The sequence below is a fragment of the Glycine max genome, chromosome 13 (genome assembly GCF_000004515.6).
Source record: "Glycine max cultivar Williams 82 chromosome 13, Glycine_max_v4.0, whole genome shotgun sequence".
Lineage (NCBI taxonomy): Eukaryota > Viridiplantae > Streptophyta > Magnoliopsida > Fabales > Fabaceae > Glycine > Glycine max.
The window spans coordinates 18,855,710-18,927,798 of NC_038249.2; the positions used below are offsets into that span (position 1 = coordinate 18,855,710).

The following is a 72,089-nucleotide window of genomic DNA, read 5'->3' on the forward strand; positions in this document are numbered from 1 at the left end:
ATGAGTGTAGAAGCAAACAAGTGAAAGATAAAGAAAATAAGGCACAACTTGCACATGATGATGATTCTGATTCAGAACATGTCTTATTGATGTTAACAACAAAATCTAAAGGTGATTCTTCAGATCATTGGTATCTGAACACAGGCTGCACAAACCACATGTTAGGAAGAAATGTGTGGTTCATTGATCTCAATGAAAAGGTGAAAAGCAAGGTGAAGTTTGGTGACAATTTTGTAGATATTGAATGAGTTGGTAAAGTGATGGTTAAAAAAAGGATGGAGTGAAGGCTTGCATTACCAATGTTCTTTATGTTCCAAAATTGAAGAACAATTTGTTGAGTCTTGAGCAATTGGCAGAAAATGGATATTTTATGAGTCTACAATAGAACTCAATGAAGGTGTATGATGTTAGTAGAAAGTTGATCCTAAAAGTTCCTTTGTCAAAGAACAAGACCTTCAAGATTGGAATTCAAGTACTTGAGAAAGAGTCCCTTGTTGCCACCTTGAATGAAGTGCACTGGTTGTGACATTATAGGTTTGAACACCTGAATTTTAGAAGTTTTAACCTACTGCAGAGTAAGAAAATGGTACATGGTCTTCCATAAATAATGGAAGCACAACAGATATGTGAAGACTGTTGTGTGAGCAAGCAGACCATAAATGCATTCAAATCCGAAGCCCCTCTCAGATCAGGGGACAAGTTAGAAGTAATATATTTAGATGTATGTGGACCCTTTGAGATCCAATCTCTTTGGAGGTAACAAGTTCTTTGTATCTTTCATCGGTGAATATACAAGGATGATGTGGATTTATCTGCTAAAAAGAAAAAGTGAAGTGTTGCTTGTGTTTTAAGAAGTTTAAATTGAAGTGTGAAAAAAAAAGTGGAACGAAAATTAAGGTGATAAGGACAGATAGTGAAGGTGAATATACTTCACATGACTTTTAGAAATATTGTGATGAAGAATGGATGCTTTGTGAAGTAACTGCTCCCAATACACCCCAACACAATAGGTGATTGAAAGAAGGAACATAACTATCATGAACATGGAGAGAAATATGTTAAAAGTTAGGAAATTGCCTAAGTATTTTTGGGGAGGAGTTGTGTCAACATCTTGCTTTATTCTGAATAGAAGTCCTACAAGAAGTTTGCAAGAGATAACTCCAGAAGAAGCTTGGTCTGGAAGAAAACCATATGTATGTCTTATCTCAAGATCTTTGGCTCCTTTTGCTATAAGTATATTCCAGAACAAGTAAGGAAGAAACTGGATGATAGAAGTGATCCAATGATCTTCATTGGGTATCATCCAACTGGAACTATATGATCCAAAAGGTAAGAAAATAGTAATGAGCATAAATGTGACAGTAGATTAGTCAAAGTGGTGGAATTAGGATTAGTGCAATCCCAAAGCTAGTGGGGATATGAGATTACTTGAGGACTAGATTACTGATCCTGAATTATCATAAACTATTCAAGCTAGAAGACCTCAAAGAAATAGGCAACAAACTCAAAGGTTGAATGATTGTGAGATGCTGCCTAACAACCTTGTGACAGAAGAAAGAAATCTGGTCCATCTAGCCTTGTTCATAGAAGCAGAGCCTGTTACCATTGAGGAGACAATTAAAGATGAGAAGTGGTTGAATGCTATGAAAAAAGAGTTGAATTCAATTGAGAGGAATCACATAGGACAACTAGTTTCATTGCCTCAACATAAAAGACCTATTGCAGTAAAATGGGTTTACAAGATTAAAAGGATGCCTGATAGAATTATTGCTAAGTACAAGACAAGGTTAATAGCAAAAGAGTTTCTACAAAAGGGGGGAGTGAACTTTATGGAAGAAACAAATATTGATTCCTCATGTTAAGATTACATGTGAAGAAACAAATGGAAGAAGTACACTAACACATATCCTTTTATATAAAGAGGTTAAGATTACAGGTAAGCATCAAATAATGATCATGTACTCGTAAAAAGGGCCAAATTTTAAGGGTGACATAGATATCTCTCATGTTAAATATGAGGAGAAGATAAAAAATGATTGAGATCAAATTTGATTTTCATATCATGTTGTTGCATACTTTTATTAATTATTCTTTTAAAAAAATGCAGTTTATGTAACTCCCGATCTAATAACTTTGCCTCTTCATTCTACCAAATTTTTCAGGTATTAAAATTAAGGGAAAAAAACTTATATTTTTATCGTGTACTTTTTAATGTAAAAAAAATGAGAAAGAGCTTTATCTTTTTTTTTTCTTAATTGTAAATAAAAGTGTGAAAGCAAATCTATTACACAGGAAATAAAAGAGAATATTAAGAAAATTATTAATTTGAGTAAAAAATATATGGTAATCATAAAAAAATTTCAAAATGTTCTTCTTTTACAGGACATAGTCAAAGAGTTAGAATAAATATTTGTAATTTATTTAAGTATTTTAATAAGATACTAATAACTGAAAATGTTGATGAAAATTATAGGAGGATTTAAAATTATTTTTGGTTTTTTGTTTATTATTTTTCAGTTTTCTTTAATTTCATGATAAATAATAAAATATATAAAACTAAAAATATAGTTAATTGATAAAATAATACTAGTACTACAGTATTGGAGATAATTAATGCATTTGAATTTTCACTCCTGAACTATTTGGCTTCACACATTTAATACCGTCAGGTAATCAAATTCTATATGAATAACAAACTTTAATTTTTGTTTTATGGATCATATGATATTCACTATCAATGCTCATCAGTCATCACAAATGTACGTACTATTAAAAAGAACGAACACTATTTGATATCTTAAATTCATAAATACACTCGTATCTTGAAATCTGATATTCCTAGACACATGATTATAATCTTTTTTTTAAAAAAGACAGATGAATATAATCGAATACGCTGAACAACATAATTCATATATTATTTTTCCTCCTAGAAAAGCACCTCTACAAATTAAAGTATAAAAATATATACTTTAATTGTTAGGTGGTAGTATTTTACGTTAATTTATTAAATTATAAGTATTCAATAAAATTAGTGATTGAAATAACTTTAATATGTAAAATGAGATGTTTAAAAAAAATAATAACAAAATTAAATAAATATTTTAAGGATAAAAATGAAATAAAATATAAAAAACTAGAAGTTTGAAACTAATATTTAAAAAATTGTTATTTCAAATAATATTTTAAAAAATATTAGAAGCTATTAGAAAATACTAGAAGTTACTTAAAAAAAACTTGTTGATCGAACAATTAAACAAATTTTTTAACTAATAGAAAAATTAAAAATTAATTGAAATGACTTGTGAAACATAATATTAAAATAATAGTTTTTAACTTTTTATACATATTTATTTTTTTATTCTTCAATATTTATTAGATTTTCTTTTTAATATTTTTTATTTAAGATAAACTTTTATTATTGTTATCCATGGTATAATTTTATATTTTTCATCCACTTCAATATATAATTTTACCAAACATTTATGATTTAATAAAATAAATTTTCGATTTTCAGTTACAAGTTAGCTTTCCAAATCCTAAACTAATTTTTCAGTTAATTTTGTCCAACATAATCTTATAAATAATACCTTACCTTATTTTGTATTTCTAAATTGGTTTTTTTTTTAAGTTGTAAAATGACTCCTTACTTGTTTAGTTAATGATACATAGGTTTTTTATTTTCAGACATAATTTTAATTTTTTTATTAATTTAAGACGTAAAAATTTATCTTATTAAATTTATTAAAAGAAAAATAAGAACGAACAAGTTAAAAGTTATATAAAAAATAAGTCCCATAAACAATTAAAAAACTAAAAAATCTAATATTATTTTTTTATTTGCTTGAGATCACCCTTTACTTGCAGCCCCATCATAATTTAACTTTAGACTACCACTGGTGGGAGCATCCGACGAATAGTAGAAGCTCTAGCAAGTCTTCGGCAGATATTTTGCTGTGTCCAATGCTAGGAGGATTTCCCAACTCCAAGTCCTGCTACACTACACGTACGGTGTGCAACAAATAAGCATATAAGGGCAATTTCTTTTTTGGGAAGAATTAATTTTGAATATTTGGATTATTTTTTTATGTCCCATGATGTCATATAAAATATATAAATTTTTGTTATTTTTTTATTTAATAGTAAAATTCAATTTAAATTTTTAAATTTTACTTGCATAAAAATTAAAATATCTCTCTTATCTCAAATGATATTAAAAGAATAATATCTTTTAAGAAAGAGAAGTTGTTAAAAGTTTTTTTTTTTCTCTAAAATCTAACCTCCAACATCAAAAACTCTTAAACAAAATAATAATAATAGATCTAATAGACATAAAATCTTAAGCTCAAGAATTCACATTACTTTAAAGAAAAACACACCTTTCCATAATCAACTTGTTCCTACTTACTTGATTTACAACAATGAATTAAATTAAATCAATGCTTTATGCACAAAAATTATAATTATTCAATAAAAATTTAAATTCATAATAAAATTCGATTATATAATTCTCCCACCAATTTCTTGTAAAAGCAAAATAAAAGTTATATTTTTTCCTCAAATATTAACTAAAGTTGACTAACTTTAGTACCTTATTTAATAAGATTATCTTAAAAATATTATTTATTTAATATGAGTAAAAAACTTGATATCAAATTTTAATAAAGAATAATTTGAGAAAAAAACTTATTTTTGTTTTGGAATTAACATATTTATTTTAATAAAATTAACTAATTCTTTAATGAGTGCGAAAATTTTTTTCACTCGTAAAAGAGACCGGAGAGAATAACAAAATCAAATTTAATTTTCTATTTACAAATTAAAGTCTCTATCAAAATATTAAATTAAAAATTGGAGTCATAATTCATAAACATGTCATTCAAGTGATTCAACTAGAAAATAGACCCTACTAATTAACATAACAGAGCTCAAAGTATATTTTGATTTTATGTGCCCGGTACTAATCAAACGGAACGAAAGATTCTTAAAACAAAATTTACTATCAACACAAGCACATTTCAAAACTACCACAAAAATCATTAAAACAAACTTACTCCTAATAATAATATAGATTTTTTTATGTGATATTCGTATGAAATAATTTTTATTAAAAGTGATAATTAATTTTCATTGAAATTGTAAACATATATATAAAAAAATATTTTTGTTTCAACATAATTTATTTTATATTTAAGAATTAACTAGAATTCAATCTTAAATTATTTAATTAAGAAACATTAATTGCTATCATTTGTCCGTTAAATTTTTTGCTTTCAACCAAACAAAAGAAAATATTTTATAAGTTATATTTTTTCTTTTTATATTTTCTTTCCTCCCACTTTTTCTCATCCCCAAATCATACAGTAACATATTAATGAGTCACTTTCACTTACATTTTATATTCCTGCGATATAACATAAGTAGCCCCTACTGGTCCTTGGATGGGTGTGAGATTAGGAGCATGGTGGCCATTGCTATGGACGAAAAGGAAAGAACTTTTCTCTCTGGGCTCTGGCTATTCCCTCTCGCGTCATGATTGTTGTTGATACTTTTCTCTTCCTCTTCTAAAACGAAATTCAAAAAGTTCCTAGTTTCCACTCTTTTCCTCTTCTCGATTGAAAAATCAATCAGAATCTCACCAACTACAACTACAGCACCTTGTTTTCTAAAGATAGACACGTGGTGTTATCGATTACGTGTTTTCAGGTCGAACCTCGTTCCTCGTGCTTTCAATCTCCTTAACAACCGCTTCGTCATTGTCCAATGTCCATGCTCCCTCCCTATGTCTTATTCATCTTACTTTCGTTTCAAAATAAACAATAATCCTTAAATAAGCAAATAAATTAAAAAAAGGAAAGTCATGCTATACGAAGAAAAAAAAAAGACAGGCACGACTGGTGGGTTAAATTAGGAAGTCATGTTAGTTTATAGTTTGTAAATACAGCTAATTCTTTTAACACGTTGTTAAAGAAAGTTTCTCGCGTATGAACTTAATACCAAATGTTTATTTAGGTGAGAGAAAAGAAAATAAAAATAAGATAAGAGGATATGCGTATAATGATACATACTTGTTAGGACTACCGTTCTAATCTCAAGTTCATCAATATTGTTCGAATCACTATATTTAAAGTATTGTAAATTTTGATAGTCAAATGAGCTATCATGATTTTCTTGTTGAAAGGTATCTTGATTTTGATGACTTTAGTCATAGATTATCTTTAGGTTATCATTTGGAGATTTCTCATGACTGAAACAAAATAAAAACATAAAATAATTTTTTTATAAATTAAAATTAACTGTTTTTATAAAAATTTATATATATATATATATATATAAGTTTTTAAAGGACTTTTATAAGAAAATCTATAGAGATAAAGTTTATAAATAATTTTAACTTAATTTAATCCAACACCAAAAATCTTGGTTTAATTCATTTTCTTTCTTTCTATAAGTACCTCCAAATAAAACCTGGCTCTCGTCATGTAATTTTCTTTATCAACAACCTCATGAATTCTATCTTGATGATAAAAAGTATTAAAAAGTACCAACATTCGTCTACCTAATGTAGAATAAATTATCCTAGCCATATATATGTACTCTGGAATGATCTATATAATGAAACTCTAGCCATTTGTCTTGCAACCAGCCACACTCCTTTTAGTACACTTTAAGACCACTATTATTTATAAATTTATAATAATATTAATCATTACATAGACATAGGCATCCCAAGTTATGCTCCTTCTGCTTCTCTTTACAGATTCAAATTTAAAATAATACTTATTTCTTATTATAATTAATTTATAATATATTTTTGGATTAGTTATTTTTATAATATTTAAATATCTTATTCAATTTATTGAATTAAATTCTTTAATATGATAATAATTTTTTAAAAAATTTAAATTTAAAAGAAATGTATTACTATTTTTTAATTAAAATAAATTATTAATAATTGAATCTTATATATCCAAGAGACTACATACAATAGGTTAGCACATGCCTCTCCCCTCTATCCCTTCGCCACGCTCACGGAAAAACATTATTGGAACCCACAAAGGTGCACACTGCGCACCCCACCCCTACCACCCTCTCTCTCCCCTGAAGAGAACAAAAAAAAGCTTCAAAGTTTCAAACTTTGCACCACCCCACCTGCAAATTCAAGGATCAGAACTCCTTTTCCCCAAAATTTAACTCCTTTTCCGCATACCCATTTGGGTTTTGTTCGTGTAACAGTTACTTCTGGAACTAAAGTTAAACTTTTTTTTTCCTTCCTTAGTTGGGTACTTTGGGTTTAGCTTTTTGTCTTCTTTTTCCATGGGGATTGGGCTTCTTCTGTGGCTGTTACTGGCCAAGGGTCTTTCCATGGAGGGTGCTGTGGGGGCCACATTTTCTTCAAGGCTCATTCACCGGTTCTCTGAGGAGGCCAAGGCTCATTTGGCTTCAAGGGGCAACAAAAGTTCTGTGCTTCTTCAAGCGTGGCCTCAGAGGAACAGCTCTGAGTATTTCAGATTGCTTCTTAGAAGTGACGTGGCAAGGCAGAGGATGAGGCTTGGCTCGCAGTATGAGACTCTTTACCCTTCTGAAGGAGGCCAGACCTTCTTCTTTGGCAATGCGCTTTATTGGTGAGTGAGTGAGTGAGTTTGGTCTCTGGGAATGTTATCAGAAAAATAAAGTTTGAGTCTTTTTGTTCTTCCATGCTTTGTTGTTATTGTCGTATGATCCTATAAAGGGGTATAATGTTATACCAACTAAGAATTAAGTTAACAAGCTTTGGTTTATTGTTTTGGTTAAACTATTCGTTTGTTACTTGAAGTTGTCCTCATTTTAAGTTTTAGTCCTTGCATAGAAACTGTAAGTTTTAAGTCTTGCTAATGTTAAGTTTTGGTCTTTGTTGTTGAGTGTTAACACTAGAGAACATTTTTTAGCGGCAGAAAACTGTTTAGAGACTGAAATTTACGGTTTTTTCTCACTAAAACTGAAAATGGAGAAAATTATAGGGACCAAAATGAATCGATTAACCTATTTTTTAAGGACTCTTTATAGAGAAAATTATACTGACACTCCTAAGTTTCTTTTCAAAGGACTCTTTTTTTAGAGCCAATTATACTCACACCCCAGTGTTTTTTGAGATTGGACACAATACTGTCTTTCTTGGGTAATGAGTGTAATGAGTTTCTTGGGTTTCAGGGTTGTAGGTGTCATATATTTCACACAATTAAGGGAGTTAATGTATGGGTTTAAAAGGTGGGTATCATGTGCAATCTCCAAAAACACCAGATTTAATTTTTTTTTTTTTGAAAAGGAAACTTTGGTTGAAATTCACTGGCTTTTACTAGGACTATGAGTTGTTATTTAGGTGCATGCTCAAGAGGCAAATGTGAAATGCTTGTGTTTTTATTGGTTAAATGAGTAGAAATAGGGGATAGAAGGGAGTTGGAGTGGATGCTGAAGAAGGGTGGCAATGGTGTGTAAGAACTTGTTGATTGTTGAATTTCAGGTTGCATTACACATGGATTGATATAGGGACTCCAAATGTTTCATTTCTTGTTGCATTAGATGCTGGAAGTGACATGCTTTGGGTTCCCTGTGACTGCATTGAATGTGCTTCCCTGTCGGCCGGTAATTACAATGTGTTGGTAAGTCTGTGATATGAGTTCCATTTATCTTTATTTCTTTCAATACTTTTTCATCTCTCAATCATTGTGTTATGTCATTGCTATGACGAACTTCATGTTCACTTCATTTAGCTTCAAGTTTTGTCTTCTGTTTTTCTTGTTGAAATATTCATTTTGTTTATCATTCATCACATAAGTGTGTGGGATTCTGCTGTAAAGCATCTCTTTTATAGCCATACGGACACAGGTGGGGTAGAGAGGGTTGAGGGTTAAGATATGCTAGGGGATAACAGAAGAAAGCCCATTCTGTGTATGTGCATCTTTTCTGTTATCAATTATAATGTGCCCTATGGAAATTTTTATTGGTAAGTTAAGTCAAGAACACTTCAAAACAAGGGCATGTTTTGTATGTTGCAACTCAAAATTCTAATGACACTTGAAATACTTTAGGATAGCTATCATAGTACAAGTATCTGTGTCATGTCCTGTGTCACTGCATCCATGCTTCTTAGCTATCTTTTAGTGACATTCTCCCTTAAAATGTAGGATCAATTTTTTTACGAGTAAATAATAATATACTTTGAATGTTCATATTTGGACTTCAACAACAGTTCTCGCAAGAGTGGTAAGAAATTTAGCTGTTAATTTCAATGATTGATTGGCAGATGCTCCCTTTTATATGGGGGCATCTCTGATGCAGGACAGGGATCTGAATCAGTATAGACCATCATTATCCAACACCAGCAGGCATCTACCTTGTGGTCATAAGTTGTGTGATGTCCATTCCTTTTGCAAAGGCTCTAAGGATCCTTGCCCTTATGAAGTTCAGTATGCCTCAGCTAATACCTCAAGTTCTGGATATGTTTTTGAAGACAAACTACATTTGACATCCGATGGCAAACATGCAGAACAAAATTCTGTGCAAGCCTCTATCATTTTAGGGTATGTTTATTACTGTTTAAAATTTTGTAGTTTTTTGTTCTTTGAGGTTTGATGTGTTGGGCAAAGATTATAAGCTTCAAGTGCTAATGATAATTGATTTGTATGAGAGTGCAGTTGTGGAAGGAAACAAACTGGTGACTATTTACATGGAGCTGGTCCTGATGGTGTTCTAGGCCTAGGGCCTGGAAACATTTCGGTCCCAAGTTTACTGGCAAAGGCAGGACTTATTCAGAATTCCTTTTCGATTTGTCTAGATGAGAATGAATCGGGGAGAATTATCTTTGGTGATCAAGGTCATGTCACCCAACATTCTACACCATTCTTACCCATGTATGGGAAATTGTATGGATTGTATATAATGCCCTTGACCTGCTGCTTAATTTAGATGCAATTTTTACTTGTTCCAAACCTTATTGTTTTGTGTTGCATGTTAATTGTTTGGGTTGTTGCAGTATTGCCTACATGGTTGGAGTAGAGAGCTTTTGTGTTGGGAGCTTATGTCTCAAGGAAACTAGGTTTCAAGCACTTATTGACAGTGGATCTTCTTTCACATTTCTTCCCAATGAAGTTTATCAAAAAGTTGTAACAGAGGTAATTCCTTTTACTGTAAATCTAGAGGTGTATGGTCATGCATAAACTAGGCTAAAAGAAATCTTCACTGAATACAGTTTGACAAACAAGTAAATGCGTCCAGGATTGTTCTCCAAAGTTCATGGGAGTACTGCTATAATGCCAGGTTAGGTACTATATGATCAGGCAATTAAGCGTATAAGCATCTTACATTTAATTGTAACTCATGGCTGTTTTTCATGTGACAGTTCACAGGAGTTGGTTAACATTCCACCATTGAAACTCGCTTTTTCTAGGAATCAAACTTTTTTAATTCAAAATCCTATTTTTTATGATCCTGCTAGTCAGGTACGCTAAATCTCCAACTCCCCCAGCCCCCTCTTTTGGTGTGCGTGTTTATTTGATTGAAACTTGAGTGCATCTTTAGATATTGAAAAAAAATAACCTTCCATTTGTATATAGGGCAGTGGTAGATGGTTTTTGTCTTTTGATGAGCAGTACTTTGGCATCTAGAGACTGCCATTGACAGAAAATGAATCTTTATGATGAGGCTGAGTTTGGTGGTAGCTTAAAAATTATGTAAAAAAAAAAACTTTTTGTTTTGAATAAAGTTCCTTGTTTTCCCTGAATTCTCAAGAAAAATCAAACCCAAAACAAAACCCACCTTGCAATTCCTAACTCCTAAGCTGCTGCTTAAAAATTTCAAGATGAAAGAAAATCTCTTCTATTAAATTCAGAGCAAATAATTAGCATTTAGTGTGCAGAATCCATGGAGAGTATGTAAGAGAAATAGAGAAAGTGATGTGTGGGTTTGAAATTGAGCTTTTGAATGATCTTATATTATGTAAACATTGGTCATTTATGAATAAAAAATGTTAATCTTTGATGTAACTTGTATGTTCTGCTATCAGAAATTGACTTCCAAGTTCCAACATATGTTGCATAGAAGTTGAAGTGGATTGTGAAAACATTTTATGTTAACCTCTTTTCTGATTCATTGATGGCTAACAAAGCATATATATGCTTCACCTGATATTGGTTGTTTTCTACAATACTTCTAGGATATAAATGTTTTATGTCTGTCCTAAAACAAGTTTCTGCTTTTCTTTATTATTTCTTTCTGACTCTTAGAGGAGAAAACTGTTGTCATGGTGCTGAACAAGTGACCATGATATCATATGAACAATTCTCAAGTGTCCGTTGTTAAATTTCTCCTCTGATCAGCAGGGATATTTTTGTGGTTTAAAATTCTAAATTTCTTAGTTTCCCTTGCAGAATCTCTTCTCTTGTCTTCCCAAAACAATTTCCTAACTTGGTTATAGTTTTGATGAAATATGAACATCATCTGGTGCAGGAACAGGAATACACCATCTTTTGTTTGCCTGTAAGCCCTTCTGCTGATGACTACGCTGCCATTGGACGTGAGTATCACTGTCTGCCATACGTGAACCTAATCACATTCCCCCTTTTATCTTGACAACTCTTTTTTTTCTGTTCAATTTTTTAAGATATTTCTCTTTCCTTTTTGTCCTCTGGTAGCTCAGACATGTTTGTAAGAGCAGTTACATGTTACTGCTCACACATGTACACTGATAGGTCAGTTAGTAGTCATGTTATTAATTCTGTAGTCAAAGAAACACAACGGGTTATGTTAGAAAGAAGGGGAATGAGGATGCAACTGATTAGGCCCATTGAGGGATTTTATCCTGTTAATTGAGAAGAGTTAGTGTCTTTGAGCGTTGGGAGGTGCAGACCCTTGAAGCTCTGTGATCATACTGTAATCTGGGGAATTTCCCCATTTTTTCTATAATTCTGCTCCACTTTCTATCATATGCACATGAACATACACCCTTGTACTGGCTGATAATGATTGTTGCCTTTTATTTGACACTTTTGTTTCAGAGAACTTCCTGATGGGTTATCGATTGGTGTTTGATCGGGAGAATCTAAGGTTTGGCTGGTCTAGATGGAATTGTGAGTCTGTCTTCTTTCACTTAACTTTTAACCTATAATTTTTGCAAATCTTAGTTAAAAAGATCTGCTGCTTGTTTAATTTGGATTCTTTTTTACTGGTAATTTGCTTTGCTATATGGAGAAGAGTGGGACTTGCAAAACAAGAATTTGAATTATTGATAGACCTGATAATTTTTCAAAAATTTTGTTTTGGGGTATAAACTACATAAGTAATTGATAGACATGGTAAAGTCTTCACTATAATGTGTTACTTCTGAGGTCTTGTTTGGTTGAATTTATCTATAAACACTTGGGAAAAGAAAATAAGAAGAGTTAAAGTGCATAAGTTGATTTTAACTAATGAAGTTCAATTGTTTTTTTCTTTTCTTTTCTTATAAGTACTTATAAAAAACATTATTCAAAGAAGATATTATAAAGTCATCTCATTTTGCTTTTAAAATTTCGTTCTCAAAACACATTTTTTTTTATAATCTACTCTGATATCTAAAACACACCATTATATGTTCTATTGCTATCTCCACCCTTTTCATTTGCTTCTAGTATATGAACTTGTATTTCATGCTAATCACTCAGAATCTGCAGGCCAAGATAGAGCTAGTTTCACATCACCTTCCAATGGGGGATCACCAAACCCTTTACCGGCAAATCAGCAGCAGACTGTCCCTAATGCTCGTGGTGTACCGCCTGCCATTGCTGGACACACGTCCCCCAAACCCTCTGCAGCCACACCTGGACTTGTTACTACCTCTAGGCATTCCTTAGCTTCATTGTTACTGATATGTCACCTTTGGCTTTGGTTATCTTGTTAAGTTTAATCTTATTTGCTTGTAAATTTATCTTGTGTCCAGACTCAAATCTATATGAGGCTCAGTTTTTCAATTTTGTAGGCTGTTGTATCTATTGGGGTTAGTGTCTAGGTGAGGTACTTTTATTTCTTTTGGTATATTCTTTCGGTTGTAGTCCCTTTTTATTCTCTTTCCTATGTATCATTTGATTCTGCTAGTGCACAACCTCTTCTCTTGGGCTTTTCTGATTATGAGCGTTTTTGGGAAAAATTGTCAAAATACTTAATTTGGAAAAAAAGGACCCCGTTAGAGCCTTTTATTTTCTTTCAAAAAAGCAAAATAAGTATATAATCATACCATATAGAGTATAAAGTTTAAACTTAGTTAATCCAGGAGTTGTGATGTCCAATCATGTCAACTCCAATTCCACTAAAATTTGTGATTACTGACTTGGTTTTTTTGATCATGTTAATGGATCGGTCATCTATATGTTAGTTCACTTCTACGGTAACATTTCACCACATTCATTTCTTTCTCTCTACATTTGTCAGTGGCCTTGAAGCTGGAAAAAAGAAAAATATTGTAAGAACTTAGAAGGTACATCCATAGTAGTTTATAGCTATTAACAGACTTGTTTACACTAAAATATGTTAACTTTTAGGAAAAAATGTGTATTTTTTAAAATTGGCCATTGTAATTTAAATGAATACAAGAGTGAAGTATATTGTACTAAATCAAAACATACAAGCTTAACAAGATGCTCTTTTAAATACGAAAGAAAATCAAAGAGTTAAATTGTCGTTTTGGCTCCTATTGTACTTTCCAATTTGGTACCTATTATTTAAAGCATGCCAATTTGATCTCTATAGTTGCGCTTTTTTTTTCTTTCTCAACTTGGTCCTCCTTGTAAAATCTCCGTTAATAATGGTTGTTCGATCAATGTTGTCTTTTATTCCACAACAACAATTGTTTTAGGTGGTGGTGTATTGCGATTATAGAAGGTTGCGATGGATGAACAGTCTAATGAGTCATCAAGGACAGATTAGGGAAGTTCAATAAGCAATAATATGTTGTGGTTGATCAAACAACGTAAGATGACTTTATGGTGATGATCAATTTGGATAAAAAAATGTAACTATAGAGATCAAATTGATATGTTTTAAATTATAAGCACCAAATTGAAAAATAAGAACAACTATAAGGATCAAAAGACTATTTAAACATACATTTTTTAACATATTTTTTAACCTATGATTATTCATTGCAATTTATTAAAAATAATTAAATACTAGTCTCATTTCTCATTTAGTATATTTAATTCATATTTTTTAGTTTTAAATAAAATTTTATCAATAACAAAGAGTGCTTGCAAAAGTGTGTTAGAGCATCTTCTATGGGTGCACTTTAAGTGACCCATTTTGAGTTGTTTGCTTTATGTTAATTGATTCTTACAGCAATTCATATGTTTTGCTTTAATGTTATAGTTTTAAACAATTTTTGAATTACTCCATTTAAATGTTCTTTAAATAGCAAGAATTTTTTTTTTTTATTCATAAGCAATTGTTGCCTATGTAAGCAAAGACCTTAATTTTAAGCCATCTAATATTACACGTAGATCATCTCTAATGTAAAAAAAATATAATTAGACAATAATGTCTAAATATAAACAACTAGGTAAGCAACGAGCATATGTTCTTAGAACATTTCTAATGAAAATGTTTACTGAATTGCTTAAGTTTTTTTGTCCCAATAGAGCATATAATGTGGAGTTATTTAACAATATTATACCCAAATAAAGTATCATAAAACCTATAAAATTAATTTAAATATTCACTTTAATAATTTTAATATTAAAATAAATTTTTGTTTAAAATTCTTAAATTTATATAAAATTATAGGACACATAAAATTCCCATAAACAAGTAGATGCTTTTAGAAAGTTTGATGTTAAACGGTCCTTAATTTTCAATACATCTCTAACAACGTGACTATTGATTTCTACGCCCTAATTAGGAGGAGTTTAATATGCATCGTGCCATCAACCAAGCTCAATCATTTCGAAATTTCTTTCACGTTTTCTTTTTGTTTTGCGCAATAAAGAGCACAAGTTCGAACATAGAGTAACGCAGATGAAGAAGGCCACAAGAATCGTTTCAATCTTCGTGATCTCGATGCTCTGTTTCCAAGAACTCATCCACGTTTCTTCGTCACCTTTCTTGTACGCACACCAGGTAATGGCGCATGACTACGTATTGTACTTTGAATTAACTAAAAGTGCGTGGTGTGTTGAGATGAGCGTGAGATTGTGTTTCGATTCTTAATTCTGATTAATCGAGATTTCGTTTTTGGTTGGTGACTGAATTTGCATTATAACAACCAGCTTAACTACGAAGGATTTCGAGTTCGGGATAAGGAAATTGGAATAGCGAGTTTTTAGGGTTCAAGTTCAGTGCTAGATTATAAGTTTTAGTTGATTTAATTAGAATCTTTATGTTAAGCTTACATTTCATTTGAGCCATGATTTACGAAGTTAATACTCGTTTTCTTTTATCTTTTGCTCTAGGTCTATGAGGAATCTTCTGGTGGAAGGTATTGTACTGGATTCACAATTTATTCTTTGTTAAATAGTACTTCAATCAAATATCTAGATGGTTTGATTTACTTTGATATTTAGATTTTATCTCTAGCAGACACAGATTCATTCCTTGCTATTAATAAGTATTGAACTTATTGTTTTTGCTTTCCAGTAGTCTTCTTTATACTTTAGCTTGTCTCTTATGATTCAGTCTCGTGCAGGACTTAGTTGTGTTTTTTGTTGTAGAAATCTTAAACAGGAACAGGAACAGGAACAGAAACATGCTCAAGAAGTGCATTGCTCCAGGGAGAGAAGTAGGGCAGCTCGGAAAGTGATAGAGGAGGTATGGAAATTCCTTTGGCAATCATTATGAATTTACTACATTGCAGTATTAACTATTAAGTGATTCAAATTTTTGAATCAGATCCATGAATATTGTTTAAAACATGTGCTAATTTGGAAACACGTAGTTTCAGTATATCAGGTAAATATAGTAATTAGGAAAATTGTAACTTTTGTATTTATCATACTCTTTATGTAAGTATCAAATTTTCAGTACATGCTTCTCTTTGTTCTCTATCTGAACAAATATGTTTCTTATATATGATTTTGTAGTATTTGACACCATTTATGGAACGAGAAAACTACCAACTTTCAAGTAAGTGCAAACTTCACCCTGAAAATGATATATTCACGGATCAGGAAGAGCATAAAATTTACATAGATCGACATGAATGGCGGTGTGGATATTGTAAGAAAAGCTTTCGTGAAGAAAAATTTCTTGATCAGCATTTTGACAGCAGACACTACAATTTTCTGAATCTAGTATGTCAATTTCATTCCTTTTCTCATTGTGTTTGGAGGATACATAATGTGCTGTGCGCTTAAAGCTTTTAATTTTATCAGTTATTGAATGAGTTTGAAGTTCTTAATTTCCCCGCTCACCCTTTTTTTCATAGAGCTTATATATACTCATGATTCAGAAGACATTCAAACCAAAAAATTCTCTTCTACTAAGTGTCACTTTTCCTATTTTTGGCTAGAATGCTCATATTGAATAAATTCGCAGCTATTACTGTTATGTATGCCAAATCATGTCATGCTTCTTATTTCTTGTTATTTTTCTCTATTATGTCAATATTAGGCTCTGTAATCTGAAGCTTTAATTAAGTGTATCCTTTTTGTTATTATCATCATGCCTTGTTCTTGTTAACTTGAAGTTTTTTTTTTTTTTTAAATACCTGAGGTCAATATCCAAGATATACTAAATTACTAATATAGATATACCCAAACACACATGAAGCTATCTGATTTGTTCACTCAGTTTGTCCCCCCTGTTATGGATGCAGAAGAGAGGGGGGGAGGGGGTTGGTGGCAGGACCACCCCCAACTCCCTACAAAGATTTTTCTTACAACGTAGATATAATTTTATGCTTTGCCTCTGTGAATAAGTTAATTTATTTGATGGCTTCCAATACCATGAGGGAGTAAACAGTTGTCTCATCTGAGTATTTCGTACTGTATGATCATTGAAGTAATTTCTATATTGGATATGGAATCAATAGACACAAAAATAAACTTGTTGGGAGTTTCAATTAGTTTTTAAGTCTTGCATCAATTTCACTTGCAGTTCTTTTTTATGCTTTATTATTTATCAGAAAATGTTGTTTCCATGGGTGGGCTAATTTAAATGCAGAGTCATGGTAAGTGCTTGGGTGATTTATGTGGCGCATTGCATTGTGATGCTGTGATGAATTTCAAATCCTCTAGAAGCAAGTGCAATCCGGCAGCTGCTGCAAGAAACCGTCATCTATGCGAGGTTGCTTTCATTTTGTTCTCTTTCGATTTCACTGTTCATTGTATTGTCAACTATTCTACCTAACCCATATGCACTCTTTATTCAGAATCTTGCTGACAACTGTTTTCCTATAAGTGAGGGTCCATCAGCAGGCCGCCTTCATGGTATACTTATAATTTCTTTTAAAGTTTTCTCCATATTGTTCCATTATGATGTTTGTTGCCACTTTTTCCCCACTTAATTTAATTATATTGAGGTCTTTGTTCATTTATTTCTTACCCATTTTCCTGATATACTGGTAGAATTGTTTCTGCACCAATTTTGTGATGCTCACACTTGCTCAGGGAAACATAAACCCTTCTCTAGAGGAGGCAAGGTAAAGCCTGATTATCTCATTGGGATAATTTATTATGAATATGCCTTTTATTAGAAATCTGTCATTGCTAACTCTATTAGTATAAGGAGATTTATACTTCCACTCAGATGATTTGTTTGTGAAGTTTTTGGCCTTGTGCTATTCACAAAGTCGCTCGGTAAAAAAGAAAAAGCCTTATTGGCATTAGGTTAATGATTGCTTTTTTTGGCTAGCTCTGATTATCTTCTAATGTCAAAACTTGCAGTCATACCTATCAAAACTTGAAGTTATACTGTACCTTTCTGTTGGGAAGGCTTAAAAGTTTTAAGCATTAGCTTTTTGTCTTTTAAATTCTTTATGCCACAATTTAAGACTTTAGGTACATTAGAACTAATTTATTATGATAGTCACTACCTATCAATAAAGCTGTTATATGTCAATCCTGATATTTTGCTTCTGCAGGATCAAAGTAGTTTCTTCCGCCTGGCTGCTGGAGCATTGATCTTGGTGCTACTTCCTGTGTTCTATCTTTTTCTTTATTTGGTACAAAGGTACCATTTCTATATTTTTAAATGTGATTTAACCATTCAAGGTTTTACACCAATATTTCATGATGCTATTTCGCAAGTTGTAGTGATGTGAAGAGTCGAACCCAAGAGCTTCGTCGGATCTCAAAAGCTGGATGGAAATCAAAACCATCATGATTGGTAATTTTTATCTCTTTTAAATGGGCACGTCATGGTAATTAAATGATAGAATGGGATGCAATGGCAAAAAAATTGCCATTAATTAACAGTGGACTAATATCATGTGGATTGTCAATTATTTCTGAGGATCCTGTGGTCACAGCCTTTTCCCGTCATTTGGTGTACAAGTTGTTAATGTACTATTTATTCACTTTCTGTCCTTTGTAACTGGTCCTATTTTCTTGTTTTTTCACATTGCTTTATTGTGTATGTGTGTGTGTACGCTGTCCAAGTTAACATGTAATTCAGTTTGAAAGGTACAAAATTAGAGCAATTTATTTTTGCAAAAATTTAAAAAAATTAAAGTAGGAACACTTGTTTTATACAAAAAATTCTCAAAAACTTATTCTTTTCTCGGTCTTGATTGTAGGGCCACTAAAAGACTAGTTGAGGATGAACTGAAGAGACTTTTATTTGGTTTGGAGCACAATTACACAAGTTTTGGAAGCCATTTAAACAGCCAATGGTGCTTTTAAACGTACTCAGTTCAACAGTGTTATCTTCATGTTAGAATTGAAGATGAGCTTATTGGTTAGTGAACATTTGAATGCTCAGCAGTGCAGTTAAACGTCCCATGCTACGTTGATAAGATTTAGCTACTGACTGTGTGCATTTAAATGTCGTCCAACGGGACATTTAAACGTACTCAGTTTACTTAGGTTGATGCAAAAAATTGTTCCTAACTTTGTAGACTTTTGATAGGTGGAAAACACTATGTAACACACAAAACACTTTTGCTATTCTCCGCTCTGGGAATACAGGTTTGTGCATATCAAACTTGAAAACTTCAAAGGGTCAATCTCATGAAATTACTAATGGATACCACTTCTTTATGATCTCTTCTATCGATTTTTGGTTCTTTTTAGATGTATCACTAAATTCATAGGTTGGGGAAAGCAGAATGATTGATTCCTCTGATTTTAATTCTATTCTTCACATGTAGGTATCCATATTCTTTCTTTTCTTGATCTATTACTTGCATTCAGTTAACTAGATAGAAGAACTGCACTCCCATATCACTACTTAAACTGGGTCAGGACCAATCATGTTGATTGTCTATCCGAGCCAGCTTTAACAATTGGTTTGATTTTTTAATCATACTTTATTTTCTCAATGGAGACGCCTCGAGCCTCAAGTTCTATTGTGAAATACTTTTTGTTTTCTTCTTACCAAGTTAGTTGACTTGCTTACTTGTCAGAGTATGGAAAGCAGACATTGTGAATCTTCACTTCAATCATAGGAAGCAGAGAGGACCGTACTTTGGATACCGTAAGGCACATACAATAGCACAAAAAGCGTCATCCTATTCAATTCTCATGTGATTTGATTTGTTTCATGTTAATTCTTGATTTTGTCATTCAACTGAGTGGATTGTTCTGTTCATAATGAGATTCAATCTCTTAATTGGAAACTTGGTTATTGAGTTGAATCTTATTAAGGAATTTGACCATAGTTGTTGATTTCCTATTAATTAATATATAAATTAATAATTGTGAGATCTCCTAGAATTCTCAAGCTTAATGCTTATTTTAGTGGAGAACACCTAAGAAATTAGGATTCTTGGTTAACGCAAAGGATTTAAATGTGAAGGAATTGATTTAGTCTAAAGCAGCGGATTTGATCTTTAATTGGTTGGTAATTACTTGGATTGAGAACTAAGTTGAATTGTCTGAGAGGAGAATATAGAGAAATCTAAACCCTAGCCATTGTTAATCATTGTTGTGACTTCAATCATGATCATTGTGAACTGTAGTGTTGTGTGTTCTATTTTTGTAATCTTTTTATATATTCTTTTTGGAATCATTCAATTTCGGATGTCCCTTTTACCCAATTATCAATTCAAATAGTGATAAATTTATGATTTGATACTTGGAACAAATCCTCAAAGGAATGATAGTAGTAATTTATATTTTTACTTTATACTTAACACGGTTTTTTTTAAAAGATTTAAAAACACAATTCAACACTTTATCTTACTATTTTTTATCTCATCTTTATCAAAACTTATATTATAGCTTATTCAATATCATTTCTGCCTAATCCATTCATAATATGAGTACCTTACTTATGGTATGATTAAACACAAGTTTTAAGCATCTAAATCTTTCAAATTTAGCTAGACAAAATGAGTTTTGAAGTGAAAAAGCTAATGAAAGTTAAAATAAGGGCGCGTTTAATTTGTTAAAAAGTAAAGACCAGGGATAATGTAAAGTTATTTGTTTCTTGTTTGATATTTAAAAATGGATGTAGAACATTAAAAAATGAACTGTTAAAAGGATTGGATAATTTTTTTTTAACTCACTAAATAAATGGATAACTTCGCATAGGCTAGTTGGTTATTTTTTTTGAGTAAAAGGCTAGTTGATTATTATTCATATATATATATATATATGTATGTATAAAATGATATACTATTACACTATTATACATATTTAAAATGATATACTTTTTTTGGTATTTATTATACATATTTAAAGTGATCAATGGTGTGACATAATTTGGATGTGAAGAATCTTTAACACTTTACAAATTCAGAATGTAATGTAATCTAGATAGTTATACTTTATTTGTTCCTTTTCTCTATTTGAACATGCATTCTTTTTTGTACAAACCATAGTATTTTGTACTGAAAGTAATCCTAGGATTGTTCTTTTGTTGGATTTACTCATATTTAGGGTAAAATCAAATACAAACTAACCACAATTTGGTTTGGCTTGGATTTTCAATTTTCTTTGGGCCAATCTAAATGAAATCAAACCTTTGGGTTTTCAATTTTCTTTGGATCAATCTAAATGAGATCAAACCAATTCGATTGACAAAGGAAGTCTAGTTCATTTGATTGAGTAAGGCGTGTGAATGTTGTACTTTTCTTGGTATCATGTTCAATTTCTACGAATAAAAACAAAATCAACCCGATTGGTTCAAATAAGAGGGTTATGATAAGAAAGACTTAAATATCTTTTTAGTCCTTGTAATTTAATATTTTTTTTGTCTTTCGTCCTTCCAATTTTTTGTTTTTGTTTTTAGTCCTTGTAAATCATATTTGTTTCATTTTTGTCCTTATATTACTTTAGATAACACTTTTTTTTATTGCTTAAAGCGTTATTTAAAACACTTTAAGGATGAAAACCAAAACAAATATAATTTGTAAGGATTAAAAACAATTTTTTTTACAAGGACGAAAAATAAAACAATTCTAATTTGCAAGGACTAAAAAGATATTTAAACAATTTTTTTACTATATTATTTCAAGTTTTTATCCTCTAAATATTGTCTATTTTATATAAATTTTCAATTTTATATTAATGTAAGGTGAAAACACGTGGTTGTTTTTTTTTTGCGAAAGATAGGTGAAAACATTTCTTGTTCTTTAATGACTAAATATTTAACTCTTTATGTAATTATCACTTTATATATCTCATTCATTTCTTTGAATTTGAAACGTTGGCTAAGCACGCGTATCCGCTAAGCGAGCCTTGTTGAGAAACCAAACGTCTCTCTGGCTTGCTTAGTGCAGCTTTCCACTAAGCGAAAGTGTCGAAACATGCCTAAGTGAGTGTAATGGTAGTTACACTCACAATTGCCAGATTTCGCCTACCCCTTTCTACACTCTCTCTCTCAAAAAATTTACACATCTTGCATCTGTGATTTTTCTTCGCGTTGTCTACTTCCAATCCTAAAGAATTAACAATCCAAGTAAGTTCCTTGATTCTTTTTCTCTTTTTTCTTGTCTTAACTTTAAGGTAGAAGACTTCAACTGTAGTTTTAGATTTTTAGGGTTTTTATGTTTTGTTAGATTTAGTTTAAGATTAGGGCTATATACGCTTGTATACTGTATTGAGTATGACGCACACATTGCATGTTTGATATGCCTTTTAGAGGCTTGAATAGTGCAAGAAAACGAACTACATTTTTTGAAAAACGCGATGAACTCGCTAAGCGAGCATGCTGCGCTAAATGAGTTCATCAATACTCATTGTATGTAAGCGTTCCCTGAAGAACTCACAAAGCCGAGGTTTAGATCAGTGTAAGGGTGGACAATGTCGGGTGAGACCTCGACTCTTTGGAAGGTTTTCCAATACGAGATGTCTGTGAAACTGCCCTGGTCGGTAAGGACCATGTACACCATGAAGTTTGCTATGGTGATGGAGACAACCACGGGGTCGTCTTGGTTGACGGGATTGATGCCCCATGAAGTTGTTGTCCATGATAGGAATGAGACTTCGCTGTAGGGGAGTGTCAGCAAGATTAATGTTGATGTCCCATATGACGTGTAGGTGTCACTTTTGGGACTAGCTAGACTGTCTGGCATAGGAAAGCTTCTAACGATGGTGTTGATTACACCATTGATGTGCTGGGCGAGTTCCTGTTCTGGTGAAGATAGTTGCTCGCGTCATTGTGGCGGTTGTCTTTATCTACATCGTGTAACATCCCATTTTTTTCTTAAATAAATTAAAAAGTTTTTTTTATTTTAAAAAATAGTTTTAGAAAATAGTGAGGTTTTTATAATTAAATAAGTAAGGAGAAATAACTGTATTAAAATAATGGTTTGAACGAAAATAAAAAAATATTTGATTTATTCATTTGATAGGAAATAAAATATAGAGTTCCTTTTTATAAAATAATAAAAATAAATAAATAGAGTAAATAATATATTGTGAGTACTCCAGCTATAAATAGAGACATGTTAGATCAATTTTTAGACTGACACTAGGCTCTACACCTCCTTTTTCTCTCAATTTCGTTTTCTCTTTTCCCCTCCCAAAACCCTCTCTTTTTCCTGCACACACTCAAACCTGTATTAATAAAACGATGATCTTAGGCTCGTTAACTGTTGGATCATCGTGATATTTTAGAACCAGGTTTGAAACTGATTTCCGAGCACTATCACCGTTGGAAATTGGAAAAAAATGTCGTTGTAGCTTCCTCTTTTCCCATAGAGTCTCAGAACATGTCTAGTAAAACTATGATCCTGGACTTGTTAACCATTGGATTATCATGAAATTTAGACACCTGGTTCGAAGTTCAATTCCGCATGCCTTCACCATTGGAATTTACAAAATATTATTCATGGAGAGAGAAAAGTGAATCGCACAAAGACAGTAAAAAATGAAGACTTTAATCTCTTCTCCTTCTCTCTAATGCTTGGAAACCCTATCAGAGCAAATAAGAGGAAAAGTTTGAGGAATCTCAAGAAATTGCTATAGATGTCGCTATTGTTGTCAGGATGCACACGTGAACCTGCTTAGAGGTAAATGATGAGTTTATCGCAATTGGGGTTAGAATGAACGTGTGCAGAGATCCTTAAAGGATTAAATTTGGGTTTATTTTGGGGTGTTTATTGAATTACAATTTTCCTTTACGATTATAAATATAATATTGTTGTGTTTGACGGACCAATTGATGTTCTGATGTGAATTGGTAGATAAACTTGAGTGCTCTTAGTGTTTTTGCATTTTTGACTTATGATTTTGATTCATTGATTTTAATATGATTGTGTGGAATTGTTTAAGGGGTTTTACTCCCCATGTTGTGAGAAACATTTTGTATAAATTGTTTTATTGGGATTATGAGATGGTGATTCAAATTGTGAGTAAGTGACAAATTGAACCTGTGATGAATGAAAAGATACATGTGTATTGAGATGTTGTATGTATTGAGTTGTGAGCTATGAACTGTGTAATTACACAATTGTAAAAACCTTTAAGGACGACGAGTTTTTGCAAAACGAGTATTGTAATTGGATCCATTGTGAGAACTTGACGAGTTGAATCACTTTGAGGCGCGACGAGTTAAAATAATTTTGAAAACAATTGAGTAGTTGTGTGTATTGCATAGTTCATAAGTAAAGTACATATGATTCTTGAGGTGTGATAATATGCTACTTTGGAATTATACCATTGTGATTGAGACCAAGTGTATGTAATAAATTGAGTATGTATTGATTTGCAATATATATATGTGCATTGGGATGTTGTGTGCATTGAGTTGTGAGCTATGAATCGTACAATCACACGACTATAAGACCCTTTAAGGGCGACGAGTTAATACGCGGCGAGTATTGTGATGGGAACCACTGTGGAGACCCGACGAATTTAATCATAAGCATGACGAGATAAAATTATTTTGAGAACAGTTGAGTAGTCATGTGTTTTGTACATTTCATAGATAGAGTCTGTGTGCTAAAATGCTTTCTGGGTTGGACCTGAATCAGGAGGGAGAGGTCCTAATAGATTCTTCGGAGTGTAGGCCTTGGGGGTAAATACACTTTGTTTGAGTGCTCCTTTAAACTTGTGCCGATCCCACATGGTTAGAGCATTCTTGCAAAACAACGTGACCTTGACTGATCTCCCTATGATTTTACCTAGTGAGAGTGACCTGACTTACTAGTGTGTGGTTTGTCTTGTCATGTACTCCTAGGCACCCGATGAGGTTTTTCATTGACATGGTACCACATTGCATATAGGATTGAGTCTTAGTGTATTTGTTGTATAACACTTGTGTATTGATCGATATTGATTGATATAGTAATATTGTGTTTTGATCCTTGAGTACGTGAATGTTGCAAAAATGAATGAGACATGTTGTGTTGTGATGTGATGTTACGCGACAAAGTGGTGGAATGACGTGAGCTATGTTTAAGTAAGTTGTATCTCATTTATATGATATGTACATCTATGTTGTCCCGTTTCTCTATTAGCTAGAAATGTGATAACTCACTCCCCATGTGCTATTTGTGTTTGGATCCTGTAATGATCTTGAACTTTGTGTTCGTGAGAGCAGATGGTTAGGTGGATGGCTATGGAGAACCTCATGCTATAGGACGTGAGAACACAATGCTCTGATAGGATGTGACATTAGGATATATGTTTTTACATTAATATCATGAAGTCTTGGACGACCTTATTTTGAGCCGAGATGATTTTATTATTTATTTGGATAAATTTTATTATGATGTTATAAAAGTGAATGTGAGCCGTTTACCCTTTTGAAAAGCTTTTATTTAAATGTGTTTTAAAAAATTTGAATTAATTCTAATTTCTTATTCCTTTTATTATTAGTACATTTATGTGTGGGGTAGAGGGTGTTACACCTCAGTCTTCCGCTCTTCTCCTATCTGCTTCCTAGTTTTTGAGCTGCTCCTCTTGATGTCCTCCAGGTCTTGCTCCTGTATGGTGATTGTCTGGTCTCTTAACAAATCAGGCTAAGTATTCAGCCTGTATAAGTTCTTCGATCTTGTCCTTTAGGGCCCAACGGTCTTCGGTGTTGTGTCCAATACGGCGGTGATACCTACAGTACTTAATTGCATCTGACCTCAGCCTCGGAGGTTTCGTCTGGGGTAGTTGGATGGGTACCTCCAGGTTGAATGCTTCCTCGAGAATGGTGGTACGATTGGATGTCAGGGGTGTGTAACACTAATACCTAGGCCCTTTGGAGAGAGGCTGGTGCTTGTCTGGCTTGTGCCTATTGTTCGACTTGTGTGAGTTGCACTTGGTGTTTGCTTCGCGGTTCTATCCGGCTTGGCGGACTTCATTCCAGAAATTGGACATTTCTTCCATCTAGATGTAGCCCTTGGCTCGTTCGCGCAGTTTGTCCATGCTACCGGGTGGTTTTTTTTGCACAGATTGCTTATGAACTTGCCTGGGCCTAAGGCGAGGAGCATGGAAGGCAATGCTTCCTCGGGATTGAGATTTCAGATCTAGATGGCCGTGCGCCCAAATCTGTCCATGAACTTTCTGAAGGACTCGTCGTCTGCTTGTTACATACTGGCTAAGGCGGCCGAGGTCATGTTGTGAGACCTGCTAGTAGCGTACTACGTACTGAATCATTCGACAAAGGGTGTCGAAGTTGTCTATGGACCTTGGTGGGAGTCTACCGTATCAGGTCAATGCCGCTCTCTTGAGGGATGTAGGGAAGACACGATGTAGAATCGCATCGTTGTTGGTGTAGAGGTTTGTCTGTGTCAGGAAGGCGTCCAGATGCTCGCCTGGGTCTATTGTCGCATTGCATTGCTTGAGATTGAGTGACTTCCACCCTAAGAGTATGTCTACCTCTATAACGGATGGTCCGTCCAGCTGGACGGTGCATGTGGAAGAGACTTAAGTTGTCGGAAGTGTTGCCTGTGCGACGGGGGTGTGATTCCCCTTGGGTTTGTTCAGGCAAAGTGTGGGCGGATTGCTCGTCACCTTGGGGACGTCTGACACGAGCCTCTAGCTGGTCATGATCAGCTTTTAGTTTTGTCAACTCTTTCTCGTGGCATCGCTCTTTCTCCGCAATGAGGTTTTAGAATTGCTGTAGAGTGTTCGTGTCTTTCATAGTTGCTGGATGAGGATGTGAGTTTGCGAGGGGGGGTCTCGCGTTTGATGCCAGACTTATTGCTAACCATGGATGTGAAAGGATTGACGAGAGGCCGTTGGGTTTGTTTTATCATGTCCCCACGGTGGACGCTAAATGTTCTTACCAAAATCCGAAACCGTGACATGTCAAGGCTGGAAGGTGACAAATTTACAAAGCAATTGGTTGTCTAGCAGTTAGGATCAAAAGGTTGGTTGATGATGGAAACATGAAAAAGGGTGTTTTAATTGGAAGCACTATATATGAAAATGGCCTCTACATTTCGATAGATATGCAATTATGTTAAATAACTTACAAAAAGTTTTATGACTCAAGTGATTCTACCCACTTTGATAAGGAATACCATAGAGTGTTAATTAGATCAGATTGACTCAATGAACCTTACAATCCAAACCAATTAACACTGCACATGACTTAGTGTGTGTTTGTTTTTCCGTTGAATAAATTTCAAACGTAATTCAAGGAGAAGTAACAATTTGTTGCTTCTAAAAAAATTATATGCATCAGAACACGTGCCAACAAATTGAAACGATAAAACAAACACAACTCTTAGTAGGGGACAATCCTACTTTTGCATGATGGGCACCATAATTAACTAACAACCTAGGATAGGCATTACTCATATTCCTCTTCACAGGAAGCTCATATTTTTATAGGCACACAAACATATATACACATTTCTTGAGGCCGACAACACCACTCTCCGTCACATTTTTTTTCTCTACATGCACTACACAATCCCATCCTCTCCTCCTTTCTTTGATTTTAAAAAATAACTTATTCTCTCACACTTCTGATCACTAAAGGCACACAAAGCAAATAATGGAATTTGGAAACATTGATGCCAACTTGCACTTTTGAGCCACATTGATGCATGCATTTTTGATTCTTTCATGGTGTGCTTAAGGACCTAGCTAGCTTCAGTGCATGCTTGTAAGTCACCAAACCAGTGAGGTCCTACTCCTACTCCTTGTTCATTAATTACTGACACTAACAATACATAAATCTTCTCTCCAAATTAAATTCGATACTTCTGAAATTGTTTTTGACCATTGCTTAAGATAACTAGATTTTTTGACATCTAGGTGGAAAAAAAGTTTCATATACATCCAAATGTTCTGCAAATGAGAGGATTTCAGAAATTGAACATGCTACAGCGTCTATGGGTTTTATTAATGTTAAGGAAAACACACTCATGAATTTGAATGTCAAAATAATAATATTACTTTTGCAACTTAATTAGCCAGTACCCTTGTAAGTGCTAATTTTTGAAGCAGTAATAACTTGCTACTGTGTTTCTTTTACCTTACTATACGTTACTGCTATTTTGGTTGCACACGAAATATGATCATTCGATTAGAGAACAATTATTTTAATGAACCAATTTGATTTCAGTTAACTGTCTTGTTCATCTCTGAGGTTTCTTATTAGGCATCACAGTACTTTTGAGGCTTATGTAGCAAAAACTGTTGGAGGCTTATACTTTTAAAAGTAAATAAGCACCAATTGCTTATTTAAACATCGGTGTTTGTACCTTTTAAAATAAAATAAAATCTTTTTAATTAAAAATATATTTCATTAATTTGTAACAGTTGCTCGATCGAGCAGATTAGAAATTTCAAATGTTGATTTTTTTTAAAAACATTTAATGTCAAAAATATTTTGCAGTTGCATTTTTTTTTTATTTTTAATTTTAATACGTACTTTGAGTGGTGAATATTCTTTCTTTCCTTTTTTTTCCTACAATAATAATAATAAAAATATTATATGACTGTTAAATTATTAATAAATAAGGACACAAGTAACAAATCATAATCAATATTTAATACAGACTATGCTTATATGATTTTTTTTGTTGAATATAGATGCTTATATGAGTGATTCGACATTTTTTTTTTCATAATTCGTAGTTTTATGAAATGGTGAATTATGAATTTAATTAATGTACTATTCTTCACACTTCGAACTCTAAAGCGCACACATATTTCTCTCTATAGTTTTAAAGCACATATACATATACAGATAAGATAGACTATTATTGTATATTCATTTAGAGTCATAATCTGTTTATTAGTTCCAACCAATTTCCATATGAAATATGCTACTGAGTTTTTTAATTTATAAAAAAAACTAATAAAACTTGGATAAAATTAAAAATACTTGATATTCTCTATACCACTCATAGAAATTGGCCGAAACATAAATATATCATAATTCGAATCATTTTTCTTATTCAATGAACAAGAGTATTTTGATCAGTCAATGAACCAAAGTATATGTTGCAAACTAATAATTTTCTTTGCATAATTAATTTTACTCTATATTTCATAAACAATATGAAATGACCCAAAGCATCTACGACCCTTTCCTTATAAACTCATCAATCTCTCCGCCTCCCTTCCTTTTCTCCTCTCTCCCGTTTATAACCATTCCCTTTCTCTCTCCTATCCAACGGGTCCTTCTTTTAAGGTTCGTCATGCATGTTTCCATATATTAAAATTTTCTTGTTTTCCGATTCAAAAAAAAGATAGGGCAATTTAGATTTCCTCCTTCAGATTCTTCATTTACTTTTTTTGCAATCGTGAATACAACAACGTACTTTACAGTTTATAGATAATAATAAATCATCGATCAAGAATATGGGTCGTGTTAAACTTGAGATAAAGAGAATAGAGAACCCCACAAATCGACAAGTTACATTCTCTAAACGTAGAAATGGCCTCATCAAGAAAGCATACGAGCTATCAATCTTATGTGACATTGATATTGCCGTTATAATGTTTTCTCCATCAGGACGTGTGAATCACTTTTCCGGTAGGAGAAGGTACGCTCCTCCTTGATCATATCTTAATCTCTTTCTCTAATTTGCAAACATTGGATTTGAATTAATTTCCTTTCTCATACATTTGTTTGTTAATTATGTATAATGATATGTATATTGTGTAGTCATTTTATTTTTCGTAAACATTGATATGAAAGTATCACATTGACTAAGACATCGTCCAACTATGTTGGCACCCCAAAGTCAATTGATCCTCTATCAAATACTAAAGAATTCATTCCCAAAAAACAAATAAAGCAGCACGAAAAAACGAGTACTATTTCTGAAAAATTCTAATATAATGAAATCAGGAATTAGATCTCACCAAATAAAGCTTTGGCAGTGAGTATGATGTGTCGTCATTTGAACGAAATAGATCGAAATTAATCTCCAGAATTAATATAACAAGGAAACTAATGCATCTGAAGGGTTGGTTGCTTCCAATCCATTTTCAGAAAGTTAAAAGTTATTCTATCTCCATTTTCTTATATTTCTACATTCGAAGGTTTAACTCATGAGTGTAATTAATAACTTGTCATGTTATTTGTTGATTTATTTTAATTTGGAGGATGATATTCGTCTTAATAGAACACAACAAGTTTTCATAAGCTTCCCTCAAACTTCTATATTGCCCATCAGGGAATTAGGATTTCTCTTAATTCTCTTCCTCAACAATGTCTTGTTTATGTTTTACATGCGATGGCGCACGGTTAGATAACAAAAATAGTTATATTTGTCCCAGTTTCGTTGAATAATTAGATTATTTTTAAAACAATAGTTAGCTTTTTTTCTTCTTGGAAGTTAGATTGTTAAGTTGTGTTCTACCTTTTTAGCTGAATGGCCATATCTCTGCCCTGAGGATTAGGATCTTAAGCAAGATATATTTTTTGTTGAATCTTTGCTTCATCATCGTTGGCCTTCTGAATTTGTTGAAAAACAGCAACTAATATTTTTGCCCAAAATTTTTTTTTTTAAAAAAATGTCAAGTAGTTATTCTTTTAAGAGAAGTAACCTGATAAGTAAAATTTAAAGCTAAACCATCCAATGGTTTTTTTTTTTTTAAAATAAAATTCTTAATCTTGTAGAGATATATTTATACTTATGTTTGACAGATGGAAATATAGTGTGCATGACATTAATCTAAACGCAGCTTAGTTATACTTTATTTATATTTAACTAGCCTTTCGGAAATATAATGTGCATGACATTAATCTATACGCAGCTTGTTACCAATTTTTTAAAGATATCTTCTCTTTCCACCTCTTAATTTTTCCGGTCTTTGATTTAATTGATTTATATTTTTCTATATAATGAATGTGAGATTCATTATTTGATCATATAATGAGCTATAGTCATTTTGTTATTTGTTGTGGTATTCAGGATTGAGGATGTTTTCACTCGTTACATTAATCTTCCTGATCAAGTAAGAGATAAGTAAGTTCTGAACCTTGATTTCTCATGTGATATGGTGGTTATAAATTTTTTTTTATTGCATTGAGGTTTTATTATTTATTGTAATTTGTTTCGTGTAGCGCTGTAAGTTTTCCTGAGCTACCCTACCGCAGGTATAATTTCAAGAATTCTCTGCCTTATTTCCCATATAATACTTAATTTGTCCAGGTCACTAAATCTTTTCCTGATATATTTATTTGTGGCAGGGGTATTCAGAATAAGGAGGTATTTTCACTTACTAAATTTATATAAAAATTAAACCCTTTCCAAGAAAAAATAGAATTTATTTTACAATAATATTTCAAGCATGAAAATTTGACGTTTGAGTAACTAATTTAATTAAAAATGTATCGCTTATCATATGAATATTTATAATTTACAAATTATTATATATGTTAAATTTATTAATTTTTATAATTTTTTTAAAAGCCACACTTAGAATGATTTCTAATTGATCCACAATGTCTTTATACTAAAAATACATATAAATTCATAACTTATTTTTAATAGAAAAGATCTGTAAGAGTTTGTACAAAAAATAATAAGTCACTTTCAAAAGTTTAGTCAACCACCTATTAAGAAGTTATAAAATAAAATCATTCTTTGACTTAGCTTAGGATTGGATATATTTTACAAATCTTCGAATTAAAATGCCTAGTTGTTTTTTATTGTTAACATGACTACTCCATAAATGTTTGGACATTTTGCAGTATCTGCTTAGGACCCTTCAGCAACTAAGGAGTGAAAATGACATAGCTCTTCAACTGGCCAAGTTTGTATAAATGTTTAAAATTTCTTTTAATAATTTTTTAAAATATTTTGGATGATCTAATAGTGCTAATTTTTGTTTATTCTTTCCTAATGCTTCAAACAAGTCCGGGAGACATTAACTCTGAGATTGAGGTAATTAAACAAACCATGCTATATTTTATGTTAAACACTAACTTTTTAGTTACATCATGTTCACACCGACATATATTGATTTATGCAATCCATTCTTCTTTTAAAATAAGACTCTTATTTCCATTATAATTCACAAAATTATTATTGAAAATCTCTTCTTAACCAGGAACTCCAACAAGAAGTTAATAAGTTACAGCAACAACTTCAAATGACAGAGGAGCAAATAAGGTTCCTTGACAACAAAATTACTTCACACTTAATTTTCATCTTAAAAATATTATTACTAGCTCATATAGTATTTGTTTATTCTTTTATGCTTTTCAATAATGTTTTTAATGTTGGAAGGATAAATACAGGTTATATGAACCCGACCCATTAAAGATGTCAACTATGGCGGATCTTGAAAACAGCGAAAAGTATCTTGTAGATGTCTTGACACGTGTCATACAGAGAAAGGTTTATAATAATCTATATCAATCTTTAGGGTCTTAGTGATTTAGTACTTTGTACAAATCTATATTATTTGGAAAACTTGTTAACTGTGGTTGCAGGAATACTTGTTGAGCAACCATCTATCTTCGTATGATCCATCTGGTATTCAGGTAATCAATGAATTCAATTACTAAGGAATATTTTTTTTTTTTTTTTACAATAAGTAAGTCTAGAAGACAAATTTAATATGGTCATGTAGTTATATAAAAAAAATTAATTATAATAATTTATTCGTAATTACATTGCTATTTTTTTTACACTCGTTCATTTAAAAATTATAATATATAGTCATTAAGTTAATCGAATTTTATAATTGCTATTCCAAGTCATTCTAATTTTTGATATGTTAACAATGTGAAATTTTTACACTAATAATGTATAATTTTATTATATAAAGGATTTAATTTAAATATATTGACAATATAAATATTTTTTACACAATTATCCAATATATAATAATAAGATTGTCAGATTTTGTAATAATTATTTTAAAAATAATAAAGAAAATGATATTTGTTTGATTTACACTATAAACATCTTGTTATCGATAAACTCTTAATACACTGCTATTTTGATTAATTAGGATTATATAATTTTGGCAGGGGATACCGACCTCTTTCGAGAATGTAGGTTGGTTGCAGGATGGGAATCAGAACCATACCCAGATTTTTGATGCATCTGCTCCTTTAGATCCTTTGAGGTTTCAATTTCATGTTTTTATACTTTCTGATTAATGATGATTTCCTTTAGTAAAATTGAAAACACTTCTCGTAAGAAAAGAAAACATTTGTATAATATTATTAATATAGTAATAAAAATAAAATGACGATGATACATATCCAGGGACTTGTCTTCCACCGTGTATGGTTCATTTTCCCAAGGGACAAGTTCAAATGCTAATCCACGAATCATGGGGGAGTGCCACGTGTCAAATCCAAGTGATGGGAACCTTCAAGCATGGCCTCTAGGGTACACCTTGTATCCTCATCATCATATTCAGCATGGCATGGTGGGACCCGACATGACAGATATGATGCCAAATGGGCAGGTGAACATCCCAATCACTCCCTCACACGTGGAACAACCTAAGAATGAATCTGTAGAATATGACCAGTCCAAACAACCTCCTCCTCATCATCAACTTAATGCTCAATGACACATACCATAATGGCTAATGCTATTACCATTGAGATGCCAAGTCTCATTCTTACTCATTTTTTTAAGATATAAATGCGAAGCATGCCAGCTTCAAAAATGCCCTATTAACTTGTTATGTGTAAGATTACATACATGATGATCATGTGCATAGAAAATGTAATTCGGATGGTCCTTGTATTACCAAAGAAAAAAAATAGAATAGCTAACAAGAAACAACAAGCAACAATTTTGTTCTCTTTTACATTCACTGCACCAAATTTTACTACGACAACTAAAGGTTGTCATGATTAGTTATTTAAATAATTTAATCATAACAATATAATAACATATAACAATTTAGTTTTTATAATCATAACCCTAACTTTTTTTTAACCGATCATGATTTTGTAAAATCAGTTTTATTTTTTAAAAAACTGATTATATAACCAGTTATTTATTCAAAACTGGTTATTTTCTTGTACTGTTGATAATTATCAACTGTACAAGAAAATACTTGTATATATGGGAGGTTGTTTGGTTTGTGATTATTTGGGTTATATGGAAAAACATAAACTCTTGTGCATTCCAAGCAAAGAAGCAAGAATTGGCTGAGATGATGGTTATATGGGAGGTTTGTTGAAGGTTTTGTCATGGAGATGGCTAACTACCAGAGGTGGATTTTCATATCCTTTATCATGCTGCAGGTTTAATGTTACAGCAACTGTGTAAAAAATGTAACCTTTGTGTTCTCACGATTTTTTTTATGACATTCTTGGTGTGAAAGTATGGATGTTGGGGTGACCTAAAATAAAGGATTGGAACCAACGGCTACCGGGTTCATACAACAAATGGTTTTACAGATGGAATGCTGTAGTCGTTGGGTACTTATTCCTTTGAGGAATTATAAAGTTTTCAAATTAAAGCTATGTGCATGGATGCTAATATTTTGGTTGCCTAAGATTACAAACGCTTTTGGGGCCTTTCAGGTGTACTTGTAACAATTCCATTTCATTACATAAACACTAAACTATCACATATAAAGATTTACTTTTTAGTCTTTTTAAAAACTTTTGAATTAATTTAATTAATGAAAATATCATGAATTTTTCACAATTTCAAGCATGTCATCTAATAATCGCAAATAAATGTCATCAAGTCATAAAATATAAAGCAAATGCTAACTAGTGCTCTACTCTTACGACATTGGTTAATGAATTAAAATGAGAAAGATTTTATTAAAATGTGCAAAATTGTGTTATCCATAACTTAATTCTTTTAAGCTATCTTATGATTTTCACACATTAAATATATTTTCTCCTTTTAATTCCTTAACTATTCTTAAGAACATTGGCTAGTAAGACTCTATTAATCTACTTGTGTTTTAGAGCACTACAACATCAACACATCATAAGATATCCAAAACAAATCTCAAGGGATTTCCTTAAGGGAATAAATACAACATAGGTCCATAATTATATATAATCCCTAAGCTAGTCCCAACTAATATAAAACATAAATAAAATGATTAAGGGTTGGATCCCTAAGCCCACCATCAAGTCTCATTACTAGAAAAGAGTTTTTAACATCGTTTATTTTGGACATTCAACATTAGTTTTGAATCGATGTTGAAACTACCGACGTTAAAAGTATCAACGTTAATATCGGTTATGAAAACAATGTTAAAATATACTACACAACATCGATTTTTAAGAAAACTGATGTCATATTATAAGAAATAAACCAAAAAAATGTAAAATATGCAAAAATCAACATCAATTTTGTTGAAAACCAATGTTGTAGTGTACTCACAACATCGATTTTTGTAAAAATCAATGTTGTGCAAACAACATTAATTTTAAGAAAAATTGATGTTGTGGTGCAAAAAATATCGGATTTTAAAAAAAATCGATGTTGAATTGTGTATTTTGAAACACTTTCTTCATCGATTATGAAAAAACCGATTTTGAAAGTCATATACAACATCGATTTTCAACAAAATCAATGTTGATTTTTGCATATTTTACATTATGTTTTCTTTATAGGTCATAGTTTCACATCTCCTTGTTCTCTCCCACCAATTGACTTATTATCAAAGACCAACATTTAAAAAGATCATCCTATCGTCTATCAGGTGTCAAAGACCAACCCTCTAAAAAGTTTATCCTATCATCTATCAGGTGGAGGAAGCCTAGTAAAAATTTGTATATTTATACAACTCCTCACACAAGGGTCTTCAGGCTTCAAGCTTGAACAAGGCACAAACAAACTATATACATTTGTGCTGAGATTTAACTTAGTCTCTGAAATTTAATTTAACTAAGTTTCTCTTGTTCTTTTTATTTCTGCATTTATAGTTTCATCAAAAAGTTAAAAAAGTTGTGACTTACTTTACATCTTATTCATTGGATTAAGTCACAAATGTAAACGATTGGTTATTAGTTATAAAATGGATACATGACAATGAGATTAATTATGATTTGAGTTTAGAAGTTAGAATCTCAGCAGCAAGACTTCATATACAGAAAAATACTATTTTTATTACCGAGGAAAGTGGAGTAGTGTAATTAGGGGGCAAACAAGATATCCATCAAACAAAGTGGGAAAAAAATAGGTACAATAGAACAAATTTCTAGGTGCACCTAACAAAATATTGGAATAAAACATCATTCTAGAAAGGGATTACTATTACAATCTTTTTTTTTTTATTCGGCCAAATGAATTTATATATTCTTTGTTAAGAACATAATACTTAAAAGATGAAATCAATCGTTTACTCTTTCTTTTTGCTGTTTTACATTTTAATCCTATTATAAGTAGCTAATCCTACACAAGAACCTAACTATTTACGTAGTAATTAGATTAATTAGACAAATACGTTATTAAAGGTGACTTTTCAAATATTGTATTATACTTAATGTTGATTAAAGATATTTACGTAGTAATTAAAAATAAAAATAAACATTGTTGATTAATTGGAAAGGAAAATAATTTTTTTATTTATTTACGGTGATATAAAAATTCATATGACATGCAAATAGAGATTATCCTATTTGAGAAAAATACATTGCGGCATAATAATTAGAGTACACAGAGATTATCCTATTCTTAAAAGCATGAAAGTTTTAGATAATATGATTTTGACGATTTATAACTAATTAAAGTGTAACTAATTTTTGTTAAAAAAAATGTACAAGCGTAACTGATACATTTTATTGAAGTTGAATACTCAAAATGTAAATATTATTAAATAACTTTGTATTTTTGTATGGTACTCTTGTTAACATTCTCTAAGAATTCTATATAGGAAGAAGGGGCTTTCATTTTAAGTGCATGTAAATGACAGACCTGGCTTGATTAAACACAACATCAAGTAACAAACAATTGGGATTTACCAGCTTACTTGTTTTTAATCTCTCACTACTAAAAAAAAACCTTTCTACATCGGTCAATTAACATCGGTTATTGCAAAAATCGATATTAATAAAAGCACGGTAACATTTTTGTAAATAAATGGAGTTACTTAACATCGATTTTAGAAAAATCGATGTTAACTACTTCATGTTAACATCGGTTATTTAAATAACCGATGTGAACATGATGTTAAGATGAATATGTTAACATCGATTTTGGCAAAATCAATGTTAACTGCATATAGTTAACATCGGTTGTGACAAAACCAATGTTAAGGAGTTGATCTTAACATCGGTTTTTTAAAAAACCGATGTTACCTAGTTGATGTTAACATCAGTTTTCTAAAAATCGATCTTAACTATATTCAATTAACATCAGTTATCCTTAAAAAACCGATGTTACCTACTTGATGTTAACATCAGTTTTCTAAAAATCGATCTTAACTATATTCAATTAACATCAGTTATCCTTAAAAAAACCGATGTTGTTATGTTTATAAGTTAAAACGTTGAAATTTCACAACCCGCGCGCTCGAAACCCCTACACTCGGTCTTCTCTTTCTCCTCCCGCTTGAAATCTGCCGGAAACCGCTCGCTTGACACCGACATTGTCCCACATTGTTTTCAATACTGCTGAAAACCGCTCGTTCGAACCCACAGAACCCCCTATCGAAGAAAACCCTACACTACTCTTGGAACTGTGGCTCGAAGAAAACCCTACATACACTCCTCCACTAGGTACTAGGGTGCTAAAACAGTTCATGTTTGTCACTTCTCCGCGAGGTACTAGGGTGCTGAAACACTTGTGGGTGCTCAAAGCTCAAAGCTTTCTCCACGAGGTACGTAGGTCAACTTCGTGTTCTTTGTGGGTTGTTGTACCTATGTGCACGATGGTAGAAGTATGCTAAGTTTGAGTGGGTGTTCATGTTTTATAGTTTTTTTTATGCTAAGTTGCTACTTTTATTGATTTGTCTTTGCTTTTTTTTTTTTTCTGTGTGCATCCCATACCCAGCACAAGGCCACATAAACCCAATGCTCAAGCTAGCAAAACTATTGATTTCAGTTAAACTTAGATGCTCCACATTCTCAAAACTACCCAAGCTACTCTTCTCACCAATGATGTTGGTCTAGTTCTGTTATGGCTATTCTGTGACGTATATTGTATTCTATTTTTTTTTGGCTTTGAATTCAATAATTTTCATAGAATAGAATGACAAATGTTTTGAAATCTTTGTTTTTCAACCTTTTTTGACTGATTTTTGAATGATAAAACATGTATAATTTTATTCCACTGGCACGGGTGATAAGTGCTGAGATATATTTCTTTATTAGGTTTAATTTAAAAAATTCATATCTAAGATTAACTGAAACTTGTATGGATTTAATGTTTAGAAGGAAAAAGTTAATATTCGACACATTAGGGCTAGGTTTGGACATGAAACTAGAAGCCCTGGATCAACCACTGTTGTACTTGTTCCCCTTCTTGTTGAATCACTCTAGTCCTCAACACCTGGTATGGCTGCAGTGTAGTGGATGGTAGAAATATGCTAAGTTTGAGTGGGTGTTCATGTTTTATAGTTTATTCCCTTTGCCCCTAAATAACATTTATTTTGTAGGATATGTTGATCTAGGCGACCCTTCTCAAATATGTCCATATTGTCAAGCTGCTATGTGGTATGAAGAAAGAACGAGGAAAAATAGAAAGCAAGCTAATTCCAAATATAGTCTTTGTTACAACATGGGAAAGATACAACTTCCTTTTCTAAAGAATCCTCCAATGCTTTTGCAACAACTACTATGTGATGACGAATCACGCGAAAGCAGAAATTACCAACAATATATCAAGGCTTATAATATGATGATTGCATTCGGCTCTCCTAGGGCCAAGATGGATACAAGTTTGCTCAAAGGAAAAGGTCTAGCAATATACAAAATTCATGGACAGTCATGCCATTTGATTGGAAGCCTGCTACCAATGGTTGGGAAACCACCAAAATTTGCCTAACTGTATATATATGATACAGAAAATGAAATTGGAAACATAAAATGAAATTGAAAACAGAATTGGTGCAATTAGGTAAATGTGTTTTTTTTTTACTTTGTTTACTTTGAATGGCTAAATGACGTTTTTTATTCAGTTGTCACACAGGTAAATGATGGACTGAATTATTTAGTTTATGTTACTGATGACATTTTCTATATTTGTGCAAGGCAAAATCTACTTGATTCAAAGCTTGTGTCGAAGTTAAAAGATATGCTTGATGAATACAGTGTCTTTTCTAAGTCTTTTCGGATGGCGAAAGACAAATATGATAACTATTAGACAAAGAATCTTAACCTACAATTGATTGCAGATAGGAAGAAGGATGGAAGGATTTATAATTCGCCCACAGTTTCAGAGGTGGTTGCAGTTATTGTTGGTGATGCAAGTTAACCTATAAATCAAGACATAATACTTGAAAAGCAAATTGGACGATTACAAAGAATCAATGAGCTTCGTTCAGGTTATCTTGGATTGCAATATCCTCTGTTGTTTCCTTATGGTGAAGATGGGTACCGCGGTGATATCAAACATAGAGATATAGATGATTCTTATGAAAGGAAGAGAAGCAAACTAACTATCAGAGAGTTCTTGTGTTTTAGGCTGCAGTCTAGAAAAGATGAAACACAAAATTTATTGAGGTCTAGAAGTTGTTTTAGCAATTCATTGTTGATGGTTATACAATGATGGAAACATAATGATTATTGTTTATCAGATCTCATCAGAAGTAGTTGCGTTGTGTTCAATATAATACTTTAAAAAACTCACAGCACCAGTTGAAAATCAGCATGCCAATTGTGGAAAGCGTATTGGCTTACCTTCATCTTTTTTTGGTAGCCATAGATATATGGATCAATTGTACTTTGATGGAATGACCATTTGTAGCACTGTTGGATTTCCAGGTTTGCTCTTAACATTCACTTGCAACCCGTACTAGCCTGAGATTCAATGATTTGTTTCAACTCTTAATTTATCTGCACAAGATCGGCCACACATTGTAACAAGAGTTTTTAAACTCAAGCTAGAACAATTAATGTCTGACTTAAAGGACAGAAATTTTTTAGGAAATATGCTTGCATGTAAGTTATTCATTCCTAATGCTCTTAGTGCTAAACTTATCATTGCATGTATACTTGTGATTAGCCTATCCATCTTCCAATTGTAGATATTTACACCACCAAATTCCAAAAGAGAGGTTTGCCACATGCTCATATATTGTTGTTTCTGGATGTTGGCAGCAAATATCCATCTCCTACAGATATTGATCATATCATATCAATTGAGATACCAGATTCTATTGAACAACCACAACTCTAAGAGTGTGTCAAAAAACATATGATGCATGGTCTATGTGGTCATGCAAATAGGCAGCCACCATGCATGAAAGATAGAAAGTGTTCTAGATATTTCCCAAAAAAAATGGCAAGCTGAAACTGTTGTTGACCAAGACGGCTATCCTATTTATAAAAGGCGTAATGATGGTAAATATACTGACAAAAATGGTGTAGCACTAGACAATAGATACATGGTACCATACAATCCATACTTATTGTTGAAATATCAAGCTCACCTCAACATAGAATGGTGCAATCAATCAATGTTTATCAAGTATTTATTCAAGTACATTAATAAAGGTTATGATCGCATAACCGCAGCTCTTGTGCCCGTTGAAAATGAAGATGGAACAACTAAACAAATTGTTCATGAGATTAAGCATTATCTTAATGGTAGGTATATTTCTCCTTGTGAAGCTTGCTGAAGAATATTTTCATTCCAGATTCACAAGAGATCATCTGCTGTTGAAAGGTTGTACTTTCATTTGCCTGGTGAGAATTCAGTCATATTTAAAGATGGTGATAACATTGATGCCTTGCTGTCCAAGTCATCCGTTAAAGAGTCCAAGTTTACCTTTTGACTGCAAGCTAATGCCGTTTTCCAACAAGCAAAAGATCTTACATATCTACAATTCATAACAAAATTTACATACATTGCCAATAAAAGATGTTGGAAGCCACATAAAGGAGGCTATACAATTGGAAGGCTTAACTGGGTGCCTCCAAGTACTAGAGAATTGTATTATCTTAGGATGATGTTGGATGTAGTTAAAGGGCCAACAACTTATGAACAAATTCATATAGTCAATGGTCAATTGTATTCTACATTTAGAGAAGCTTGCTTTGCTATGGGTTTCATGGTTAATGATAAGGAATATATTGAGGCTTTAAGAGAAGCATACCATTGGGGTTAAGGCCAATTCCTTAGAAGACTCTTTGTAACAATGTTGTTATCAAACAGCATTGAGAGACCAAATCATGTATGGTCTGAAACATGTGAGTGCCTAATTGATGGTATCCTTCATTGGCAAAGAAGGATAAGAAACATACCTGGTAACATATATTAAACCATGGCTTCTTTTTCCAATTACAATTATTGTTCAGAACTTAAATACTCTATTTCTTTTTTTGTGTGCAAAGATTTGCAACTGGAAATAGAAGAGTTACAGAATTTGGCATTGCTTGAGATTGAAGATATATTACAATCCAACAAAAAATCATTGAAGGATTATCCAGCCATGCCTTTTCCAAGACATGTGGTGTTGTCACATATAGGTAATATATATATATATATATATATATATATATGTTGAATAGAATTATGACAAAGCTCAATTACAACAAGATTTTGAAACATACTTTGCTTCTCTAATAGGTTAGCAAATACTAGTGTTCTTTTTAATTGATTATGTAGTATTAATACAGTAGAAAAAATGATGGCTCATGTAGTAGCTACCTTCCTTTTTTTCTATGCAAATACACATGAACAGAGGCATATCTTTGATAGTATCATTAATGCTGTCAATAGAGGCGCTGGTGGAATGTTTTTCCTATATGGGTATGGAGGTACTGGGAAGACCTTTATGTGGAAGACATTAGCTTCTACATTACGTTCAAAAGGTGATATTATGTTAACTATTGCGTCAAGTTGGATAACATCATTGTTATTACCATATGACAAAACTGCACATTCAAAATTTTCTATTCCTGTGCCTACATTACAAAACTCAATGTCTAATATCCACCAAGGTACAGAACAGGCTGAACTATTAAAGGCAACCAAATTGATTATATGGGATGAGGCTCCTATGGCTCATAGGTATTGTTTTGAGGCATTAGATAAGACATTGAGTGACATCATGTGTATGTCTAATTCTGACAATGTTCCATTTGGTGGAAAAGTTGTAGTATTTGGAGGTGATTTCAGGCAAATTCTTCCTGACATTCCTAGAGGAAGTAGATCAGATATAGTGCATGCTACTATAAATGCCTCATACCTGTGGGACTACTGTACTGTCTTGAAGCTGACAAAAAATATGTGTTTGCAGTCGAACCTCACATTGACAAATTCACAAGAAATCAAGAGCTTTTCCCAGTGGCTGATAGATGTTGGTGATGGGAAACTAGGCAAAAGTGATGATGGCTGTTATGAGATAAAAATTCCACCTGATCTTTTAATAACAAGCTTCACCGATCCTATTGAAGCAATTGTAAACCATACATACCCAGATATCCAGAAGAAGTATAAAGATGAGGAATTTCTCAAATCCAGATCTATACTTGCTACAACAAATGAGGTTGTAGACCAAATCAATGACTATGTATTAAACATTATCCGAGGTGAAGAAAAGGGGTATTTCAGCTATGACTCAATTGACATGAAAAATGCTGCAACAACTAAAGCTTTTGAAGCAATTACACTAGAGTTTCTACATTCATTAAAGACATCATGAATACCGAATCATAAAATTAGGCTGAAAGTTGGCACACCTGTTATGTTGATTCAAAATTTAGATCAAGTTGAAGGCCTATGCAACGAGACAAGACTAATTATCTCTAGAATGGCCAACCATGTTATTGAGGCACGAATAATTTTTGGAAAAAAATGTAGGAAGCTTGGTTTACATTTCGTGAATGTCATTATCACCATCTCAATCTCCTTAGCCTTTCAAGATGACTAGAAGACAATTCTCACTTATTGTGTCATATGCCATGACAATCAATAAATCTCAAGGCCAATCTCTTCAATGTGTTGGATTATATCTTCCTCAACCAGTTTTCAGTCATGACCAACTTTATGTGGCATTCTCAAGAGTACAGAGCAAAGCTGGATTAAAAATTCTTATTCATGATAAAGAAGATAAACCACTAAATTCAACAACCAATGTAGTTTTCAAGGAAGTACTACAAAATCTATAGTTAACTGCAGGGTTATTAACTGCATTGTAAATTGGACCAACTTCATGACTTCTACTTTTTCACAATTTCACCAAGACAACATTCAGTACAATTTCATCCTCCTAAGCTTGCAACATAAGTTCTATAAATTTAGTTTATTTACTTGCAAATAGTGTAAAACTACATGTGTTTGTTAGTCACTGTATGAAATATTGTATTGTAAGTGTAACAGTTTTGTGCGAGTCATTGAATAAAAGAATAACTATTGTATGCCTAAGTAGATCCAAGTTGTATTTTGATGCAGTAGTGATTATCAACCACCAGGTTTCTGTTTTACGCTGAATGCATGTATACTTGATGCAATTTTTATACTAAGTGTCTGAAGCAAATGTGGTGTAACTCTGCTGCATATATGATGAGCAATTGTGTTGATATAAATACATTTCCAAAGCAATCAAAATCACATCATGTGCAGTTAACTGTAGTGTTATTAACAAATCTAAAAGTTGTATAGCTTCATGACATCTACTTTTTGCATAATTTGATACATAACAAAATTGACCTCAGCTTCATCTTGCTAACCTTGCAACATGAGTTCTTTATATATGGTTTATTTATTTCATCTTCAGCTTAAAACTATATGTGTTTATAAGTTATTGTGTGCAAAATTGTACTGTCAGTGTTACTCTTTAAATAAATACTTGATTGTTTCATGAATAAGTAAATTGAACTGATATTTTCAGGAATCAATGCTTATCAACCATGAGGTTTCAATTTTACACTGAATGCATCTATACTTAATGCAATGCTTATAGTTAGTGTCTTAAACAAATGTTGTGTAACTCAAGTGTAGTGTACTTTATATTAAATCCCCTATTGTGATTAAATGGTATGATAGTGTAATGATGCAGCCTTCAATTTTCAGTCATAATGCAATTTTTTTAGCAGTTGGTAAGAGCATCATAATTGTGTAGCCATGAGTTTCATATACTTTTTACAGAAGAGGTATGACAGTTGGTAAGGTTGTAACAGCTTAAATGACATACTTTTTTCACAGTTTCATTGAATACAAAATTTGTCACAACTTGATTATCCTAACCATGGAACATGAGTTTTTAGATATGCTTTTTTTACTTGGTTTCAGTTTAAGACTATACGTGTCTATTAATTACTGTGTGCAATATTATATTGAGAGTGTAAGACTTTGTTGTTCCTAATTGAATTCAAACATCGTTGTTGTGTAACTAATTAAAATCAACTGATGTTTTGATGCAACAACATCATTCAACCAAGAGGTTTTAGTTTTACACTAAATGCATCTACACCTCATGCAATCTTTATACTTAGACTCTCTCATGCAATGTTTTAGTTTTATCACTTCAATTGAAGGAATTTCTCATTTTTGAATTTCAGTTGCATGTTCCACAACCTAACCAAAATCTTGCATTTTCATTCTCCGGTGTACAGAGGTTGTCCACTTGTGTTGCTTGAAGAAATTGACTTCACTTGGTAAAAACAAAAGCTTGTGGTTCTTGTGGAGGTTAGAAGAGTTACCGAAATGAGAATGTAGAAATGAAAATTATTGGGAACATGGAAAATTCATTTCATTTTGCAAAACTTATGGTATAATATAATAATGATGATTAATTATTATTTTTATTGAAATTATTTTTAAAAAAAATTACTTAAATCTTATTTAAATTTAGTTACAAACGTAACAATATAATCCACAACAAATAAAATATTACAGAAGTTGCAAGAAAACAACTAGAGAAATCAATCTAAAACCAAGCTTGTGGTTATTCCTCTATAAAGTTCCATTTATTCTTGTATTTAAAAAAGAAATTTCAATAAATAAATTAATGCAAACAATAAAATTAATTTAAGCAGACAAATTCATAAATTTTAATAAAAATATGGACAATAAAGCTTTAACATGTCTCTAATTACTTTCTGCATTTCCCTCTCTTCCCTATCTGATAAAAAAGACATAAGTAGAGTATTAGCATTTTCATCCAAAGTGTCTTCAACTCTCTCTAAATATAAAGAGTCTTCAACTCTCTCGGCATCCATAGAGTCTTCAATTATCTCTAAATCTAAAGAATCTTTGACCCTCTTCGCATCCATGGAGTCTTCAACTCACTACTAAAAAAACAATTTTTATGACACACTTTCAAAGACGGTTTCCATGGAGGTGGCATTTTTGTAAATACAGAATTTTTCAACAAAGACGATTTTACAAAAATCATCTTAAAAGACTATCATTCTAAGATGGTTAGAAGTGAATGGTTGTCATCTCAGGGCTTTGAAGCCCTTTTTCCTTTCGCTCTCGCGAAATCCAGCAGTGCCTATACTCACACAGTCACAAACCCTAACAATGACACCACCACATTTTCTTGCTTCTCCTCCCTTTAGCCATGCCCGAATCACGTGACTGTCGCGTAACCATCATTGACCTTGCCACCTCCTTATCCCGCTTGTGTCCCATTTATCTACAATGACGCTCCAACTCTTTGTACCCCCCCCCCCCAAAGAACCGCCACCCTCAATAGCGGAAGAGCTTGTGCTTGTCCCGACTCCCAAAACATACCACAATCTACTGTGTGACATGGTAAAGGATGTGTTCTGTTACGCTGCGTGCTTCCGACGTGGTACCCTAGGATCCAATTCTTCTACTCTTTTCTTCATCACAGATAGGTCTCTCTCACTCTCTCTTTCCGCCATTTTTCCTTTCCGATTAGAGTAGAAATCAATTTCAATTTTTTTTCATCCTTAAGAAACTCTACGGAGCAAATGTGTATCTGAGTCTTCAGATTCTCGATGCTGATACTACTTCTCGACAAAGCATTGATATGGTTCTTCTCACCAAACAATATTCTCTCTTTTCTTCCTTTCAATTTTGTTGTCATTTTACTAATGTAAGGCTTGCTTCCTCAATTGATTGTAATAATTGAAGTATGAATTCATTTTTTTTTAATTTCAATTTATTACTCTACAGAGAGCTATGGGTGATATCTGTGAAAAACTTCTCTGGAATTTTGACAATTGGTGGAGATGGTAGTTGGGTTTGTGAAAAGTTAGACAGACATGTTTTAGATGTTCAATTTCCGTTATGGTGAACCTATACCGAGAATTTGGTTTCTTTTATTGGTATCTTAGGCTCATGAAAGAATTCCTTCAAGTAAATATAACTAGGTTCTATAAAAAAAAAAAGTAAATATAACTAGGTGACCTTAGGACTTATTTATGTTAAATTAAAATCAAAACAGTGTGAAAGATGCAATTGATTTAACTGGTAGAAAGTTGAAATGCTCATCATTTTCCCCAAGCTCATATTTTAATTGATAAACAAGTGTTAGTACTATAATTTCATGATTATTCTATCAGGTATTTGTTAGCAAGTCGTTAAGAACATATTTAGATGTAGTTTGGAAGGATGAAAGGCTCCAATTGATCCATTTACTTTGGTAATAAACATTCAGATACTTCCTCTGTCATTTGCCTAATTCATTGTATTTGATAATTGAACTTGTTTTATATACCTTATTTTTCTATAAAGTAATGTTAAGATAAAACTTAAGTGGTTTGCAGATGGAAACTGGAGGTTTGAGAATTCTAGTGCTGACCAGCTAGTATTGTATTATCGATTAGGTTAGAGTAAATTCATTGTAATTTGCTAGTAGGAAAATAACCCGTTATGAATTTTGCTTTGTTTTTAAAAGGTTTTAGATGGTTCTTTTTTTTCAGTGTTTTTTGTTATCTCTTGGACCTATTTGTGATGGACCACAATTCAACTTCTTTCTGTTTTTTTTTTTTTTTACTTTTTGGACTCCTTAGTTTTTGAATAAGCACAACCATTGCAAGTTGTCAAATAATTTAATAATATCATACTAATTTGTAGCAGCTGCTAGATACTGCATGCTAGTCAGTACCTTCTCATGCTATATATTTCTTTCTCCTCCGTTCTTCTTATGAATTACTGATTGTCGAATTACATGCGCACTTGAATTTAACATTCATGGATCGTATGGTTAGAAATAAACATTGATCTGTTTTAATTTATTTTCTTTTTATTAATTATGCATGACACTGGCATGTATGTGATTTGGGGTTCACACCTTATTGTGGTACGTTTTCTATTTCAGCTTGACTTTAGCATTTTACTTGTGAAGTAATATAATCCAAACAAGCTTCAACAACATTCTTTCTGCTCAACAAGTCTTCAATTTCAATCAGTGATCTTCACCTTTCTCTCTGCCTCATCTCCCTTTAATTCAGGTTGGTTAACTTAAATTCTTCTGAATTATTGCTCAGTTAGTAACAGAATTAAGGTGCAACAAGAGTAGGGGAGATAATTTTCATGCCGCTCCAAACATTGATAATTTCTTTGTGACATTCATTGAGGTGCTATGTGATAGACCCCCTGGTCATGATTGGGAAACTAGATATGCTTGCTGAGCAAACAAAACATTGGAGATGTTAAGACAAAGTACATGGGAGTTCTTAGAGTATGAATGCTCTTGCCTCTTGCTCAAGGAGGAAAATGCTTTCGAGGCAAAGAATGCATTTCAACAAGAGTAAATAACTTTTCTCTCTTGAGAAATATTTAGATTATATTTTTCTTTTCTTTTTAAAAATTCCATGATAGAATCATTAATATTGTTTTAATAAAAATATTTTTTTAATATATTAGTAAGTATTTTTAGTATTACTTAACATTTTGTTATTCTACACTGATAAAATAGAATATATTACGAGCATTAATCTTTTAAAATTTAAAATTTCTATAAAAAAAATAGTCATTTCATTGCAAAGCTGGCCAAATTGGTATATTAAATTTTTTATAAATTAAAAAAAATATTTATCAACTTTCATGGTTACTTTGCCATTTTTTATTAATTTATTTTTAAATCTATCAATTTTACAATAAATTTAATCTTCATCTTTAGAATGAATAGATTATTTGGTTATAAAATTGTCAAACTAAATTATATAACCTAATGTAATAAAAAAGTTATATAACCTAATTTTTTTAAATAAGCTTATGTTTAGAAATTCAATTTTCTACTTCTAAATGTGTGTAAAGTCCAAAACTTACAAAATAATTGCTATAATGTTCTGCTGTCTTGAATCAACAATTGGCTTTAGATTGCTTAACTGAAATCTCTAGATTTAATTAGACACCTAAAATAGTAATGTCTTATTTTATATGTTTTTTCGATTTGTTTGTGTTAATATTTTTCTTTGTTGTCTTGTTTTCTGATGTGGGTATAGGGTAGGCAAACTAGTTATTCTTCTAGAATTTGAGAATACTCTTCTCTCTTTCCACAAGTCAACTTGAGAATATTACTTATTATTAGATAGTTCATAATCATTCTTATATTCACAGTTAATCTCAAAATTACATATAATTTGAGTTTTTCAATTCAATACAGGAGAAAGAGTTAGTAATCCTCAATTATGCAACACATATATAGAATATATTGACATCATAGTTCAAAATTATGTAATAATTTCTGCTACAAGTAGCATCAATCATATATATTATAGTTGTATATATGATGAGTTGTGGCATGCATATGCTTTTGTCTTGTGCTTGTGCTTGCGGTTGTGGCACTTCAGTATGATCCTTTGCTAGAATAGTAAGCTAGATGCTAGAATAGTAATGATGAGATAAGCAATGAACCGTACTGTAGAGCTCAAACAAATAGTAGTTAAGCATGTTCACAGCTACCTAACTGTACCGAAGATTCTAGAATGTTTTAAACATAATAGCTATGGTATGGTTTAATTTGAAAAGTTAGAACATGGACTTAAATTCACTGGAGTGGACCATCTGTAAATCTCATGCCAGACAAAAGGTCACACTCATGCCCGTGTAAATATCATAACCCATGTGTGCTTATTGAAATCTATCTTGGATATTGCCAGCTTGGTCTATTTTTCTTGGTTTTGTTTTGTTTTTGAGACATGGTCATTATGATTGTGTGCGTATATTCTGATGTTGCTGAATTTTCTTCTATGTGTTATGTTCTCTTGTTTGCAAATTACTAGCATGGAATAATGAAGTTATGTTCTCTTGTTTGCAAATTACTATCATGGAATAATGAAGTGACTTGTGCATTGCCTCTGTGACCTATGACAGTCTGCTGGTAACTCTAGTGCTCTTTTCCTAACTGTTGCAGCTCAAAATCTACTGTCTCAAATTAGCAGAGGAGCTTGGGGTGATAGTTCCTAACCCATGGGTTACTTGCTTTAAGGCGGCTAGTTTACCTGCCATTGTTTGTCTTCTTATGCCATTGATTTTGTACAAGCTCTATCCCCCTGAAATCAAAGACACACCAGAGGCTCCTGCCCTGGCTGCCAAGAAACTGGAAAGTATGGGCCTTGTCATTAAAAACGAATGGATTATGGTCGGCACAATGCTCCTTGCAGTGTCTTTATGGATCTTTGGGTATGTCTTCTGCCATCTATTATATCTATTCCTATGGATGAATGTTTTTTGGACTGATTTCTAAGTTTGTTGACTTTTTGGGTGGAGAACTTGATCCTTGTGGAGATGCTGGAAATATAGAAATTTGAAGAATATTTATTTAAATAATACTTTCTAATTTTTATCAATGTTCTGGCCACCTACTTCATGCTCTTTGGCTTATTATGGATGCTACTTTAGGAACTCTTCCATATGTATATGAACTTAATAAAATAAAGTAATGTCATTAGTGATAAATAGTAACTTTAGTTTGATGTCTTCCAACGGACCCAAACTATTCATATGCAGGTCATTTCACCTTCTGTTGATGACTATGAAGAATTATACATGTCTGTTGAGCAGTATAGATTGTTGTTTTTTCTTAATATTTCTCTTGGTTGAATTCTGTATTATTTGTGTTTTTTTATTTTGCAAAGACACTATCAGCATAGCAAGTGCTGTAGCTGCAATGATTGGTTTATCAATACTCCTCCTATTAGGAGTCCTTGACTGGAATAACTGTTGGAATGAAAAATCAGCATGGGATACCTTAGCTTGGTTTGCCATTTTGGTAGGTATGGCAAGCCAGTTGACAAACCTTGGTTATGTGAGCTGGATGTCTGATTGTGTGGCCAACAACCTTCGGTCATTCTCTTTGAGCTGGCCGGCTTCAGTAGCTGTTCTTCAGGCAGCTTATTTCTTCATCCACTACCTTTTTGCAAGTCAGACTGGACACGTGGGGGCTTTATACTCCGCAGTTCTTGCCATGCATAAGGCAGGTGGTGTTCCTGGTATTTTGGCAGCCCTTGCTTTAGGTTATAATACAAATCTTTTTGGTGCAATAACACTATAGTAGCCACCCCTATTGAATTGGCAAACGTCAGAGAACTCCTTATGAACTATGATGTTTTTAGTTTCCTTTATTTTCCTTGTTACAACTTACAAGCTTTATTTTATTTTAATTTTAATTATATTTTTTTCTCTTTGATTCTGTTTCTAGTCCAAGCTATATTTAATATTCTCTTGTTAATATATTTGAGGTTCTTTCTTCATGAAATGAAAATTTGGTCTTTCATATTCTGATCTTTCATTTGTATTTTGTCTCTTAATATTTCTTTTATGGGTAACATATATTTTTCATGATATGATAATTTATTATTTTAAATTTTTAATTTAAAAAAAAAATTCTAAAATATTTCTTTAAAAAATCGTCTTGTAAAATCTACATTCTAAGACGGATTTTAAAAAAGTAATCTTAGAATTCTCAATTTTTTAATTTTTTAAAAAAATTCTAAGACGATTATCTAAAAAATAATATATTTTTAACTGTATTTTATTTTAGATAATATCAACAATATATTTTAGTATATAATCTATAAAAACGGCAATATTTATCTTCCTTATGCATGATACATACTTTTCTTTGACTAATATATTTGATGCTTACAGTTGAGAAACAATATGTTTTGTTCGTTGACAAAAGAAAACAAGAAGAAAGAAAAAAAATGGTGCAAGAATGAGATATTTCTTGGCTTGTCCCCAACAACAACAAAAGGTAATTCTATAACTCTCCCTCAACAAAGTGATTATAGTAGCATATTTTCCCCCCATAAGTTTTCTTTCCAAGCTTCGCCTCTAGTTTTATTTGTGTAAGAATTCTCAATAAACAATAATGAAAGGTAAAATTTAAGTTTTTATTTTTATTTTTTTTCCTATTTGTATTTAGTAATGGCACACTCAAGTTACGTTTAAAGTTCAAAATTTCCAAATTCTTCAAATCATACCATGACTCAAGAAGAAGAAGAAGGTACCTATAGTTTTATTTTCTTTCAAATTTTAAATTATTTTTCTATTTCCTTTTATTGGTTATGAATTTCTTCTATATATATTCTTAAATTTTCATATCATAATGGTGGTTTTCTTATAAACTTTTTTCGGTGAAAAATGCAAAAGGACGTACAAATACAAGAAAAGTTGGAAGGGGAGTAACTTATGGTTTAAGTGATGCAAATAAAAAAAGAAGAGTACTACAAACAAAATGTGTGTTTTCATTCTACTTGATAAGATGGTGGCTGCTGGACCAAGAGTTGCAGATTTTGTCACTGAAATTTTTATTATTGTTCAAAAGCATGCTCCTTTTAACATTGACAAGTGGAAGCAAGTTCCGGAAGTTGCAAAAGAAAAGATAGTTACAAAAGTTTTGGTAAATTTAATTTTTGTACACATAATTTTTTTTATTTTATTTTTTTCGTGTTATTAGCCTAACTTGACATTAATTAGTTTAATTTATTTATCATGTACATGATACTTTTGATGTTGATGGCGTTGATGCACAGCACACTAAAGATATTATTTTATTTTTTTTCGGCAGAAAGACGTACTATACCGAATTCACAGATGTAGACTTCACCAATATTTCAAAAAATATGAAACAACGCAATTGACTTTGGAGAATAAGCCTAGTGATTTAAGTGTTCAAGATTAAGAATATCTCGTAAATTACTATTCAAGTTCTAAGTTCAATGTATGTTTGATATTAACATGTATAATAATATACCATTACTTTTCCTTCTTGAATTTTAAGTGTTTAAATTGTATTTTTTTAGGAAATGAGCACAAGAAATAAAAGAAATAAATCAAAGCAAATTATTAATCATAGATGTGGAAGGAAGTCAATTCAAGCTATTAGCTTTGATGCGGTAATTTTATTATTATTTAATTGTGATTTTTTCATTGCATAGCTAAATTAGTCATGATAATGATTTTTGATTGTTTAATTTTTTTCGTTAGAGAAATCCCGAAACTCAAAAGGCACCTAATTTTTGAGATTTAAGGAAAATGACTCATACGTAAATTATAATTATACCTGATGAACTATTCTTAACTACAAATTATAATTATGATATATTTATTTTTTTATTGAATTAATAGATGAGGGTTCAAGAAATTATTTTTGAGAAGTTACAAGACAAAGATGAGGGTTCAAGAAATTATTTTTGAGAAGTTACAAGACAATGAGGAGACCGATAAAGACCACATTGTTAATGCAACTTTTCAATCAGTTGTAGAAGAACAGTCACGGTATTGTCATGGTGTTGGTGCGGGCATTCAACCAACTAAGGGAAAATCTATTACAGGGTTATGTGAACAACTTCAAGAAGAGCGTAATATAAGAGAAGAAATGGCAGCGCATTTGGAAGAAAGTCAAATGACATTTGAAGAAAGATTAGAAAAACAAATTGAAGAAAAAATGACATATATTTTTAAAAATGCGTACTGTTTCGGTAAGTATGATTAATATTTAACTAGTATATAGTTACAATATTTTTTTTTTACATTTTAAAAGTTTGCTCAATATATTGAATTATTAATTAATAGATGTTTTATTGATTTATATAGGTTGGATAATCTTCCCCGACAATGGATAATGCACAGAGTTGTTGAAGTTATTATTAATGTGACGACGCAACATAACTAAGTTGTGAATAATTATTTTTTCAAAGCAATAATTAGTTTTATGTTGAATTAATAATTTATTATGTTAAAATTGGAGGTCAATTGTTGGTCACTCAACTATTGCATAATGGGATATTCAAAGTAAAGCTTAAAAGGGGAATAATTGTTCCACTACTTGGACAAATTATTTTTCTTTTTTTGAAATTTAAGTTATTTCTTTTTTAACTTCGTTATTTCTTAATAATGAGTTTTTTGAATCATTAAATTATGTAGAATGATGTTTCATGATATTCAATCAAGTTTACATACATTGTCTTTATCTTTTATTGATATCATTAGTCTATATGTTTTTATTACTTTTACATTGATGTTGTTTTAATTACTTATGATAATTAAATTATTTTATTTATATAAGTAGTTGCAATAATAATATTTGTTGTAAAAGCATAAGTAGTAATAATGAAAATTTTAGTTGTGAAAGCATAAAGTGACAACGATAATGTTCATTGTGAAAACATAAGTAGTGATAGCAATAATTTTTGTTGTGGAAGTAAAAGTTGTGGCGGTGAAATTTTTGTTGTGATACCTTAAGTAGTGGCAGCCAAAATTTGAGTTGTGCAAAGATTGAGTGACAACGGTAGTGTTCATTGTGTAACTAGAAGTAGTGATAGCAATAATGTTTGTTGTGAAAACCAAAGTAGTGGCAAAAAATATTTTTGTTGTAAAAACATGTATTGGCAACAAAAATTTACATTGTGAAAACATGACAACGATAATTTTCGTTGCAAATGTATAAGTAATAGCAGCAAAAAAAATTGTTGCGAAAGTGCTAGTAGTAGCAACAGAAAATTTCATTGTGAAAGCATTAGAGTGGTAGCAACATCAATTTTCTCCTTGGCAAAAGTAATTTTTGTAGCAATATTGAATACTTGTCAATAAAAAATGTGGCTACAAATAGCCTTTTTTTCTATGTTTCACTTTGTTGAGTATATATTGCCAAATTTAAATTAGTTGTGCGAGAGGATTTAAAACAGTTGTTTGACTATTATAGTATTCTTTCATGAAACATGTCTCAATTTTTGTTTTCATTAAATATTTATATTATTTCAATATTAAATAATCAATATTGTATTTAATATAGTATACAAATAATTTTATTATTTACTTTTTTTACCTAAATGGGTTTAAAAAAAAATCAAAATTAAAAGATAGTAAATTTTTTCTTATCTAGTTATAAAAACTTCATAATAAAAATGTATATAAGACTAAAGTGATTAACTTTTCATAGATGTTATCTCTCTTGTGTTGAAACAACCTTATGATGAGAATTTGGTCTCTGAAAAAGATTAAATATAATCAAGAATCAACATTGATTCATACTTTTTGTGAAGAATCATGCCTTAAGGTTGACTTAATCAATGACTCAGACATGTGTAGGATAAGTTTATCAATATTATGTTGATAAGAATAAAAAACCTTTTATTTAATCAACAGTGAAAAAAATTCTAGTGGGGGATATAAGAGGGGATATGTTGCACTCTTAAAAGAAAAACACAATAAAAAATAAGGAATGCTTTGTTGTGCACCCACAAGTTACTCGCCTTTTGTTTATTATATTTTTTTCTTTTCACTCTCAATTCAATTCAACATTAAACACTGGTGGATCCCACACAATGCACCAATCAAAACTCATGTATGCATTACTTTACAATGTTTTAATTAAATTTACAGATTTGTATTTCTATTATTTATATGGTCACACTCTATTGTGGCTAGGGGTGGAAATGAGCCGAGCTGCTTGTCGAGGGCCTTTGGCTCGGCCTATGTAAGGCTCGGCTCGGTTCGGCTTGTTTACTATAAAGGTCAAGCTCAAGCTTTTTAAAAAGCCTTTTTAGATAAAAAGACCAAGCTCAAACTATAAAAAAAAACTTGTTAAGCTTGACAAATCGGCTTGTTTAACTAACAATAATAATAATAATAACTTTATTTTATCAAATCTTATCTTATCCAGATTTTATTCTATCTAGATTTTATTTTATCCTGATTTTATTCCATCTAGATTTTATTTCATCCAATCTTATCTTATCTTGTCCAGATTTTATTTTATTTTGTTTATGGGCTTGGACTCAAAATAGATTTGTGAGCTTTGGGGTTGAAGACCTATATAACAACACCAAGGTTTTAGGTTAGAGAGTTTTTTTTTTCGGAGAGGAGAATAATTTTAGGATTTTAGAATTCCAGTTTTTATTACTGTTCATGCACACTGTTCACGTAGAATAAAATTTGTTTTCTACAATTTCGTTTCGGCTTCAATCTACAATTTCATTTCTACTGATTAATGGAAGGCTAAGTCTCCAACATTGTTTTCTCTTGAGGATCAAGCACAACTCTCTTTGATGTTTTGTTATTACTATTGAGTACAGGTCAGTTTTTCCACTTTACCAATTACTTTGTATTTGTTGCTATTAATTGATGCATGCTTAGTGCTTGATTAATTGTCTCTGCGCTTAATTTACATTCATGCTTAATGATCAATTTCGTTCATGATTAATTAGTGTATGTGTTGTTTAATCACATAATGACAGCCTTATGTTAATTTTCGCTTAGTAATTTAATTTAGGGTTGGATTAAGTGGTTGAACTGATTAAGGATAAATTCTCCTAACCTAGGATAAGAGACTTGCTTGTGAATCAAGGGGAAACATGTTTTAATTATGTTATTTTCTAATTCAAATTTACTTGCTGTTTAATTTACAAAAACAAACAACCCCCCAATTCATTACTGTTTTATTACTATTTGTTATAAACGTTTGGTTGACCATTGCTTGTTGGGAGATGACCTAGGATCACTTCCTAGATATTGCACTTTTAATGTTTATTTGATTCGGGTACGACCTCGATCAATAGTATATAAGATATGACTTGAGTAGATTAAGATGAAATTATTGTAGATATATTTTTTAAAAAAATATTTAATATAATTATATATTCAAAAATTGGATTAAAAATTGTTAATTTAACTAATAATAATTTTTGTTTGGCTATATTAGTGTAAACCATCTCTAATCCATACATTTTTTAATATTATACTTTTTTTATTTTCTTTTGATATACTTTGTGCTTTAACGACTTGAATTCAATATGATTTTGTTTATCAATTATTTTTGGATTTGTACATTACTTATACAAAATTTTATAAGTTTCTTTTTTTAGTTAATATTTCACTAGGTTTTAAAATAATTAATTAATCAAAGACGTCTTTAAGCAAGCTTTTAAATAGGCTCGTGGGTCAAGCCAGACTTTTATGTAAGCCGAGCCGAGCCTTAAAAAAAAGCCTATGACAGGTAATGAGCCAAGCTCAAGCCTTACGTATTCAACTCAAGTCGAGTTCAAGCCTAGTAAAACTTGGCTTGACTTGGCTCATTTCCACCCCTAATTATGGCTAAACTAGTAGAAACTTGCAATGGAATATAATTATGTATGTAGGATAGTGAATTATGAATGTTAGACACAAAATTTCTATTGGGTATGGTCATCCTCAGTTACAAAATAGTGAATATATGGATTAAAAAAATCCTGATGACTTAAGTTGTGAAATTACTTTCTTTAAAAGAAATTATTAAAAAGTGGTAGGGCCATTAGCTAGTAAGTAAATTAGTTTAAGCCACAGGCTAAATAGATTGGGCTTAAAAACTCAGAATCATAAATGAATCAATTGTTTTAGGCTCCTGCAAGCTATAGATTAAATGGGCATGCCCATGGACTTGAGTCCATATACCCAAATTTACCGTTAAGATTCAAAGGTTCCTGTGTGATTATGGTTTTTTTTAGTTGCATGTCCTTGGATCAAATTTGATCTTGTCTCAACTTTATAATTATAAATGCATCTCATGTGCATCCCATATTGAATTTTAAGACCATAAAACTCTTAGTTGACAAAACTTTTATTTGAAATTACTATTCTAACTTTTTATATAAAGTACAACTTGAATAAATGATTAGACAATAACAAATTGTGAGGAAATAAGAGTCATTGTTTGTTTTTTTTTCATTTTCTATTTTTTATTTAAATGAATATAAAAAATAGTAGTGAAAACATCTTTGGTTAAATATTTGACAACATTTTTTAAAAACTATTTTTATAGACAAGCTTAAATTTGAAATTAAAATATTATTGTTTTCAACGTTTTCTTCAAGACTCGGTTTAAGATAGGATGAACCACCTCATAAGTGGTGCATAGTAAATCACTAAAAATGATCAATGATAATAAGTCATTTTAACTCATTAGATTTATTTTTTATATATATTATGAAGTCCCTCAAATTTTAATTTTCAGTAATAGGTCTTTTTATTACCTCTTCAACTAAATCCCCCTTATCACTTAAACTATACTCCTTTTCAGCATTAAATATAAGCCAAAATAAAATTGTGCTAATTAAAGTATGTTGGTATCATGTAATAATACTAATCACATTTTAAAAAGTAAGTTGTCTTTCTAAATAGTCATTCATTAGAAGTTGATATCAAGAATAAAAAAAATTAGTCCATATAGAATCTCAACTAATTGAATGACATCATTAAACATGATAGAAATAGTTAAAATTTACTTATATTTGATTCTACTAATTTATTTATTCATATATTTTGTTGCTAATGGCTGAGTCTAAAAAGAGTATTTTGATCCCTACAAATCCTAACATAAAAATTTAATTTAAAACATCATTAATTAAAATTAACACATGATTATTTTTTATTGGTAGTAATGAATTAGTTATTTGCTTATTATAAAAAGGATCATATGAATATATGAATTTATTTTGTTATAAACTCAAATAATATATATATATATATATATATATATATATATATATATATATATTATTTTAATTTATTTTGGAAATAAATTTATCTAATCAATTATCTATATTTGATGATGTTAACTTTTTTTACTTGATCTAGATATTTAGTATGAAAAAATTGAACCTAATAAAGACATAAAACGGTTGTTTGACTATTTTAGTATTCTTTCATGAAACATGCCTCAATTTGTGTTTTCATTAAATATTTCCATTACTTTAATAATCAATATTTTATTTAATATAATATTTTGCAAATAATGTTATTAATTTATTATTTAATTGTTTCATCTAAATGGATTTCAAAAAAAAGAAATCAAAGAGATAATAAATTTTTTTCTTATTTAGTTACAAAGTTTCATAATAAAAATGTATATATAACTAATAGGGGATTGACTTTTCATAGATGTTACCTCTCTTTTGTAGAAACAACCTCATGATGAGAATTTGCTCTCGGAAAAAAATGCTGAATACAGATAAGAATCAACGTTACTCATAATTTTTGTGAAAAATCAAGCGTTAATGTTTGACTTAATTAATGACGACTCTGACGTATACATGATAAATTTATTAAGTTTATTAACAAAAACCAATATTGTGTTGATAAGAATGAAAAACTTTATATTTAATTCATAGTGAGACAAATTATAGTGGGACATATAAGAGAGGATATATAGTGTCACTTTGTCCCTTTGTAGCTCTCTTAAATACTAAACACCAAAATTAAATATGAATAAGTTACTACAAATAAATAAGTATATTGTCTTTTTCATCTTTTGAATGCATTGTATATTGAATGTTTTCAAATTACAATAACTTCATATTATAAAAAAAATATTAAATAAAAAGGTAACATTTAAGAATATTTTCTTTTATTTTGTAATTCCTTACTAAATGAGTTTTAAACACTAATCAACACCAATCTTTTAATATTTAAAAAATATATATAAACAAAGGAAAAAGTAATTCACTCTTGTTAATTTTTTCCTATTTAACCAAGGGAAAAGTAGTAAAAATTATGAGATGTCATGAGAACATCAAGGTTAGGCATAGTTTTTTTTTTTTGTGTAAGTTAGCTCCATATATAACTTTTGAATAAAGATTTCCTCTAGAAATGACTTTTGAATAAGCTAATAAGAGATCGATTACGCGCATCATCGCAGAATCGATTGTCTTGGAAGGAATTAGCTAACTAGCCTAGCTGACAAGGCATGGCATGAATGGCGGGATGCTAACTCGATTCGCCCTTGCCTCTACGGGATCAACTACTACTTATATAAATATAAAGCACCAAAGGTAAGCAGTTCCCAGTCGAAAAAAGCTATTCTTCTTAGCAGTTAAACAAGTGAATGGAATGATTTTTCCCCCGAGGGTGACTGAACTACCTGGATCCTAATCTCTTGAACTCGTTCTGGCAGCTAGTTTAATGGCACCGGCATCTCATCTAGTCTAGATCGATTCCCTAAGAGCTTCTTCTCTAGCAGTCGTAGGGTAAGCCCTTTTGTCAGCCATTGAGCAAGTGAGTTCTTTTTTAGCCAGTTCGAAAAAAGTGCCTTCTAGAGGAAATCTTTATCTTCTTTGTCTTCTTAAGTAATAATCTTTGTTATTTTAACTCTGCAACTTCATAAGAAAATCAACATATTGAAAGGTTTCCCTTCATCCAATACTTTAAGTTGTATTGACATGTAGCTCCTCTTATCAGGTATTACTTTTGCATTTATAGTATTTATAGATTGAAATTCTATATTCGTTGTTTTTCCTTCGACCTTATTAGTTTCCATTACAATAGACAAACATTTCAGTTTTGATTTATTTTGTGTGAGGGGATCTATTTGTGTCCATACCAAAATCCTTTACTAACATATATACTCTAGTCTAATTCTTTTTCCCTATCATCAATTTTTATGTCACTGCATCTTCATAATAATTAAATGTGTTAGAATGTATTGTAAGAGGAACCATAGATAACACAAATTTATATACAAATAACACTCTTATCAAACAGAAGATTATATTTCAAAAAAACATGTTTATATTTAGTGTTTCTCAAACTAATTTCTTTTAAATATAGTATTTGTGAAAAACTAAAAAAGTGAGAGAAAAAATTAATTCATTATAGACAATTATATTTAAATAGAAATGAAAAAAAGAAAAATATGATATAATTTCCATTAAATTCTATAAATTTTTAATATTTATTATTGATGAAAGAAGGAAGAGACATAGGAACTCGTTAGCTCTTTTATATATATATATATATATATATATATATATATATATATATATATATATATATATATATATAAAGAGTGTGTTTGATTTTTTTAAAAAAATTTGTTTTAATTTAAAAAACAAAGAAAATAGACACACATCAATCTCATGTCTCATCACATGATGGACTCCTAAACCTTTGAGTTTGGCCCACAAAATAAAATACGAAAATAATAATGAGAGCATTTCTTGTTGTTTCTGTTTTTTAGTTTTTAAAACATTTATTTTGGAAAATATTTTTTATTATTTTCAAAACATTTTTTGAACATAATTTTCAAAAGTCAATATAAAACTCAATATTAAATGCTGAGATTTAATATCTTTCATAACATACTCATACATGTCACTTTTTTTTAGTACCTACCTCGACATCAATCCTATGTAATTAGTTTTTCTAAATTCTCTCTACTTTTTTCTCTCTCTCATTTTTTGCCAATAGCTTGTTTATTTTCTGTCTTTTTTTTTTGTTTTTTTGGATTGGAGAGGCCGCACAACAAGAGACGATCTTTTTGAGTTAGTACTAACATTGAATTGAACTGTATAATATCATTGCACAACACATATAATCTCTCTTCTTTTAAAATTATGTTTATTAAGAAAATTTTGAAATATAAATTTCTTTTAAAATGAAACAAACACACGGGAATGCATCACACTAACGTCAAATGATTATTTAATTTTCTTTTTATTTATCTTTTTTCCTCTTTTTCCCGATTTATCCAATCCTTTCTTGTCTCTCCTTACTCTTCCATTGCCCTTTCATCTTCCTCTTGCTAATTTCTAATCCCTCCCACCACCGCTTCTGATTTGGAACAACCTGATCAAAATCAAATTTGGAACAAAATACATAGAATCTAGGATTACAAAAATAATCTAGAGTGAGCACGTTGTGAAAAAGAAGAGGTGTGAGAGAAAAAATTGGGAAAGAAAAATAAAAAATATCAGTCAATGATATAAATATAAATAAATCTAACGGTGTAAAATTTCCCACACACAATGCAAGAGTCTAGTACTAACGCACAGGTTACAATCAATCCCGCCACACAATAATTCGTATGTTTTGTGTAACATTTTTTTTTACTGAATAACAGTATTGTTTAATTTAAGATATGTTTAAGCATTTGTTAAATTCAAAACTCTAGTATTTACCCTAAAAAATTATTAACGAGACTCAAACAAAATATTTCATTTTTGTTTGCTGAGTGTTGGTTAAATCCAATGGTTTTACTTTTAATCAAAAAATTGGATCATATCCACAAGTCTAAACTAATTTACTTTTGTAAGATCCAATCAGTATTCATTTTTGTTGACATTAGTTGAAAAAATTTAGAAATTCCTTCAAGTCTCATATATATGTATGAAACAACTCCACGGTCTTCCACGGTTGACGATCTATATTTTGTGTTCTTCAGGTATTTCCTATGGATAATCTGGTAAGAGTTTCCTCACTCTTTTTAATATGGTCTGCATGTTTAAATTATATATGTATAATGTATTTATATATGTTTTATTGGTTTTTAGTAAAAAAAATTGTACATATATTAGAATGTTGTTGTTGCAACTTTTCCTCAAGTACGGTAAGTATGTGTTGTAATGGATCATCACTACAGGTCTTGATTTTCAATAGTCAAGTATCATAGAAAATAATTATTTTGGAAGAATTTACGTTAAATTTTCAAAAATTAAATTTTATTAGCAACGGATTGTTGGCTAATGTTTAATTTTAAAAAGCAGGGGAATGGAAGGATAAGAGAGAGATTTCAATATGTAGAGGGAAAAGATAAATAATATACTAAAGTTATTATGGATGTGTCCCCTTGTATTAGAATTTCTTTTAAATTTCAGCTTACCCAATTTTCAATTCCTTTTTCTTTAGCAATGAAAATTAACTAGTCAAGGTTGATTCAAAAAAAGTAAATAAAGGAGTCCAGGAAAATCTCTTGAGCATTATATATACCAATATACATAGCAATAGAAGATATGATAATAAAATGGTTTGATTTTGATATACTGTTAGTATAAAAATTATGTTTACACTATTAACTAGATACAAATGGCCTTAAATGTGACTTTTAAAAACAGTTATTATAAATAAAACTAAATAATTTTCAATTATATAATAATAAATGATTAAATGATAATGAAATAAACATTTACTTTACATTTTTAATATAGTATAAATCATTTTTACACTATGTAAGGAATATATGATTGTTTTTTTGTAATTATCTAAAATGATAAAAAAATTAATATTTTTAAAAGTTCTAAGACATAAAGTTATTAGTTTTAATTCTAGTTAACTTACAAAATTTTAACCATTAGTAATTATGTCTTAGTATAAAGATAGTTATTTCATCGGCATTTCCTTATACATCTTGTTTTAATGTGGTTGTAGTTAGAGACTTCAATCACATTTGTACTTTGGAAAAATCTAAATAGATGCAATTAAAATTGTGATCATAATTTAGTTATGGAAAATTTAAAAGTCATTTAAAATCATGCATGGTATAAGTATTTGTATCTCACATCATCATTACTTAATAACAGTAAGCCTATTTTAAATAATTTTAAGAAATTAAGTCTAATGATTTTTTAAAGATTAAAATCAAGTGAAGCTATATTTATAGGAAATCAAAACTTTTTTTTATACTTTTTATAATAATGTGATACAATTATTATCCTCAAATTCCCTTTCCTTCGAATCTAAACCTAAGTGTATGCCTTTTATTTGAATCAGTTCAAATCAATCAGCAATGAAACTCTTGATTCCCAATATGCGGAGGAAAATGTAGTTGCATTACCTACTCCTCTCTCTACAGAGAACCAGGTAAGCTTTTATTCATTCTTGTAATACAACCCTTTAAATATATGTGTGTGCGGTGTGTGTGTGTTTTGCACCAAATTATGATTTCTATAACTTAAAAATTATCATGATAATGTATTTTCTAATTGATTGACTAGTAAAAGAATTAAAGTCTAGTGGACTTCTTACTAACATGAATATATCCAGAGTATGTGAGTTGTGCAAATATCCTCATTATATTGTGATGATAACCATTTCTTGGAAGATAACTGATGTGATTAATTGAGTTGTTTGTTTTTTATAATGTAACTAAAGCATTATGCACATTGCACAAAGAATTACATAACGTAATAAAGTGGGATATTGGCTCCCAAACTTAGATATTTGACCTCTAGCCAGACTTGGGTGTGGAAGGGTTTTAATGATTGATTTCGTTGAAGCTTCCATCATTTTCTTAACGATGCAATTGTTTGTTAGGGTTTTTCATCACTTATTAAGCAAATATAATGTACATGTTTTTCCTTTTATAATAATGTGCAGTTTCAAAACTCATTGGGATTAGTAGATATAGGAAACAACCAAGCTCTAATTAACTCTTCTATCTATTGAAACCTGGTGGTTCTATTTCTTATTTGGATGACCTTGCTAGTAACTAAACTCTTCACCTCTAATCCACAAGAGTTGGTTTAATAGTAGGAATTTAGGTATTTTATCTGATATTCTAAATTATTCTAACGTTATTATTGTCATTGTACACACACAAAAAAATATTCACCTCTAACAATTAATGAAACACATAATATAAAACTATTCTAACATTATTACTTAGCCATTTGCATGTCCTGATAAATATTGATCACATGTCTTCATTAATGTGCATTTATCACACATAATATAAATTTGAATGCATGTAGATGTGTTTCCATTTTTATATCACGTATATGCATGTCATTTGCTTACTTTGTAGAATTAAATAGGTTGAACAAAAGGTTTTTGAAATCAAACTTATAATCAATAGGAAATATATATTCTCATTAGATGTTGGGGTTCATGATGGATATGTAAGGGTTGTGGTACTACAGAGGAAAGTACAAGAAATTTGTCTTTGGAATGTCATTTCTTTCTATGGTCTGGTGAGAGTGCTTGGTCTATTTGGTTGCCTCCAAATGCTCAAATTTTTCACAACTAGAAAGACATTCATCAAATTGTGGAAACGGTTAAATTACAATCTTGGCAATGGATTAATGCTAGATATGGATTGAATTGTTCTCATTCGAGTTGTTTTTTAAATCCCAAATTAAAACATGTTTGGAATATAGTAAGTGAAGAATAAGAAGTATGGTTGGGCAGAAGTAAATATAGATGTAAGGTGTGATTGCATGTATATTTCTACAAGCTAGCTTGAGCATTTCTACACTAGCATATAGTGGATCGGTATCTCGTGCTAATCACAACAAGCTATGTGTGAATGATTAGGATGCCTTTTTCATGCAATTAGTAACATAGGAGTTTAGATATGGTGCAATGCACATAGATGTAGTTATGTTTCTTTCATACATATAATGTGTGTTTACATACATAGTTAGGGTTGTGAATTGGAATTGTTATGTTGGTTGTCACATGGATGCAAAGGAGTTTGGTTTAGGAGAAGGAATTCTTGTACAGGTACTAATGTTCACCGAGTGGCCTTCTTAGGTGGGTGCTACATAAGATTATTGACAACAACATTGTAACTCTTGCCATTTCCTATACAACATGTAAGAGGTCCTGTTTATTATTTTTAAGCATTGGGGGGTTTTGTTTTGTGGTTAGTTTTACCTTTTTGTGGATGGCTTATACTAGTTGATTGGGATAGATGATTTGTATCATATTATTTGTATCCCCTTAGCATATAAAAAAGATACATGTGTGCACAAACAATGTAATGCGTATACATGATTAGAGTAAATCTTGGCCATACACATACATGGAGGAATCAAGATTATTTTACTTAAATTAAATCTTAATATTTTTTTTCTTTTATTTAATATATAGCTTTGTTCATATTTGTTAGGTGGGATTAATATCAGGAGAAACCAGATCACAAATTCAACAGCAAGATTTAGCCACACACTATGATCCATTTATTAATCAACTTCTAAACAATCCACCTATGTAAGTTTTCTTGTGTCATTGTATGAACTAGTTTTTGTACATGTACGATACATGTGTTATCCTTTCTCATTTATTGTAACTTACGTATAATATATGTTCTACATTTCTTTGTTGTACATAGGTTTCAAGGTTTGGCTATATCAAATGAAAACCAATCAAGTAGTCAGGTATTGGATCTAAATATCACCGGAAACAATACTTTTGAGTGACATTAGCCACCAATCGTCTATCCATTTGTCTTCAATTCAAATATTTCCAATTACTACAATTATTTAAAATATTTTTCTACAAATAGTGATGTCATTTGAAAAACGGTTATTACAAAACATAACAATAAAGATTAATTGATTTTTTATTTCGTTTAAAAGCCTTTCTAGAAAACAATGAAAATGGGTTTAACAAAAGTGGCAATGCAAAACTTAGATGGTAGATTTATGAAACTTGTTGAATTAAGAAGTTTTAAAACACACAATTCTCAACCCAGAAAATCTCTTATGTTAACCAAAGTGATATCAACTTTGTTATTTCACTAATATTTTAATGATATCTTATCTATAATTTTTTAAAAGTTTCAATCATTTTGGACTTAACACCATTATTGTATTATTCTTTGTTAACCACGTTGGTATTCTAATATTCATTGTAATTCATAAGCAGGCAGAGGAAAGAGCAAGAATTGACATAAGAAAAGCAAATACACAAATCATGGCTAGTGAAAGATCTATGTTACCACCTCTTCAATATGATTGTATCAATAACTCTCATGAGGCACGAAACTCTAGGTGGTATGTGGTGTCTAATTTAGTATCTTTACGCATGTCAGTAATAATTGTGTGTTCTTTATGATGATAATGACATTTACTTTCCACATAAAATTTTTTATCCATCCTTGACTCAAATTTTATTGAGGTGGATCAAGTAAATCATTTATTATCTCATTGTATGTTTATAGATATGACACGATGTAAGAATTTTCTTTCTAGATATCTTGGATCAACTGAATTCTTAAATCATATTAGAATTAAGGTTTAGATCAAACTCAACTCTGCAAACCAACTTATAAGATTAGGATTGTTCGAATCTTATAAACACTTTGATCACATATAGTCGATGTAAGATTAAACACACATCTTTGAGACTAAAATTAAAGCAGCCTTGGAATAGTCTTCAACTAAACCAAGTTAGAAGTGATGACTGCAATTAAAACAAATTTTCGATAGGATATTTTAGTTTCACAATGTTTTAACATATTTATGTGAGACATGTTAGTTTTGATATATTCTAAGTGGAATTTGTACTTAATGGGGAGAACAAAGGATCATTTAGAATGTAAGGATTAATATAGTTCTAGTGGGATGATATGTGTAACTACGCCGGAACAACCATTAAGCATAAGGACACATAAATAGCCCCAGAAAATTCAAACAGAGAGAAATAGTTCCTGAATCTTCATCTACAAGGTAAGCAATAGTTCCAATGAGATAAATTCTGAGTACATGAGTTTTAATTCCTTATAACGTGTTCTACCCCTTTTCTATTTCCTCAACTATTTCCTTATAACTCCGACAAAAATATCATAACTAGGGTTGATATTGTAGAATGCTAAGCTTGAGACTTCATGTTCTTATTTATTTAATCGTGTATAGGGCATCTCCAAATTTAATTCTCAACACTGGCAACCAGAGTTCCACACCAATGGTTTCTTCAGCTGGTTCATCTAATGTTATCATTCCTATGCAAAATCTGAGACAAAACTTACAAATTGGAAGGGTAAATTCAAAATCAATTTTATCTTTTTTTTAAGCCTTTGATGATGGCATATAGTGATCAATGTTAAAATTTCGATTCTGGGGTTCTAACACACGACACATGGATTATGGAACTTGAAAAGGAGCTGAGTAGAGAAGAACCAAATGAAACAGCAAGGAATTTCATACTCATAGAGGTAAATCCCATATTCATATATCTACAAAGACTTAGGGACATTTTGTTTTGAATATTACTTAGATTAGAAAATAGAAATAAAAATTATAAGGGCAACTTGCATTGCAGGGACAAGTAGAACGACTATGGGATAATCAACGATTTGAAATTGGAGAAGGTTCATCCTCTAAGCGCCAAAGGGTACCTAATTTTATTGTTCATGTATTTACGAGTGGTACCGTATGATGACAAGGAGTGATCATCATGCAACAAAGTTTTTTTGAAAAAAAAATATGATAACCAAATTAAGTGGTTGGCTATTCTCTAAACATAAATAATTTCTATCTCGAAATATTTATATATTTCTTTAATATTGTTAGCGTTTAATTTATATGTAATAATGTTATAAAAGTTTTTATTATCAATCAATTCGAAATTATATTAGTTTGATTATCCTAATAAATATTTTCAAATTCCATCCTTGCATCTTTTGACTTATATTACTTCATTTTCCTATTGTTAAGATTGTTTGTTAGATGTTGTGAATTAGTTAAGGGTGGTCGGTTGATTAATAAGTTAATTAGTTGATTAGTTACTAAAAATTTTATACATAAAACATTTGGTTATTTTTTTCTTCCCATTTGCTATTCTCTTTTTGGGCTTAACCTTGAATATAAACGGATGATGGATTTGGTTTTCTATTTTGCAGACAAATGCACCTGCAAGGCGAGGACCTAACACAGGCCTTGCACTCCAGCTACCAAACAATGCACCTGAAAATCAAGGGGTGCAGAATCAGAACAACAATAACCCTGAAAATCATGTGGAAATTAGGAGGTTTAATTTTATTCTCCAATCTTGTGATTCTCAGCTTCTCTTTCTTACAATATCTCTTGTGATTTTAACTGTCATTTCATGTTCTTGTGTCTTTCAGTAATTCTCTCTATGATCCAGTATTTGAGACTCTTGGCCTAGCTCCTGACCCTCACATTAGATTGTTTGAAGCACAGAACGGTAATTACAATCAATTTCGATACTTTCTTTGAATACTACCATGAGTATCACACTTCTCTTCTTCATTTTTGCTGTTAATAACATGCAGAAATTCATGATAGTTCATTCATTTTTTATTGTGAGATATTGAAGAAAAATTACAATATTACTTGCAAACATTATATTCATTTTGAGCCAAAAAGCTACAAATTTTTTACAAGAATCATGTTATTCTTAATGCAGGTCAAGCGGAAAGAGGGTATTACATGTTTAAATGACAAGTGTCTGGGATTCTCATGTCCACTCCTGTTGGAGTCTTTATCGTTGTTCAATCAAATTCTCAAACAAGGGATTATTTCTATGTTTAATTTCAGTTAACATTAAGTGAGCATTTGAGACATATTTTACCGATTTCTTTCCCGTAGAGACATAAAACTGCATAGTCTTTGTGGTGTTTTACTCATTTCAGCATTATTATTTGTATGGATTACCATAGTATCCCATTTTAAGTTACATGGGTTTGGTTTATAAAAATACATCATCTTTAGACCAAGAAATTTTGGCTTATATTATTTCAGTTATTTATTGATAATATATATATACTAGTTAACGACTAAAGTTATGTTTTGATAACTTCTCAATAATTATGTAAAAGTAAAGAAAATAATTTTATATTATCATCTAATCACAAATTATCTTGATATGACTTTAAAATTAGATATCATAAAAGTCAACAAACTTATCTGCATAATAAGTTGTGATTGAATAACGGAATAATATATTTTACACTATCAATATATAACTTATTTCCTTATTGAATTTTTCCCATAATTATTCATAGAATCTTATATTTCTACATAAGTTAATTTAAAAATAAAACATAGGAGAAACTCAGTTTATTTTTTTCCCTTACAATTGTTTAGTGAGAAGTTTTATCTAAAAGGTCCTACATAACTTTTTTTAGCACATATTTTGAATATTAATTATATAATAGAAGAAACATGTGATGCGTAGAGTTATTATATGCGAATAACTGTTATGTTTTTAACTATTTTCCAAAAAAAGTTGAAAAACATTGTTAGCAAACATAAAACTATTGATTATTTTCAAGTACTTGAAATCCATTTATGAATTTGAAATTGTTTAGTATTAACACATTCTAATTGCTTAACGAGTTGTATTGGTCCAATATTTTATAATCCCTTTTCTCTTAAAGCGACTATAAATCTATAGACTATTAGTAAAAAAAAAATTCTTACTTGAATATAGTTATAACATTTCATTCATAATCAAATATTCAACCTAAGGTAATACATGATTGAAAGTATAGAGGCTAGGTAAAGATGGAGCTACCCTAGCAAGAGTATGAGCAACTCCATTGACTTACCTCTTAGCAAAAACATACATCAAATGTAAAATTAAAGGCCACAAACAATCTGCACTTTGTACTAAAACACCCAATTCTGAAATGTCACACACATTTACTGTCTATCTCAAACACAACCCATTTATAGCCATAAGAAGCCACGAATTCTAGAGCTTGAAACAAGCCCCACGCCTCACCTTCAGGCACATGCATACATGGGTTCCTCCACATCATTCTTGCAACAACTAACCTTCCTCCAGCATCACACAAGCGCATACCATACCTACTCCAGTGCAGTTTTGAGGTTGGAAAAAACCGGTATCAACATTACACTTCAGAAAACCTTCAGATGGTGGTGTCCACTGCTTCTCCATGTGACTCGAAGAGGGAACTTGAGCCTTACTCTCCCTATCCTGAACACGGTTCTAATCTTGAAAGAATTCTTTTAGCAATTGATAAAAAAAAAAAAAAAATTCCATTAGCAATTGTGGTGTTCTTATGTCCCATTATTCACAAACTGGTACTGTCCCATTATTCACTAACAAGGATTGGCTCTCAAGATAGTATTTTCAGCTTGATTTGGAATGCAGAGTCCCTGCGAAGGCAATTACTTTGGTTTGGAGATTATTGTTGGGAAGACTACCGACTAAGGACAATCTTCAAAAAAGAAATGTTATGCTAGACCCCTCCAATTTAAGATGTTCTTTTTGCAATCATGTGAATGAATCTTTGCTTCATTTTCTTCAGTTGTAAAGTTGTCCACAATACATGGAAACAATACATGGTTGGACATTGCAATGGTCCTTCATGAAGACCTACATATCAACCTTCGGCAGCATTCAACGTTGCAGCTATCAAAGCTCCAAGGTGAAAGATGGTTGGTGGTGTGGCTCGTGAACATGTGGCGCATCTGGTATTGGCACAAGCAGTGCGTGTTTGTTGGTAGTGTATCATTTGATTCTAAAGACATGCATGATGTATTAGCTACTTCTCCATTTATTCATGGCCAGGTCACACATTTGGCTTTATTTGTACATATGCTGCAAGCACTTGCTCATGGTTTAAACTTCTAGTTTCGAAAATGAACTTGTTAATAAAATTATTTACTTGCATGAAAAGTAGCATAGTTGAAGAAGCTGATCATCTTCGCTGAATCGTATCATTCTAGCTCTACCATTGTCCGGGAAGGGTATTCAAGTGTCAAGATGCAATCTATAGCCAATAATGGAATAATAGCATCTTGGTTTGATAGTGCTTATTTTCTAGACGTTCTCATCACTACAAGCATGCCTTTTAAATATTTGATTCTCTTTTTTTTTTCTTTAGTCACAAGCATCTTGCTCAAAGTATTCTATCGAATTTTAAAATTTAAACAAAGGGGAAATGTTGCAAGGAAAATAAAAGAATACATCTAAATTACCCACAACCTCCTTAACTAAAGTTTCATTATTTGTAAAATTGTGTAAATAATATACACACTATTGTTAAAGTAGTTTAAAAATTGTGATTGTCATTAAATTATGTGGCCAGAAAAATAAATCAGTATACTGCTGTAGTGCTGATTGATGTTATATGTTCAATTAACAATGCCAAAAACTGAATGAGACATTATACTTATGTCAATTAGGGGAATACATTATTAGAACATTGCAATTGGATCCAACAATATACAACTAAATCTTGGGTTTTAAATAATCACCTTGAAATCGGTAGACACTACTCACTACAAACCTATCAAGGGTGAAAAACAAAGAATGCATAGTATACATAATTGAAGCCTCAAGGCATAGTTGTCAATACTGGCGTAGCGGAGTGACCGACTCCAAAAGTGGGATAGCGGACGACAGGATGACCGTAATTTTAATATTTTTTTATATATGTTAAATAATTAATAATATATATATATATATATATATATATATATATATATATATATATATATATAAGTTTAAAAACAAAAAAATAACTCAAAACATAGTTACTTAAACAAAAGTTACAAAACATAAAGCAAAAAGTCAAGCAAATAAAGGGCTTAAAGCCTTAATCCCTCTAAGCTAAAGCCTAGAGTAACTATAATAATAGACAAATGAAAGTTTCTTAATACTAAATTACTAAACAAAATCAGAATTTTCATCCTCTTCAAGATCCAAGTCATTATCTTCTTGAAATCCATCACTCTCACTAGCATTAAAATTGTACTCTTCTCTCTCATCTCCATTCTCTTCTTCCACTTCCACCACTTTTTTTTCCTTTTTCATTTGTAGGTGCAGGTGCAGTTGCTGCTTTGTTTATCTGTGTTTGACTCCTTGTGTTTTTTAAAGGTTTACCAGCCCCAATTGCCTCAACAACATCAAACCAATTCAAATCATCATCATTATCAAAAACCCAATAACCACTCATTGCTATCATCAATATCATTTAAAGCAATAGGATCAATCACATCATGACACTCAAAGCGATCTAGAAGAGCTTGGTTATACTTAACATAAACCAAGTCTTGAAGCTTTTGGTGCTCAAGCCTACTTCTCTTCTTTGAGTGAATCTATAATAATTTAAAAAACATGAATGTTAGTTACTTAGTTTCAATTT

General features: G+C 31.2%; 4 protein-coding genes, 2 long non-coding RNA genes and 1 pseudogene across 20 annotated transcripts in view; 6 read left to right on the forward strand and 1 right to left on the reverse strand.

The window, feature by feature from the left end:
- Positions 1 to 6,986: 6,986 nt before the first annotated feature.
- LOC100784067 (aspartic proteinase-like protein 1) lies at positions 6,987 to 13,106 on the forward strand (annotated as a pseudogene). The gene is made up of 10 exons (XR_001384046.3): positions 6,987 to 7,625; positions 8,501 to 8,639; positions 9,319 to 9,560; positions 9,675 to 9,902; positions 10,013 to 10,151; positions 10,229 to 10,296; positions 10,379 to 10,478; positions 11,485 to 11,551; positions 12,033 to 12,104; positions 12,687 to 13,106. The product of XR_001384046.3 is annotated as an aspartic proteinase-like protein 1 (transcript).
- Positions 13,107 to 14,844: 1,738 nt separating this feature from the next.
- LOC100780668 (uncharacterized) lies at positions 14,845 to 19,863 on the forward strand. 10 transcript variants are annotated; one of them, XR_005887781.1, is made up of 14 exons: positions 14,845 to 15,120; positions 15,453 to 15,478; positions 15,711 to 15,807; positions 15,889 to 15,948; positions 16,080 to 16,289; positions 17,161 to 17,283; positions 17,369 to 17,426; positions 17,565 to 17,638; positions 18,080 to 18,168; positions 18,252 to 18,324; positions 18,734 to 18,894; positions 19,066 to 19,124; positions 19,230 to 19,302; positions 19,562 to 19,863. XR_005887781.1 is itself a non-coding variant. In XM_006593512.4 (11 exons), the coding sequence occupies exons 1-10, from the start codon at positions 15,019 to 15,021 to the stop codon at positions 18,319 to 18,321; spliced, it is 909 nt and encodes a 302-aa protein (XP_006593575.1). In that variant the 5' UTR covers positions 14,845 to 15,018; the 3' UTR covers positions 18,322 to 18,324; positions 18,734 to 19,774. The 10 variants fall into 10 exon arrangements, 2 of the variants coding, with proteins under 2 accessions (XP_006593575.1, XP_006593576.1); XR_417359.3 differs by lacking the exon at positions 19,230 to 19,302; XR_005887780.1 differs by having other exon boundaries at positions 19,066 to 19,302; positions 19,562 to 19,774.
- A 9,494-nt stretch (positions 19,864 to 29,357) lies between these two features.
- Positions 29,358 to 32,633, forward strand: LOC100800846 (agamous-like MADS-box protein AGL104). The gene is made up of 9 exons (XM_003543727.4): positions 29,358 to 29,542; positions 30,920 to 30,973; positions 31,072 to 31,104; positions 31,198 to 31,216; positions 31,702 to 31,763; positions 31,867 to 31,894; positions 32,061 to 32,122; positions 32,251 to 32,350; positions 32,446 to 32,633. The coding sequence occupies exons 1-9, from the start codon at positions 29,358 to 29,360 to the stop codon at positions 32,518 to 32,520; spliced, it is 618 nt and encodes a 205-aa protein (XP_003543775.3). The 3' UTR covers positions 32,521 to 32,633.
- A 9,111-nt stretch (positions 32,634 to 41,744) lies between these two features.
- Positions 41,745 to 42,761, forward strand: LOC100800311 (ATP-dependent DNA helicase PIF1). The gene has a single exon (XM_006595153.1). The coding sequence runs from the start codon at positions 41,745 to 41,747 to the stop codon at positions 42,759 to 42,761; it is 1,017 nt and encodes a 338-aa protein (XP_006595216.1).
- A 2,648-nt stretch (positions 42,762 to 45,409) lies between these two features.
- On the forward strand, positions 45,410 to 49,660 carry LOC100500242 (uncharacterized). Its single transcript, NR_157214.1, has 3 exons — positions 45,410 to 45,903; positions 47,352 to 47,484; positions 49,352 to 49,660. It is a non-coding gene; the product is annotated as an uncharacterized lncRNA (long non-coding RNA).
- Positions 49,661 to 59,090: 9,430 nt separating this feature from the next.
- Positions 59,091 to 68,682, forward strand: LOC100799246 (probable basic-leucine zipper transcription factor H). 5 transcript variants are annotated; one of them, XM_041007964.1, is made up of 13 exons: positions 59,091 to 59,286; positions 59,409 to 59,509; positions 61,674 to 61,694; positions 62,999 to 63,088; positions 65,118 to 65,218; positions 65,340 to 65,385; positions 65,873 to 66,003; positions 66,865 to 66,988; positions 67,110 to 67,163; positions 67,271 to 67,342; positions 67,851 to 67,978; positions 68,076 to 68,155; positions 68,378 to 68,682. In XM_041007964.1, exons 3-13 carry the CDS (start codon positions 61,683 to 61,685, stop codon positions 68,410 to 68,412), a joined length of 873 nt encoding a protein of 290 aa, XP_040863898.1. In that variant the 5' UTR covers positions 59,091 to 59,286; positions 59,409 to 59,509; positions 61,674 to 61,682; the 3' UTR covers positions 68,413 to 68,682. The 5 variants fall into 5 exon arrangements, with proteins under 5 accessions (XP_040863898.1, XP_040863897.1, XP_025980893.1 ...); XM_041007963.1 differs by having other exon boundaries at positions 59,409 to 59,481; XM_026125108.2 differs by having other exon boundaries at positions 59,409 to 59,481; positions 65,876 to 66,003.
- A 2,781-nt stretch (positions 68,683 to 71,463) lies between these two features.
- Positions 71,464 to 72,089, reverse strand: part of LOC121173291 (uncharacterized) — a 3,480-nt gene continuing 2,854 nt past the window's right edge. The window contains exon 2 of the long non-coding RNA XR_005887787.1: positions 71,464 to 72,042. This is a non-coding gene — a long non-coding RNA (uncharacterized lncRNA). The remainder of the gene's footprint in view (positions 72,043 to 72,089) is intronic.

Bases quoted from the DNA above. Each gene is read 5' to 3' on its own strand.
- LOC100799246 (XM_041007964.1), top strand. The intron at 63,089-65,117 runs GTAAGCTTTTAT...CATATTTGTTAG, and splicing joins CTCTCTCTACAGAGAACCAG to GTGGGATTAATATCAGGAGA. The intron at 66,989-67,109 runs GTAAATTCAAAA...GAACTTGAAAAG, and splicing joins AAAACTTACAAATTGGAAGG to GAGCTGAGTAGAGAAGAACC.
- LOC100800311 (XM_006595153.1), top strand. From the start codon at position 41,745: ATGGCTCATGTAGTAGCTACCTTCCTTTTTTTCTATGCAAATACACAT.
- LOC100780668 (XM_006593512.4), top strand. From the start codon at position 15,019: ATGAAGAAGGCCACAAGAATCGTTTCAATCTTCGTGATCTCGATGCTC. The intron at 17,284-17,368 runs GTTGCTTTCATT...CTCTTTATTCAG, and splicing joins GAAACCGTCATCTATGCGAG to AATCTTGCTGACAACTGTTT. The intron at 17,427-17,564 runs GTATACTTATAA...ATATACTGGTAG, and splicing joins ATCAGCAGGCCGCCTTCATG to AATTGTTTCTGCACCAATTT.
- LOC100800846 (XM_003543727.4), top strand. From the start codon at position 29,358: ATGGGTCGTGTTAAACTTGAGATAAAGAGAATAGAGAACCCCACAAAT. The intron at 29,543-30,919 runs GTACGCTCCTCC...TGTGGTATTCAG, and splicing joins CACTTTTCCGGTAGGAGAAG to GATTGAGGATGTTTTCACTC. The intron at 31,764-31,866 runs GTTTGTATAAAT...GCTTCAAACAAG, and splicing joins ATAGCTCTTCAACTGGCCAA to TCCGGGAGACATTAACTCTG.